The sequence below is a fragment of the Nicotiana sylvestris genome, chromosome 4 (assembly GCF_000393655.2).
Source record: "Nicotiana sylvestris chromosome 4, ASM39365v2, whole genome shotgun sequence".
NCBI classification, from domain to species: domain Eukaryota; kingdom Viridiplantae; phylum Streptophyta; class Magnoliopsida; order Solanales; family Solanaceae; genus Nicotiana; species Nicotiana sylvestris.
In genome coordinates, this window is record NC_091060.1 from 70,909,682 (window position 1) to 70,981,770 (window position 72,089).

General features: G+C 39.3%; 3 protein-coding genes across 5 annotated transcripts; 1 reads left to right on the forward strand and 2 right to left on the reverse strand.

Annotated features, from left to right (window-relative positions):
- Positions 1-31,916: 31,916 nt before the first annotated feature.
- LOC138889684 (uncharacterized) lies at positions 31,917-34,003 on the reverse strand. Its single transcript, XM_070173019.1, has 4 exons — positions 33,774-34,003; positions 32,894-33,113; positions 32,176-32,367; positions 31,917-32,105 (listed from the first exon to the last, which is right to left on the reverse strand). The coding sequence occupies exons 1-4, from the start codon at positions 34,001-34,003 to the stop codon at positions 31,917-31,919; spliced, it is 831 nt and encodes a 276-aa protein (XP_070029120.1).
- A 2,352-nt stretch (positions 34,004-36,355) lies between these two features.
- On the forward strand, positions 36,356-47,318 carry LOC104243269 (proteasome subunit beta type-7-A-like). 2 transcript variants are annotated; one of them, XM_009798432.2, is made up of 9 exons: positions 36,356-36,573; positions 36,655-36,817; positions 45,737-45,878; positions 45,997-46,093; positions 46,190-46,259; positions 46,352-46,456; positions 46,551-46,649; positions 46,758-46,842; positions 47,050-47,318. In XM_009798432.2, the coding sequence occupies exons 2-9, from the start codon at positions 36,671-36,673 to the stop codon at positions 47,124-47,126; spliced, it is 822 nt and encodes a 273-aa protein (XP_009796734.1). In that variant the 5' UTR covers positions 36,356-36,573; positions 36,655-36,670; the 3' UTR covers positions 47,127-47,318. The 2 variants fall into 2 exon arrangements, with proteins under 2 accessions (XP_009796734.1, XP_009796735.1); XM_009798433.2 differs by having other exon boundaries at positions 36,427-36,563.
- Positions 47,319-48,359: 1,041 nt separating this feature from the next.
- LOC104243271 (pentatricopeptide repeat-containing protein At1g13040, mitochondrial) lies at positions 48,360-56,750 on the reverse strand. 2 transcript variants are annotated; one of them, XM_009798435.2, is made up of 4 exons: positions 54,852-56,750; positions 54,434-54,541; positions 50,999-51,108; positions 48,360-49,322 (listed from the first exon to the last, which is right to left on the reverse strand). In XM_009798435.2, the coding sequence occupies exon 1, from the start codon at positions 56,405-56,407 to the stop codon at positions 54,872-54,874; it is 1,536 nt and encodes a 511-aa protein (XP_009796737.1). In that variant the 5' UTR covers positions 56,408-56,750; the 3' UTR covers positions 48,360-49,322; positions 50,999-51,108; positions 54,434-54,541; positions 54,852-54,871. The 2 variants fall into 2 exon arrangements, with proteins under 2 accessions (XP_009796737.1, XP_070028084.1); XM_070171983.1 differs by lacking the exon at positions 48,360-49,322 and adding an exon at positions 49,330-49,578.
- Between the last annotated feature and the right edge of the window lie 15,339 nt (positions 56,751-72,089).

Here is a 72,089-nt window from a genome sequence, read left to right on the forward strand (position 1 = left end):
TCGATATCCCTCGTACTCCTATCTCCGAGCCCGAGCTCGACTCTGCTCCATCAGGCTCGAACTCGACCTCGCTCTCGAACCTATAAATCAGGTAGCCCCGATTTCTACCGTATACAGATAGTCCCCGCATTTCTTAGAGTATAACGACAAGAAATGAATTGAGTCCTTGACTTTTACCCCGATTTGCCACGACATCGTCATCATGACACAAGTGACTGAGGAAACGAAAGCTTGGAAGCTGGCTTTTCCCGAGGAAAACTTCGGGAACCTTTAGCGAGTCCGGCGGCGGGGAAGATTCTGAGGGGGAAGACACTTCCGCCAATAAGGACCGTACTGCTTAGGTTCGTGCTCTTAATAATTTTTTGCTCTTAATAATCCCTTGTGAGGAACTCTCGATCGTGACCTATAACTTCTTGTAAAGGGGTTTATACAAAGCCCCCTTTTCCTTCCATGGCTTTCGAATTTATTACCCTTTTGTGCGGGTCAAAGCGCCTTAGCATAAAACTCCCTTTGAATGTCCAAAATTTGAGATGGTAACGACTGACAATAAGTTCTTCCCTTGAACGTTTCTGATCAATGGTCCCCGAGCGACCTTTCGAACTTGAACTTAAGTAGCTCTTAGGCTCAACAATCGATGCGGTAAGGCAGCCCTTGGGCTTGATAGTTGAGCGAGCGCATGCTCGAACTTGAAATGAAAATAGCCCTTAGGCCTTATGGCCAGGTGAGGATTTGCTCGAACTCAAAGTAAAGTTAGCCCAAGGCTTTATGGAAAGTCCCCGAGTGAGGGTTTGCTCGAACTCGAAGTAAAGTTAGCCCTTAGGCTTTTTTACATTGGCCCTTAAGCTCTTTTATATTGGCCCTTAGGCTATTTTAGATTGGCCCTTAGGCTCTTTTAGATCGGCCTTTAGGCTCTTTAACTTGGGTCAATTCGGCCTCTAAGATGACTATAATTTTTCCCTCTTTTTGGCTAAAAGACTTAGTGAAAATTTCTCTATGCCTTAGCATGTGTTTTTTGTACCCGTTGGGTTTTCGAAGGTTCAATCAACCAGAACCCGTTCGTGTTAATGCCTCTTGAGGCTTTTTCGAAGGCTGATGTTATCGAAGCCTTTAAATTAATCGAGGGCTGATTTTATTGAAGCCATGTTTGCTTTTGCCGAGAGTAGCCAAGTTTAACCGGTTTTTCGAAGTATTTGAAGGCCTTTAATTTATGGCGAAAATCGGACGTTTCCAAGCCACATTATTTCGGCCGTAGCCTTTTACATGATCGTAGTCTTTAATATAGTTGTAGCCTTTTAATATGGTCGTAGCCTTCGGGTATGTCTTTTGGACTTTTTTCCCGATAGCCTCTCGAACTTATCCGAAAGGTTAGTCCCCGAGTATGATGGCCTTGGACTGTATATTTGGGGGTGCCGCTTTGAGGTCTTATGATTTCGAACTTGGGTAGCTCGAGTAGGTAGTCCCCGAGTGTTTGAGGTATGCTCGCACTTGGGTTAAGATAGCCCATGGGCTTTTATGATCGAGTGAGGATCTGCTCGAATTCTAAGTAAAGTTAGCCCTTAGGCACTATACATAGTCCCCGAATGAGAGTTTGCTCGAACTCGGGTATAGATATCCATTGGGATTTTGTACTCGTTACGGATTTCGGACGCCCCCGATCCATGTTAACTTGGTCATAGCCTTTTTAGTTCGGAACTTGCCCTTTGGGCTTATCTTCCATTTCACTTCGAGCTTGACCAAAGAGTCGGTCCCCGAGTGGGGTGGTCGTGGCCCGTAAAATCGAGGATTGCCTTTAAGGTCTTATGGTCTCGAAATGTTGGCAATTTGAACTTCCGTTATGATCATCCTTTAAGACTGTTTACACAATAAATCAAGAGTATGAAATAGAAAATTTTTCTAGAATCATGAGATATCGACAAGGAAAAATACTTCTCTCAATGGACGATTATACATACGCACATGTTTGACGTTAAGGCTCGAGTAACCTACATGGGCACGGCTCATCTGACCGTTTGATCCTTACAACATTTTCCTATCGAGACCCCGTTTTCATGGAGTAATTTCCTTGCAACAAAGTGGACATTCGAGGGTAATGCCTCCCAGATCTCAAGGCTTATCTCAGGGAACCTCGGATACCTTTGAACTGCCCAAAACCAGCAAAAACAATGGTTTCCTCATTAAAATCCTTGCTGGAAAAACCCATTTGGGACAAAAACCGGTCCAAGGGAAAAAGAGTGTAACACTTGCTTTAAGATTCAGAGTTTCATGTCGATCCTTGTCGATAGCCTGCAAGTGCTAGTTGAAAAAATAGAAAGGATTGGTCTAGGGTCGTACCTTTATTCGGATGTTGGATATTTAACGTGATCTTCCTCGGCATCAAGCCCCCATGAATTTTGACCTCAATCATTTCTTCTCTCATTCCGTGCAAAGCGTTTCTCGGACCCAACGATCTATGTTATACGGTTGTTATCAATCTCTATTTGACCTCGACTCTCGATCGATGTCTCCTTTGATCCAACCCATGGGCCTGCTAGGATAAACGGACCCCGAAGGAGTCCCAGTTGATCATCCTCGATTCTAATCTTCGATTGGTACCCATTATGTACGTTGGCCAGTGTGAGCCAGGTTCTCGAGTAAACTTTTCTTCAACTGACGTGAAGCTATAGAACACTGAGTGTTGATACCTTGAGTGAAAGCTTGAACAGCCCAGTTATCGGTGACCGGAGGCAAATCCATTCTCTCTGCTTGGAACCGAGATACGAATTTTCTGAGCATCTCGTTATCTTTCTGCCTTACCTTGAAAAGGTCTGACTTCCTCGTTGCAATTTTAATGGCTCTGGCGTGTGCTTTTAAAAAAGAATCTGCAAGCATAACAAACGAATCAATAGAATTAGGGGGCAAGTTGTGATACCATATCAAGGCACCCTTGGACAGAGTTTCCCCAAACTTTTTCAGCAGTACAAATTCAATTTCGTCATCTTCCAAGTCGTTTCCTTTGATGGCGCATGTATACGAGGTGACGTGTTCATTCGGATCGGTCGTCCCGTTATACTTAGGAATCTCAGGCAGACGGAACTTCTTGGGGATTGGCTTCGGAGCCGCATTAGGGGGAAGGGTCTTTGCAAGAACTTTTTAGAATCTAGTCCTTCTAAGATTAGAGGTGTGTCACGACCCCCGTTCACCCTCCGTGAACCATTGTAACGGCACCTAGTCTCTACGACTAGGTAAGCCTAAAATGCGGAAGATAAACCAATTTGCGGAAGAAAACAATTTAAAATAGAAATAGAGTAATAAAATAGCATTTAAAAGTGTCGCTCGCATACACAATATTAACTCTCAAAAACTAATACATTTTCCCAAAACCCGAAAACCATCCCGAGGCCCCCGGGACCTTAACCAAAGGCACCAACAAGTCCAATACCACTATCCAAACTTATATCAATCCTTAAAACACCTAAAACAACATCGAAACGAAGAATCAACCGCGGATTCAAGCCTAAGAACTCCAAAACTTTAAAAATACACTTTCGATCAAAATGTCTACCAAACCTCGTCTGAATGACCTGAAATTTTGCACACACGTCACATTCAACACTACGGAGCTACTCCAACTTCTGGAATTCCATTCCGAAACTCGAATCAAAATCTCACTATTGAACCGAAAACATCAAAATTCAACCTTTCGGTATTTCAAGCCTAAATTAGCTGCGGACTTCCAAAACATAATCCGAACACCCCTAAGCCCGAAATTACCCAACGAAGCTAACAGAACCATCGAAATTCCATTCTGATGCTGTCTTCACACTGTTCTGACTACGGTCAAATTTCCAACACTTAAGCTCTCATTTAGGGACTAAGTGTCCCAAAACTCTCCGAAACTCAAAACCGAACATCACGGCAAATCAAAATAGTAGAAATAAACAAGGGGAAAGCAGCTAATAGGGGTTCAGGGCGTTAATTCTTAAGATGACCGACCAGGTCGTCACAAGGTGCCCCCGGTATTTGATCAACACGGGAGTTATAGGTCTTCACTTTTTTGTCATTATCCTCGATCCTCTTCTCCCCGAACTCGATTCTCTTGGTGAATTCCTCGAGAATCCTCATAATTGTGGGGTCAGTCCCGAGCCATTTCCGTTCGACCTCTCTTGAGCTGGTTCAACACGCCGAGTGTTTTCTAGTTCAGCTATACTCGGAGTCTTATTCTGACTTTGAAGTTGAGCGATGGCAATTTGTTGAGCTTGCAGCATCTCGAATATTACTTGGAGGCGGATTCCCCCATCTCCTATACCTGTGTTCCTTGGACACCAGATCAGACTTCCTTGCGTACACTTCCCCCGGGGTCTGTGCCTAAATTCGCATTTAAAGCAATGTGTGAACTAACATCGACTGGTTCCATATTTGGCACTTCTCCAAAGTTAATCGGTGGTACACCGGCTCCCGAAGCAGCTACATTTTCATTTTCCCCAAGAAATCCCAGACCGTCATCACTGTGCACGGGAGTGTTTTGTGAGTTTGACATGTTTTAACCTGAAAACAAAGAATCTTTGACAAGAACAAGTGTAAAAATAACGTGTGAAATTATCAGAATCAGTACTGAAATAATCACTATTATCTTTAGCCCCACGATGGGCACCAAATTGTTTACCTTGAAAATACGAATAACAATTAAACTTGATTAGTGGTTTCAAAGATATGTGATTTTGTTCAATTCCAATTGCTAATAAAGAAATATAAAGTAGAAATGAAAGAAGCAAGTGAATCAAACCAATGATACTCAGTAGTACTGACCTCGAGCTTAGTGACCTCGAGGTGGGTTTAGAACAATAAGAACAATTAAGCAAGAAAAGTATAGTGAGAGCAATAGAGCTAAAGGACAATTATGATGAACATCAGACGAAAAAGAGAGAGTATATTCTTTGGTCAATGATTAGATGATGTTACAAAATAATTGGGGTTCCCTTTATATAATAGGGTGTCGCGCCCCCTTTTTCTCGCGAAATCGGGTTTATGACATTCGGTATATGAAAACTCGTTCCTTTTGGGAACTTGGTTTTGCATTTTTTGAAGAGTCGCCACCTAATGATTTAAGGTGCATTAGAACACTAATAGGGTTCAATTCTAAGTTTCGTTGGAATAACTAAAGACAGGGTAAGGGCTTGAAATTATCCCAAGGAGAAGGTGTTAGGCACCCCTCAGGATCCACTAGTATGGTTCCCAGCCAGACAGTTTTTGTGAATTTATGCAATTAATAAGTAAACAAACAAGGCTCAAATAAGAGAGGATTTTAAATACACAAGTGTTTGAAAAAATGATTAAATAAAGCAAAAGTTTTGAAAAGAGTTATAACTAAGCATGATGATGAATATAAAGGGGTCCTAGGTTTGTTTGTAATATGGATCACATCAATGCCATACCCGCTAATCACTCCTCAAAGAGGGGCTACACGTGGTATTAGCGCACCGGTCATCATATCCATATCTACCCTTCTCACCACGTGAAGGTATTACAACGAGGATTGGTCTCGACCTCTATTTCATGCTGTTACCCATCCCATTCCTATCAGTCCCGGAGGAATTTAGGACTATTATTCCTATAAGAAGGAGGTTCTAAGCTGTCTCTTAGGTTTAAAGGTAAAATGCTAAGGCGACATACAAAACAAGTAGAACTGCATTTAGAGAGGAAACATATAAACAATTAAAAGGCTCATGTATACCTCCGCAAATAATGCATATAGTTGACTTAAACACAGTTAAGGTCTGAATTTAAAAATCCTAAAGCATGGTATCTAAGTGATGACATGATGTCAATGAGATGTTGAAACAGTAAACCTAAGAACATGGTATCTAATGCATGACATGCTTTGAATGTGTTGGTCTTAGACATGGATTCTAATGCGCATATAGGAAATGTAAACCTAAGGCATGGCTTCTACCCATTGATGTTGATAACATATATAACTTACCCTCCCCTCAAACTATCAATTAGCTTGTGGAGGATTTGTACGTACAAGCATTTACTGAAAGAAACATGAAAACTAAATAACTATATTTTATGGAGACTATATACTTTAAGATAACATGGCATGAAACACATAAAGAACAAATCAGACATAGACATCTATCTTAGTCATTACAAGTACGAGATTTAACTTAAACGAAGTAGCATAATAACTTACAAATAAAGTAGCCTACTACAGAGTCATAACCATGAAGTTTACAAGCAACAAGTATGAAGGTTATATGCATTTAATTACTTAAACTTTGGAAAACATTAGCCAACATCATATAACACTAAATAAGAACTTGTTCATGCATGTTCCTAATTCTTAATGCTAGCGGATTTAAGAGAAAAGTAATGGAAGCAGCTAGCGGTTAATTCCAAGACATGGTGTTGAACTAACAAAAGATGTACTTAAATACACAAAGGCCATTATCAGAGGCAGTATTTGAATCTATGTCAAACAAGTTAAACCCGATCTAACAAAAGGCGAGAGAATACACATTGTAAATAACAATTCCAGTAGATAAAGCTTGATTCCATACACGCACATATCCTTTTGAAAACCTAACTTAGTTGAAAAAGGAAATGAGATCTGTTTATTAACAATTATGGCCATTTATAATTTCAAATCATGCAACCTATAGATGTATACAGGCGAACAAATATGCTTGAAATGGCCAGGAAACATAGTCAACTTTAGTGGTGTTAGAGTATACATACTTCTATGTGAACAGATAGACCATCAAATAGAGCACAAGATAAATCAAACATGAAGACAAACACACCTTTGTGATCTACTACAATGACTTGAAAAGAAAAACAAATAGTCATAGTGAAAGATATTTACCTTTTAAGCATGAAAACTTAAATCAAAGTGCAGAACATAGCAAAGAGAGGTAAGAATCTAAACCCAAGAGCTTTTCTTCGAGAAGAAATTTCGCGACCTCTCTCAAAGTCATGGTTGACATCCAACAGTTTCCCATCATTGCAAAGATTGTACAAAAACGAACTTGATCAGCAATTATTATGGGTTGATAGCCGAATTCGACACTTCAAAATTATGAGAATCTCAAAAATCCAAGAAGTCTAATAGCGAATGAAACTGGAGTACCAAACTTTAACTTGGTTGTAAGCCGACATAAGCAGATAAATATAGTGAAAACTAATATGACTCAATTATGAAAATTGTAATAGTAGTAGCAAAAGTAAAGACGAATGTCATGTCTAAGATGTAGAACTACTCAGTACTTATAGTAGTCACTTAGTCTTAGGGTGTGTAACTAGAATGGAAAGAATCAAGTAAAATCGTGGATCACATAAAAGAAAGATTTAAATTTGAAAATATGAAATTTGGTTAAGAAGGGATCCGGGAATTAGGCAAAATCAGATTGTTAAAATAAAAAGAGAAGAGTCATTAATGATTAATTCTAACAAACAAGGGAATGAGCAAAATTAGAAAATTGTACTTCTTTACTAATTTTGAAAATCAAAAGAAAAATTTAGTAATTTGAATTTCCAAAATCAAAATCAGATTAATATGAGAAAAAGAAAGAATAAATGAAGTACTTACCTCAAAATCTATCTAGATTCTTCTAACAGATGCAAAAATAGAAAGACAAATGTACAAAACTCCATACATGACAACAATTTGGACTAAAAATGGAGGTAAAATCTTGGTTCCGATTTAAGCTTACTCACAAATCAGTTAGCTAATTAATTATTAAGGAAAGAAGTAAGAAGGAAAAAGGAAAAGAAGGAAAGAAGAAAAAATTAAATAAATCAAGGAAGTAAATCAAAAGATTTGAAGAAAGAAATGAGAAGAGGGGCGTTGGATGGTTTGTCAGCGACGAGGTTGACGGGATTTTCAAGTTTGGGCTTAATTGAATATTGGGTTAGGCATAAGGTTGATAATTGAGTTGGGGTCGGGTTTAATTGAAATTGGGCCGGGAAAATTGGGTCTTGATTTGGGCTCAATTTTAGGCTATAATTGAAATGAAATCTGGCTAGAGTTTAAATAGCCATTTTTCCTATTTATTTTATAAAAAATAGCAAATTAATTTCTAAAAATAAATTTAAAGCACTAAAATAATTTATAACATATAATTATCAATTTAAAAATACTGGGATTAATGTTTATAAATGTAAACGCAATTACATCCTAAAAGAAGCTAATATTGCAATTAAATGCAATTTAGCCTTAAAAATACTAAATAAAATTATAAAAATATGAAAAAATTATCTTAGGTATATTTTAGTATTAATATGAGAATCCAATAAATTAATCATCAAAAATAATAATTTTGGAAATTATTATTGGATTTTAGGGATGAAAATAAGGAAATAAATTGGTTTAAAACCTTTTAAAAATTAAGAAAAAATAATAAAACAATTGGACATACTTATATATGCATACATATGCTATTTTGAAAGTATTTTTCATATTAAAAACTATATAGGGAAAAATTGGGTATCAACAGCTGCCCTTCTTTACCCGGGAAGGATGAATGAGTTGTCGGGTAAAGATATGATGGCCAATTTTGACCGAGCGAGACGGTTCGAAGAAGTTTAGGCTGTGCCCTGGCTTCTAGATGCCTACATATCCTTGTTTTTACCGGAATCAGGCCATATGTAGTTCAGAATCCGTCGGCGGAGTATGTCGATGGAGACTTTCAAGAACGGACGCAATATCTAGGACGGGGTGAAAGTTAAGGTCTGATAGGTCTACAGGAACCCGAGCAGAATTGCTCCTGCTGAGATGGACGTTTGCTCGCCAGTTTACCTGTAAATAAGCAATACACGCATATATTGTGCATAAATTTAAACATGATGCAATTTCCTGTCGGACCATGAGGATTGTCTTCGGACGGTTAGAATGACGTCCTTAGATCATGATGTCCTGGGCCATGAAGCGTATAATAAAGGATTCACATGCCATGAAATGATGCTCTCGGGCTGATGCCTCCGAACCATGATGCATTTGAATAATGATACACAAAAGATTAAAAGGGGGTCCTCAGGCCATGACATGGCGTTCTCGGGCTATGAAAATGGTGCCTCCGAACGATGACGCCTTCGGATGGTTTGGCGATTTTTCAGCCCATGCAATGCAGTAGGTGGCGATCTTTCAGCCATGCAAATGGAGATAAGGTGGCGATCTTTCAGCCATGCAAATGTGGATAAGGTGGCAATCTTTCAGCCGCGCAAATGTGGATAAGGTGGCAATATTTCAGTCGCGCAAATGTGGATAAGGTGGCGATCTTTCAGCCGTGCAAATATAGATGAGGTGGCGATCTTTCAGCCGTGCAATGTAGATAAGGTGGCGATCTTTCAGCCGTGCAAATGTAGATGAGGTGGCTATCTTTCAGCCGTGAAAATGTAGATGAGGTGGCTATCTTTCAGCCGTGCAAATGTAGATGAGGTGGCGATCTTTCAACCGTGCAAATGTAGATGGGGTAGCGATCTTCCAGCCGTGCAAATGTAGATAAGGTGGCGATCTTTCAGCCGTGCAAATGTAGATGAGGTGGCAATCTTTCACTCGTGCAAATGTAGATGATGGCGATCTTTTAGCCGTGCAAATATAGATAAGTCATCGATCTTTCAGCCATACAAATGTAGATAAGGTGGCGATCTTTCAGCCATGCAGATAGGGTGGCGATATTTCAGCCATGCAGATGCAGACGGAGGTAGAGCTTAACCTCGGAAGGCATAATAGTAGCCTTATGCAATGCAGAAATGCATATGGAGACAACGTTTAGTCTCGGAAAGCAGAATGGTAGCCTTATGCAAGAAATAAAAGGGCAATCGGTAATAGAGCTTTCTTAGCTGATAGCAGGTTGCGATATGGTGACTACTGGGGACATTGTGACATACGGATATCACTGGCGTGTGTGGATAGATATTGGTAAGTGCAACAGTTTTGAGAGTTGTATTCTTGAACAATGTTTGTCTTGTAAGTGTATAGTATGTCTGATGCTTTTGTAATCCCAATGCCTGCATCCAAAAAATCATGAGTTTTGTAAAGGGGGAAGGTTAGTTTGTATCCCCGCTGGCTCTGCTTGACCTGCTCGGCTTTAATTTGATGATACTGTATGTATCATTGGGGTAGCGTTGCTAAACAAGGCAATTTCAGTAATAAACATGCATGATTTTGTAAAAAATACGATATAAGGTTACAAATAAGAAACGTTTTTAGATTAACCGACGACTGTGATGTGATTCAGGACACTGCAACCTCTTTTGCTATGGAATTTTTAGGGTCCTCCTCAAAATTCTGCCCCAGTTAATGGGTTGATGCTTCTGACCGTTGCTTGCGATGATTGGCTGAAATCACTTCGGAATTTTGAGGGTCCTCCTCAAAATTCTGCCCATCCTCAAAATTCTGCACCAGTTTCTGATTGTGGGGGAAATGGAAATTTTATTGAATTGTGACCGAACCCATAGGGCTGCCTACGTATCCCCTCTTAAACGGGAATTAGTCAGACGTAGTTTAATTTACATCATATAGGAAAGCATAAATATAACACATAGTAACGCTTGACTGCATCTGAGTTGATGGGCTTTGGCTAGACTTCTCCGTCCATTTCTGTAAGTATGAGGGCTCCTCCTGTCAAAACTCGGTGAACCATGTATGGACCCTGCCAGTTGGGAGAGAATTTCCCTTTGGCTTCATCTTGATGCGGAAAAATTTTCTTTAACACCAGCTGCCCCGGTGTGAATTGTCTTGGCTTGACTCTTTTGTTGAAGGCTCTGGACATTTTGTTCTGATAGAGTTGACCATCGCAAACTGCATTCATTCTCTTCCCGTCTATAAGGGCTAGTTGCTCATAACGACTTTTCACCCACTCTGCGTTGTCGAGCTTAGCTTCATGTATGATCTTTAGGGAAGGAATTTCTACCTCAGCGGGAATGAGTGCCTCTGTACCGTAAACCAGCATATATGGGGTTGCTCCAGTTGATGTGCGGACTGTGGTGCGATATCCCAAAAAAGCAAATGATAACTTCTCGTGCCACTGCTTATGCTTCTCTATCATTTTCCTCAATATCTTCTTGATATTCTTGTTGGCGGCTTCTACCGTTCCATTCATCTGAGGACTGTAGGCTGTAGAATTCTTGTGTCTGATCTTGAAAGTTTCACACATATCTTTCATCAAGTCACTGTTGAGATTGGGGCCATTATCAGTAATGATTGACTCCAGAATACCAAATCGACAAACAATGCGGTCATGGACAAAGTCCGCCATGACTTTCTTGGTTACTGCTTCGTAAGATGCTACTTTGAACCATTTGGTGAAATAGTCGATTGCTACCAGGATAAATCTGTTCCCATTGGAAGCGGCGAGCTCAATTGGTCCAATGACATCCATTCCCCAGGCGGAAAACGGCCATGGTGAGCTTGTTGCATTGAGATTATTTAGAGGTACCTTTATCATGTTTGCATATATCTGACAGCGATGGCATTTCCGGACATACTGGATGCAGTCCGTTTCCATAGTCATCCAAAAGTAACCATCTCGGAGTATCTTCTTTGCTAAGACAAAACCGTTCATATGTGGACCGCAGGTCCCAGCGTGAATTTCCTCTAGTAGCCTAGATGCTTCGTTTGTGTTGACACACCTTAGTAACCCCAAATCAGGAGTCCTCCTATACAAGACTCCTCCCTATGAAAGAAGTTGTTGGACAACCTCCGAAGTGTGCATTTCTGAGTAGGATTTGCAAGTTTTGGGTATTCGCCTTTTGCCAAATATTCCTTGATATCATGAAACCAGGGCTTTCCGTCTGCTTCTTCTTCAACATGGGCACAATAAGCTGGATGATCATGGATCTTTACTAGAATGGGATCAATGAAATTCTTATCTGGATGTTGTGTCATAGATGACAGGGTAGCCAATGCATCGGCGAACTCATTCTGGATTCTGGGAACATGCTGGAATTCTGTCTTTGTGAACCTCTTTCTCAATTCTTGTACATGATGCAGATACGGGAGTATCTTGGAGTTCTTGGCTGCCCATTCTTCTCGGACCTGATGTATAAGTAGGTCCGAATCTCCAATCACTAGCAACTCTTGAACGTTCATGTCAATGGCCATTTTGAGCCCTAGGATGCAGGCTTTATACTCGGCCATGTTGTTGGTGCATGGGAACCTGAGTTTGGCGGACACCAGATAATGCTGACCGATTTCTGATACTAGGACAACTCTTATGCCAACTCCTTTGAAATTTGTTGCTCCATCAAAAAATATTCTCCAACCATCATAGGATTCTGCGATGTCTTCTCCTCTGAATGATACATCTTCGTTAGCAAAAATACTTTTTCAGGGGTTCGTATTCTCTATCCACGGGATTTTCAGCAAGGTGATTTGTTAGTTCATGTCCCTTGATTGCTTTCTGAGTCACGTAGACAATGTCAAATTCACTCAACAGGATTTGCCACTTGGCTAGCTTGCCAGTGGGCATGGGCTTCTGAAAGATGTACTTCAAAGGATCCATCCTCGATATGAGATATGTGGTATAAACACAGAAATAATGCCTCAGTTTCTGAGCTACCCAAGTCAAAGCATAATAGGTGCGCTCTAATAGAGAATATTGGGCCTCGTACGGGGTGAACTTCTTACTGAGATAATAGATGGCTTGCTCCTTCCTCCCTGTTTCATCATGCTGCCCTAGAACGCAGCCGAAAGCTCCATCCAATACTGCGAGGTAGAGTAATAGGGGTCTACCTGGCTCGGGCGAGACTAAGACTGGTGGTGTTGACAGGTATTCCTTGATTCTGTCGAAAGACTTTTGGCAGTCATCAGTCCATTTGGTAGCGGCGTCCTTTTTCAACATCTTAAAGATTGGCTCACAAATAACTGTAGAATGTGTTATGAACCGACTGATATAGTTGAGCCTCCCCAAGAAACTCATCACATCCTTCTTGTTCTTTGGCGGTTGTAGTTCTTGAATGGCTTTGACCTTTGATGCATCCAATTCTATTCCTCAGCGACTCACAATAAACCCCAGTAATTTTCCAGCGGGGAACCCTGAATGCGCACTTTGCGAGATTTAGTTTTAGGTTGCACCTCCGCAATCTATTGAAGAACTTCCTCAAATCTTCCATGTGATCAGTGGCCTTTTTGGACTTGATGATGACATCATCTCATATACCTCAATCTCCTTGTGTATTATATCATGAAAAATGGTAGTCATGGCCCTCATGTAGGTGTCCCCTGCATTCTTTAGGCCGAACGGTATTATCTTGCAATAGTACATTCCCTACGGCGTAATGAAAGATGTTTTCTTAGCATCTTCTTCATCCATCCCGATCTGATGATAACCAGCAAAACAATCTACAAATGATTGCAACTCGTGCTTGGCGCAATTGTCAATCAGGATATGTATATTCGGCAAAGGGAAGTCGTCTTTCGGACTGGCCCGGTTGAGATCCCGGTAGTCGACACAGACTCTAACCTTCCCATCCTTTTTTGGCACCGGTACAATATTGGCTAACCATGTCGGGTATTCTACTACCCTGAGAACCTTAGCTTTGACCTGCTTAGTGACTTCTTCCTTGATTTTCAGGCTCATATCAGGCTTGAACTTTCTGAGCTTTTGCTTTACAGGCAGACATGTTAGATCGGTTGGCAGTTTGTGAGCTACAATAGACATACTTAAACCAGTCATGTCATCATACGACCAGGCGAATATGTCCTCACATTATCTTAGAAAATATGTGTATTCCTTCTTTTCTGATAGCGATAAGTGGACGTTGATTCGTATTTCTTTGACGTTTTCTGTATCTCCCAGGTCAACAACCTCAATATCGTCTAGGTTGGACTTGGGTCTGTTTTCAAAATTCTCAACTTATTTAACAATCTCCTTCGGTATGTCATCTTCCTCTGAATCTATGTCTGTTTGTTGCGTTGTCTCGTTGCATGTCACAGTCATTGGTTCATCAAGATAAGTAATAGTAATCCTGTATAAGTAAAGTCATGAGAGAAAAATAATAATGAGCGTCGAATCATAAGAAAAGTTAAAATGCTTTGATAAATTGTGTAACTGTTTTGGAACATTGAAGATCTTATTGCGGAAATTAAAAATGTGAAAAGAAAATCATTTAATAAATAAAAATAGTGCATGATGCTTGTCTTAGCCTTGCTACCCTGAGGCTCGTCAGGCTCTGGTTGTCCTGATGGTCCAGTTATTGAGGCGTGCCTCTCTGCTTACAGCCTGTATGGAAGGGCCTTCCTCTCCTTCCTCGTCGAGAACAACACAACAGTCCATGTCATTATCTTCTAAGAACAAGTTTTTCACCGCTGCCAGTGCTTTTTCTTCCTCTGACCCATAAATAATATCGGCCGGTTGGAAAGTCTGCTCCAGATGTGGTATTGGCTGCTCCAGCGGATAGTAAGGACCGCGCCATGGTGGCGACTAGTTGTTGAATTCTTCCCAGGTGTACTTATATCCCAGACCGAAAGTGGTGTCGTGTTTCTTGAGTTTTATGGGCTTAGTGATTCCTTGAAGGTTCTTGCCAAAACCCCTTGTCTCATCCACATAACGATGTGCTGGTAATTTCATTTCTCTTGAATAACGTTTAAATTAAACGTGTTCTCCTGGATCCAGGTAGCTCGGCCAACGTAATCAGGTCGAAGGTGGTAGAATAGCTCAGACTGCTCGATCAAATCATACCTACTTCCCGAGTCCTCAACGGCTTCAACATGGCCGGTGAAGCAATGAAGGGGAGATCGCCCTCCCAGTCAACATGCCCAGTACAGTTCGAAATACAAATTTCATGTCATAAAAGGTGACATGAGGTACAATGCATTGCTCGGAAGGCCATGGATACACAACATGAGGGTAGTACCGTCAACTCTTCATGAGGTGATGAAGTTTCCAACAAGAAATGGTATAAAAACGGTATATGGAGAACAACATGCGGTGAAGGAGATGTTCTCCGTTCATGGGGAGGGACCAACTTCCATACCCTCCACCTCGGAGGAGCCGAAGGGCAAACAGACCCCCGAGGATGATAAAGAAGACTTCCTTGCTCCCCGAATCGGGCACTTTAGGTCGACCTCAAGGCCCGGCCTAGGCCAGTCCGACCCGATTCACGGCTATTCGATTTGCATAACCTGCTATTCTCAACCTCTTATCTCATTTTCCTACCTCATACTTAGCATCTATGCCAGGTTCGTACCCACTCCAATTAAGTATACTCTCGATCTTGTTATCCCATCATTTGTCTTTGTCAACAGCATTTACCCGTTTGATGTGATGGTAAGTCTCTCCACCTAGCTTCCTTCTTCCTTCGATTGACGGAATGGTCTGGCGACTGTATATAGGGTTGTTACCGTCACCGTGAATGATCACCTCCTAGTGATTCCATTCAAACTTTACCGCCTGATGTAGTGTTGATGCTAAGGGCCCGGTAGCATGAATCCATGGTCGTCCCAACAACAGATTGTAAGATGTCGGTACGTCTATCACTTGGAAATCAACATCGAACCAAGTTGGCCCCATTTGCGAACACAGACTAATCTCCCCAATAGTGGACCTTTGGGAGACGTCGAAAGCTTTCACATTGATAGCTCCGTCCTTTATTTCATGCAGCCCCTTACCCAACTTCTTGAGTGTTACCAGCGGACAAATGTTGAGACTGGACCCTCCATCGATGAGGATTCTGGTGATAAAATAGTCTTCGCATTGCACGGTGATGTGCAATGCCTTATTGTGACCCAACCCTTCAGGTGGCAGCTCATCCTCATGAAAAGTAATTTTATGACTTTCCAATACCTGTCCTACCATGTTAGCCATTTCCCCTCCAGTGGTGTTGCTTGGCACATATGCTTCACTCAGCACCCTCAACAGGGCATTCGTATGTGCCTAAGAATATTGTAGCAAAGCAAGGATGGAAATTTGCGCCGGTGTTTTGTTCAACTGGTCGATGACCGAGTATTCCTTGGCCTGTATCTTTCTCTAAAGATCATCCAGCCTGATTTCGATGATGGGTGGCCGATTGGAGGCCTGCTTTCTTGACTCAGCTAAGTGTTCATGGGTATAAACTCTACCCGTTCTCGTCATACCCTCCACTGCAATAGTTTCTTCGAACCTAACCTTGCCTTTCCTCCTTGCCTTGGCTCTATAGTCCCATGGGATAGCCTTCGTATGGAATGGCGTCATGGTCGACATCGCCACTAGAATCGGCGTAGATATCTTTACTCCGAATGGAGCATGTGCCATGGGTGGTAAAACTGCAACTTCAAATGATGCGGGTGCATTTGCTGGAGACACAAATTCGACCTCAATTGGTGTTGGTGTCTTTGCAGATGACGTTGCTTCAAACTCAAGTGGCACAGACATATTTACCTTGGCATCCCCAGAGGGCTGAATCTAGACCACGATCGAATTAAGAGTAACTATTGGCTTCTTTGGGTCATCACCTTCTACTATCAATCTGATTGATCCCTCGGGATCTCAATCATCCTCTATTTTAATCATGTGGATGCCTCCACCCTTATGGTCTGACAAAGGGTTGTTGCGGACATTCAGAGCGGGTTCCTTTGCCACAATAATTTGTTGTCAATTAAAGTCTGGATCTTATCCTTCAGAGAACGACATTCGTCGATGGTGCGTTCCTTCATTCCGAAATGGTATACATAGGATTTGTTCGGGTTAACCCACTAAGAGAGGTTCTCAGGGTTGCAGCAGGGATGGGGGTGACATAACCAGCAGCTTTGAGTTTTTCGTATAATTGGTCAATAGGTTCAACAATGGTTGTATATTGTTTTGAAGGCCTTCGGTCAAAGTTTGGTCTAGGTCTAGGAAAGTTTTGGTGTGCAAGAGGGGATTGATAGTGAGATGGTTGAGCATTGTAGGCTTGGTAAACATGTGCGGGTTGGGAATATCTGGGTGAAGTAGGCTGATATGTGGGAGGTGGAGGTGATTGATAAGTGGTCGGTGGAGTTTGGTAGGAGGGTGAGGGCGTTTGGTAGTTCAGAGTTGGTTGATATGTGAGTGGAGGTGTTGGGTAAATCTGGTATTTGATGGGAGATTTGGTTATTTGTGCAACCATTACAGCCCCTACGTCCCTTTTCTTGGACACACCACCAGACTATAAGGCCTTATTTGTAGCTTGTAAGGCCTCGAAGTTTGTAACCATACCACTTTTGATGCCCTCTTCAATCCTTTCACCCATCTTGATAATGTCAGAAAATTTGTGGCTCTCAATCATCATTAGCCTTTCATAATACTGTGGGTCCTGAGCTGAACGAAGAATTTGTTCATTTTTTCCTCCTCTAAGGCAGGTCTGACCTTAGCAGCTTCAGACCTCCAGCGAGTAGAATACTCGCGGAATGTTTTTACAGGCTTCTTCTTTAGATTTTGAATATAAAACACATCTGGCGCATTCTGTGTGTTGAACCTGAACCTATCCATAAAGTCGGATGCCATGCCTACCCAGTTTGACCACTTCTTTGGATCGTGGCTAATGTACTAGGATAAAGCATCTCCTTTCAAGCTTCTCATGAAAAGCTTCATGCGGATTCTTCGTCTTTCCTACCCCAGCCAGCTTGTCACAGTACGTTCTCAAATGTACTCTTGGATCCCCTGTACCATCAAACATTTCGAACTTCGAAGGTTTGTACCCATCGGGCAGTTCGACATCGGGCTGTATGCAAAGATCTTCGTAGTTCAGCCCTTCCATTCCCTTACTCCCTTCAACGCCTTGAATCCGGCTAGTCAATTTCTTAAGTTCTTCAGCCAGGCTCCTGATGAGAAAGTCTTTATCATTAGACTCGGGTGTGCTTGAGATGGGTTAGGTGGAGTGTGGCATAGTCTCCACGTAGATGGGGGTGTTATGGTGAGTGTGAAAGTGGTCATTTGTGGAGTTTTGGAGTTTTGGGATGAGCAACAAGGTGTTGCTTGAGGTATGGCAGGTGTTGCAGTGGTGGTGAGGAGCGAGATAGTTTTGTTGCTTTGGGATATTTTGTGGAGGTGTAGGGTTTTGAGCATTTGGGAAATTGATATCTGGAGTGGTCAGGGAAAATGATAGATTTGCCAGATTTCGAACCTGATCAAGTTCTTCTTGGAATTTCAGCAGCTTTTGTTCGATTGGGATGCATTTACTTTGGAAACCTGAGTACCGTGACCATGAGTGACCTCTACCCGTTCAGTTGAGTTCTCTTTTTTGGTGTTGTTCAAATCTTTCATTTTCCCTTTGTTCTTGTTTTTGACAGGACTAAGAGGAGGAGTGGGTGGAGGCCCCCTGGATCTCGTGGAATAAGAAGATGTTTCCAGAGTGCACGAACTAACCTTTGGGGAGGGGGAATAATAAACAAAAAGTAAAACAAAAAGGTAACCAAGTTAGTGAGGATTATAAAAAGCGTTGCAATATTTAAACACATAGTGCAGAATGTAAGACGTGTCCTAATTTGGGGACCTCTTTGTGACCGAGGTAGACCAAGCGACAAAATGATTTGGAGAACTTAGGATGCTAAATGCCTCAATTCATTGATAAAAAGTAGACGAATCCCAAATCGACACTAAATAAACAAGAAATGAAAATCACTAATGGCCATTGGCCTTATTACATTTTATAAAGCGAAAAAGATAAACTCCTATCTACTTGGTCCCTGAAGGACCTTCCTCAGGTTGAATTCTCTCGTCAATCAAATCCTCTAGTTCGCGTAGGTTCATCAGTAAAAATGCCTTTGCCAGGTGTTCTCCTTCGTTTCCCTCGGCATTCTGGCAGTCGGTGACTCTCTTCCTCACTTTCCCTTCCAATTCCAGCAGATTGTACTCCAGATATTCCAACTTTTCGCTAGCTTTGGCGGCCCTCTCTTTCCACTCGTTGATTTAGTCATTTGATGGAAGACTCCTCCACCAGTATAGCAAGAGTGGGGGCGTGCTAATCATACCAAAACTGAGGACCTCATACCTTATTTTCTGCAAAACAAAAGGGTTAGGCCCTTACCCCCACCAGACTCAACTATTTAATATCAACAATTAGCATAAAGCATTTAGTTCTCCAAATAAATGCACAGAATGTGGTGGTGTCCATTTAGGTTCAGTAAACCCAGTGGACTTTGGACAAAGCTATCTTAAAGAATTATTATGCGGACAACATAACTGACCCAGCTAGGTTTGACCATGATGCATGCACAGTTTAAACTGAGTGAGGTTTATATGGGGTTTTAGACTGGTACCCTTGAGCGGACAACTCAAGGGGGAAAGGCATGGAACCGTCGACTACACCGTTGATCGACTGGTTTTACCGCAAATATGCCTTTTCCGAATTTAGGGGGTAATAATATAGAAAGAGCGCAACCACTCATTATAAGCGTTGCTATGGTATTTGTTTGGGCACCAGTGGAGTATGATGTTGAGCATGATTATGCAATAATTAAAAGCATGTTGACACATATTTGCATGTTCAGAAAGCAGTAAATATAACAGTTTCATAATTTAAAGTAGTAGTAAGAAAAGAAACAAAGAAGACACGTCAATTTTGCAGTTAAAAAGGAAATTAAATGCTTAAAGGAATTAAACAAGTAATTGAACATAATGGAGTGTACAAATTCACAATAACAATCTGAAGTGGTAAAAGCCTAAAATCCCCAGCAGAGTCGCCATGCTGTCGCGCCCCCTTTTTCTCGCGAAATCGAATTTATGACATTCGGTATATGACAACTCGTTCCTTTTGGGAACTGGGTTTTGCAGTTTTTAAAGAGTCGCCACCTAATGATTTAAGGTGCATTAGGACACTAATAGGGTTCAATTCTAAGTTTCGTTGGAATAACTAGAGACAGGGTAAGGGCTTGAAATTATCCCAAGGGGAAGGTGTTAGGCACCCCTCAAAATCCACTAGTGTGATTCCCGGTCAGATAGTTTTTGTGAATTTGTGCAATTAACAAGTAAACAAACAAGGCTCAAATAAGAGGGGATTTTAAATACACAAGTGTTTGAAAAAGTGATTAAATAAAGCAAAAGTTTTGAAAAGAGTTATAACTAAGCATGATGATGAATGTAAAGGGGTCTTAGGTTTGTTTGTAATATGGATCACATCAATGCAATACCCGGTAATCACTCCTCAAAGAGGGCTTACACGTGGTATTAGCGCACCGGTCATCATGTCCATATCTACCCTTCCCACCCCGTGAAGATATTAAAGCGAGGATTGGTCTCGACCTCTATTGCATGTTGTTACCCGTCTTATTCTTATCAGTCTCGGAGGAATTCAGGACTATTATTCCTATAAAAATGAGGTTCTAAGCTGACTCTAGGTTTAAAGGTAAAATGCTAAGGCGACATACAAAACAAGTAGAACTGCATTTAGAGGGGAAACATATGTTTAAAAGGCTCATGCATACCTCCGCAAATAATGCATATAAACAGCATGACTTAAACACAGTTAAGGTCTGAATTTAAAAATCCTAAAGCATGGTATCTAAGTGATGACATGATGTCAATGAGATGCTGAAACAGTAAACCTAAGAACATGGTATCTAATGCATGACATGCTTTGAATGTGTTGGTCTTACACATGGATTCTAATGCGCATATAGGAAATGTAAACCTAAGGCATGTGTAAGGCCCCGTGAATTTCCTATTCAAAAACCTGAATCTTCGAGAAGGGATTCTGCGACCTCTCTCAAAGTCATGGTTGACATCCAACAGTTTCCCATCATTGCAAAGATTGTACAAAAACGAACTTGACCAGCAATTATTATGGGTCGATAGTCGAATTCGACACTTCAAAATTATGAGAATCTCAAAAATCCAAGAAGTCTAATAGCGAATGAAACTGGAGTACCAAACTTTAACTTGGTTGTAAGCCGACATAAGCAGATAAATATAGTGAAAACTAATATGACTCAATTATGAAAATTGTAATAGTAGTAGCAAAAGTAAAGACGAATGTCATGTCTAAGATGTAGAACTACTCAGTACTTATAGTAGTCACTTAGTCTTAGGGTGTGTAACTAGAATGGAAAGAATCAAGTAAAATCGTGGATCACATAAAAGAAAGATTTAAATTTGAAAATATGAAATTTGGTTAAGAAGGGATCCGGGAATTAGGCAAAATCAGATTGTTAAAATAAAAAGAGAAGAGTCGTTAATGATTAATTCTAACAAACAAGGGAATGAGCAAAATTAGAAAATTGTACTTCTTTACTAATTTTGAAAATCAAAAGAAAAATTTAATAATTTGAATTTCCAAAATCAAAATCAGATTAATATGAGAAAAAGAAAGAATAAATGAAGTACTTACCTCAAAATCTATCTAGATTCTTCTAACAGATGCAAAAATAGAAAGACAAATGTACAAAACTCCATACATGACAACAATTTGGACTAAAAATGGAGGTAAAATCTTGGTTCCGATTTAAGCTTACTCACAAATCAGTTAGCTAATTAATTATTAAGGAAAGAAGTAAGAAGGAAAAAGGAAAAGAAGGAAAGAAGAAAAAATTAAATAAATCAAGGAAGTAAATCAAAAGATTTGAAGAAAGAAATGAGAAGAGGGGCGTTGGATGGTTTGTCAGCGACGAGGTTGACGGGATTTTCAAGTTTGGGCTTAATTGAATATTGGGTTAGGCATAAGGTTGATAATTGAGTTGGGGTCGGGTTTAATTGAAATTGGGCCGGGAAAATTGGGTCTTGATTTGGGCTCAATTTTAGGCTATAATTGAAATGAAATCTGGCTAGAGTTTAAATAGCCATTTTTCCTATTTATTTTATAAAAAATAGCAAATTAATTTCTAAAAATAAATTTAAAGCACTAAAATAATTTATAACATATAATTATCAATTTAAAAATACTGGGATTAATTTTTATAAATGTAAACGCAATTACATCCTAAAAGAGGCTAATATTGAAATTAAATGCAATTTAGCCTTAAAAATACTAAATAAAATTATAAAAATATGCAAAAAAATATATATATTAGCTATATTTTAGTATGAATATGAGAATCCAATAAATGAATAATCAAAAATAATAATTTTGGAAATTATTATTGGATTTTAGGGATGAAAATAAGGAAATAAATTGGTTTAAAACCTTTTAAAAATTAAGGAAAAATAATAAAACAATTGGACATACTTATATATGCATACATATGCTATTTTGAAAGTATTTTGTATATTAGAAAATATATATAGGGAACAATTGGGTATCAACATAGGAGAACCCTAAATAAGGTATATTTCTATTTACAGTAAGGAATATTCTTGATACAGCTGTCTAACCGCCTAGTACGGAATCGTACAATCCTATTCCGGGATTTGCGCCATGATCTTTGGGATATGGCAGGAATCTAGTTCATTCTGTTATAAATCCACAATGGTAGTATTTCGGGGTCGATCATACTCTGCTTCGATATTCCTCGTACTCCTATCTCCGGGCATAGCATTCTGTCTCCTAGCTCAAGTCTGGTCCATCGGGCTCAAACTCAACCTCTCCCTCAAGCCTATAAATTGGGTAGCCCCGATTTCTACCGTATACAATAATTTGAATTTGAAAGGGGTGGTATGTATGAAATGTCGGCTTGACTAGTATTATGATAGGCGTCATCACGACAGGTTGAGTTTTGGGCGGTGACAAAGAAGTTCTATGACCGGAACATTTATGTGTATTGATTTTTTTTGTTCTTAACCACATCTGAAGTTGGCTTGTTGCAATTGTAAACTTCAGACATCTTGTCGAAGCCGACATGTCTGAAGTTAGCATACTTTGTAGTTCTTACTTCAGACTTCTATTTTGATATGACTTTTGAAGTTGTATTTGAATTGTTTGAAGTTATGTTTGAAATTACGCTTGCAAAAACCTAACTTCAGACATTAATATCTAAAGTTGGCATATTTTGTAGTTCTAACTTCAAACATAATTGCCTGAAGGTGAGCTTGCCAAAGCCTTAACTTCAGAAATGTATGTTTGAAGTTGAACTGAGCATAATGAATTAAGTTCGCATGATTGGAGTTGTTTATGAAATTTTTGCTGACTTCCTTCCTTAAGTTTACATCCCCCGTGTGCTTCATCCGCACAAAATTGAAAAAATCCAGAAAACGACCTTCCATGGAAGAGCAATCAATGGTTTCCACAAAAAGGGTATCGTTGATTTTTTTTTTAAAAAAATTCTTACTTACCACATGAAAAGAATAAGAGAACTCCATATCTCTCTTACACCACATTCATTGAGCTATTGAACAAAGTAAAATGGGTTTCCATCAAAGAAGGTCTCGTGTTTGATTCCCAGGCTGACTAGATGGTCTAATTGGAATAATACACAACATATATTTATTTTACCAAGATTGAATAGCATATGCGATGCATTTTTGAACTATGATAATGCTTGCCTTTTTTTGTACAAAATAACTTCAAACGTAGCATATTAAAATATTCACTTGTAGCAGTGCAAATTTTAGACGCATGGGTCTGAAGTTCGCTTATAGCAGCATACTTCATATGAATGTGTTTTAATTCATTTTTGGTAAATTATACTAAAATTTTTTTTTTTTTTCATATTTTACACATTAGAATTTTTTGACGAAGGAATACAATTAAACCATATTCATTAAACTTAATTAGCTCGTAGGTGGAGAGCAGAGGCGGACCTAGAATTTCTAATATATGGATGCACCACTATAAAATGAGGAAAAAATGTATTAAGTAAGAATTGATCCTCATCCCTTTTGGTAAATATTTTGACCTATAAATCTGAAGTTAACTTGCAGTATTGAAGTTCCTTATCTGAAATGTGTATACAGTTAAAATCGGGCTTGCCCAATTTTGCTATTTAATCGAGACCAGGAGATCACGTCGAGGGTCAGCCTCGAGATGGATCGGGCTATAGTATGAAGACGAGGTGTCGAGTTCAAGAATCAAGATGTCCGTCGAGATCGAGGCCAGCAACAATCGAGACTAAGTATGACCGACTTCGAGTGAAGTGCAATAACGGAAAGACGAGATATCCATGACCGGTCGAAGATCATGGTGAAAATCCTGGAACAGATCGAATCAAGGGCGGTTATTTGTAACAATCATGGGATTTACTTCCGTAATTAGAACTATATACCATAATTAGGACTCATCTAGTATATAAAGGGGAATCCCTCATCATTTGTAAAACACCTTACATTCATACAGATCAAAGCAATATAATATTCTCTCTCTAACTCACGTTCTTTTGTTTATCAACTTGCTGCTCTTTAACTGTTCTTGTTCTACCAAGCTCGAGGGTTCATTAGCTCGAGGGTATTGATCAAACGCTAGTTTGCTTTGTATTGTTGTCAATTTGCATCACTTATTTTTTTGTTTATCAATTGATATTAAGTGAAATCACGTATCCTTGAAACCACATTATAAGTTTAATTGTTACTCAGTTTTTAGGATAAACAGATTGGCGCCTACCGTGGAGCTAAGGATAATAGTGATTGCTTAGTATTTTAACTTTCATAACACACATTGCTTTTACGCTTGTTCTCGTGAGTATTTTTGATTTCAAGAATCAACATGTTGAACTCTCAAGCAGTACCCACTCAACTTGATACCGACCTTGGTTTTCATGGCAAAAATGAACACGTAGTCGCCTCGAGAAACGGAGTGCCTCTAATCAATCCCGATGCACCACAGGCCGTAGATCCGGTTGATGTCAGTTCTCGTGTCGCCATTCATGGAGATTTAGGCGTCGACCCTAAAAATAGCGTCCGTAGATACGCCCGTGCAACCGATCAGAACGCACAAAATGGTGAAGAAGGCGGAATTAGCCTTCGAATGATATTTAACATGCTACAAAATCAAGAACCCGCGATAGTGCAACTCGAAAATCAGAATCGAGGCCCAAACAGAATCGAACTCGATACATCACAGGAAGTTGCTCATAGGGTCGAATCCGTACAGGAGAAATTGAACGATAATGGATCGGGAACTGATCCCGCCATCATGAAAATGCTCGAGGAGATCACTAAACGGATTGAATCGGGAGAAAGTAAGATTGAGGCTAATGATAAAAAGGTGAAAACGTACAACTCCCGGGTTGACCAAATACCGGGGGCACCCCCGATTCTAAAGGGTTTGGATTCAAAAAAGTTCATACATAAGCCTTTCCCACCAAGTGCGGCTCCGAATCCCATTCCGAAGAAATTCCGCATGCCAGAAATTTCCAATTACAATGGAACCACTGATCCTAACGAGCATGTCACTTCTTATACATGCGCAATAAAAGGAATGACTTAGAAGACGATGAAATTGAATATGTTCTATTGAAAAAATTTGGAGAAACTTTATCGAAGGGGACAATGATATGGTACCACAATTTGCCGCCCAATTCCGTGGATTCTTTCGCCATGCTTGCCGATTCGTTCGTAAAGTCACATGCCGGAGCAATAAAGGTCGCGACTAGGAAGTCGGACCTCTTCAAAGTGAGACAAAAGGACAATGAAATGCTTAGGGAATTCGTATCTCGATTTCAGATGGAGCACATGGACCTACTCCCGATTACCGATGATTGGGTTGTCCTAGCCTTTACTCAGGGTTTGAACGAGCGAAGTTCCATAGCATTATGTCAACTAAAGCAGAATTTGATTGAATATCCAGCGGTGACCTGGGCTGATGTGCATAATTGATACCAATCAAAGATTAGAGTCGAGGATGATCAATTGGGAGCTCTATCCGGTTCTGCTTACCCAATAAGTCCGAAGGTAGGATTCAAAGAGACATCGATAGAGAGCCCCGATCGAACAAAGATCAGTACCAAACATATAGCGCGGATCATAGAAACAACGGACCGGGACGTAATCCCATTCGAAATGATCGAAGGAATGATCGAGGTCAAAATTCTCGAGGGCTCATGAGTAAGAGTGGCTTCAATAAACATGTCGAGCCTAAGGAAGCACCACAGCTATCGAAATACAACTTCAGTGTTGATGGTTAAGGCATTGTGTCAGCCATTGGACGAATCAAGGATACTAGGTGGCCCATACCCCTACAAAGCGATCCAACTCAAAGGAATCCAAATCAAATGTGCAAGTACCATGGAACCCATGGTCACATAACCAAGGGTTGTAGACAATTAAGGGAAGAGGTAGCTCATTTATTCAACTAAGGTCATCTTCGAGAGTTCTTGAGTGACCGAGCAAAAAATCACTTCAGAGACAGGGATGCAAACAGGAAAAACGAACAGGAGGAACTGCATCACGTGATTCATATGATCATCGGTGGGGTCGATATCCCTCAGGTCCGAAATTTAAATGCACCAAAGTCACAATCACAAGGGAGAAGCATACCCAAGACTACTTACTAGAAGATACCTTATCTTTCAACGATGAGGATACAGAAGGGATCGAACAGACCACAACGATGCACTGGCAATATTTATCCTTATGAATAAAATTCAAGTTAAACGTGTGTTGGTTGATATAGGTAGCTCGGCAAATATTATTTGATCGAGGGTCTTGGAGCAGCTCGGCCTTCAGGATCCAATCGTGCCTACAACTCGAGTGTTCAACGGTTTCAACATGGCAAGTGAAACCACCAAAGAGGAAATCATGTTGATAGTGAACGTGGCTGGAACTATCTAGGAAACAAATTTCCATGTAATCGAAGGTGATATGAGATACAACGCGCTGCTCGGGAGACCTTGGATCTATAATATGAGGGCGATACCTTCAATGCTTCATCAAGTCTTGAAATTCTCAACACCGGAAGGAGTCAAAACGGTGTACGATGAACAACCAGCAGCCAAAGAGATGTTTGCGATCGATGAGGTAATACCAGTATCAACTCTAACATCAACAAAGGGACCAGAATCAAAGGAAAAGCATAAGGCCAAATAGCAACCACAATCGTCGGCTTCGACCAGATCGGAACAGCAGGAAATTATCAAGGATGATGATTGCATGATACCTCGTAATCCCCGATGATTCTGATGCCACGAAGTCAACGGTCCAAGAGCTGGAACAAGTCATACTGATCGAGCATCTACCCGATCGAAAGGCATACTTGGGCACGGGGTTAACTTCCGAGCTCAGGGAAAAACTCATTAAATTCTTTATTAAAATATGGATTGTTTTGTTTGGTCCCACCTTGACATGACAGGGATCCCGCCGAAGATCACTACTCATTGATTGAGTTTGGACCCGAAGTTCAAACCAGTAAAGCAAAAGAGAAAGCCTAGTTTGAGGTAAAGCATGCATTCATCAAGGACGAGGTAACCAAACTTCTCAAAATAGGATCCATCCGGGAAGTAAAATATCCCGAGTGGTTAGCAAATGTAGTTGTATTCCCTAAGAAGGGGAATAAAGTTAGAATGTGTATAGACTAAAAAGTCTTAAACAAAGCATGCTCTAAGGACTCTTTTTCCCTACTGAATATCGATCGTATGATTGATGCCACGGCTGGCCACGAGATCCTCAACTTTCTCGATGCCTACTCCGGGTAAAACCAAGTACAAATGAACCCAGAGGATTAGGAAAAGACTTCATTTATCACTAAGTACGATACTTATTGCTATAATGTAATATCATTTGGGCTAAAAAATACTGGTGCTACTTATCAACGCCTAGTAAAACGAATGTTCGAATAATAAATAGGTAAATCAATTGAGGTTTATATTGATGACGTGCTAGTTAAGTCCCTGCGCACAAAGGACCATTTGACACATTTGCAGGAAACCTTTGACATATTGAGAAGATACACCATGAAGCTCAACCCCGAAAAATGTGCATTCGGGGTCAGTTCAGGCAAGTTCCTCGGCTCTATGGTATCAAATCGGGGAATCGAGATCAACCCCGATAAAATCAAGGAAATCAAAAACATCCTAGTCGTGGATAGGTTAAGGTCGTACAAAGGTTAATAGGACGGATAGCTGTTTTAGGCTGATTCATCTCGAGGTCTTCGGATCGAAGTCACATGTTCTTCTCACTGCTCAAAAACAAGAACAATTTTATTTGGACCCCAGAATGCCAACAGGCATTGGAAGAATTAAAGTGGTATCTTTCGAGCCCATCATTGCTTCATACTCCGAAAGTAGACGAGCAACTCTACTTATTTGGCAGTCTTGGAGGTCGCGGTAAGTGGTGTACTAGTTCGAGAAGAGCAAGGTATGCAATTTCCTGTTTACTATGTTAGCCAAACTTTAGGTGAAGCAGAGACCCGGTAACCACACTTAAAAAAATTAGCGCTTGCTCTAATAAGCGCCTCTGGGAAATTAAAACCGTATTTTCAATGTCATCCAATTTGTGTTGTAACCACTTATCCCCTTCGTAACATTTGGCACAAGCCCGAACTCTCGGGCCGACTGACCAAATGGGCCGTCAAAATCAGTGGTTACGATATTGAATATCAACCTCGAACGGCCATTAAGTCTCAAATCTTAGCAGACTTCTTGGTCGACTTTACACCAGCCCTCGTACTCGAGGTCGAAAAGGAACTATTGCTAAAATAAGGTACATCCTCAAGGGTGTGGACCTTTTTCACAAATGGTGCTTCGAATGTGAAAGGGCCTGGGCTAGGCATCATTTTGAAGCCACCCATAGGCAATACAATTAGACATTCTATCTAAACTCCTAAGTCTCCAAAGTTGACTAACAATAAGGCCGAATATGAGGCCATGATTACAGGTCTCGAGCTAGCTAAAAGTTTGGGGGCAGAGGTCATCGAGGCCAAGTGTGATTCCCAACTCGTGGTTAGCCTAGTCAACAAAACTTTCGAGGTTCGAGAGGATCGAATGCAGATGTACTTGGACAAATTGTAGGTAACCTTACACCGGTTCAAAGAATGGACCCTACAGTATATACCTCGAGAGCAAAATGGTGAGGCCGATGCCCTTGCAAACTTGGGGTCATCAGTAGAAGATAATGAAATTAGCTCAGGGACTATCGTACAACTTTCAAAGTCGGTAGTTGAAGAAGGCCACGCCAAAATAAACTCCACATGCCTAACTTGGGATTGGAGGAACAAATATATCGATTATCTGAAGAATGGGAAACTTCCGTCGGACCCTAAGGAATCGAGGACTCTACGAACAAAAGTTGCACGATTCACATTGGCCGAAGATGGAACATTGTACAGAAGGATGTTCGATGGGCCGTTGGCAATATGCTTGGGTTCGGGAGACACCAACTACGTCCTACGAAAAATTCACGTGGGCACTTGCTGGAACCATTCTGGTGTCGAATCACTGGTTCACAAAGTCATCAGAGCAGGGTATTATTGGAAAATTATGGAAAACGATACTAAGGAGTTTGTTTGAAAATGCGACAAATGCCAAAGATATGCACCGATGATTCATCAGCCTGGGGAGCAGCTTCATTCAGTCCTATCCCCATGGTCGTTAATGAAATGGGGAACAAATATCGTCGGCCCTCAGCCATCGGCCCCAAGTAAAGTTATGTTCATTTTATTTATGACTGACTATTTCTCTAAATGGGTTGAAGCATAGGCTTTCGAGAAAGTCGAAGAGAAAGAAGTTATATACTTCATATGGGATCACATCGTATGCCGAATCGGGATACCCGCCGAGATAGTGTGCGACAATGGAAAATAATTTATCGGTGGTAAAATAACAAAGTTTCTCGAAGATCACAAAATAAAAAGGATATTATCGATGATGTATCATCCTAGAGGGAATGGACAGGCCGAATTAACGAACAAGACCATCATTCAAAACCTAAAGAAAAGGTTGAACGACGCTAAGGGGAAATAGAGAGAAATTTTGCCCGAAGTCCTTTGGGCATATCGGACAACGACAAAATCCAGTATGGGGGCAATGTCGTTCTCCTTAGTATATGGTGCCGAAGCACTGATCCTGATCGAAGTCGGGGAACCAAGCGTCAGGTTTCGATACACAATGGAAGAATCAAATAACGAAGCTATGAACACAAGCCTCGAACTGTTAGATGAAAAATGGGAAGCCGCCCTCGTTCGAATGGCCGCCCAAAAATAGCAAATCAAAAGATATTATAATCGAAGAGCCAATATTCGACACTTCAAAATAGGGGACTTAGTTCTGAGAAAAGTCACCCTCAACACTCGAGATCCAAACGAGGGGAAACTCGGCCCAAATTGAAAAGGACCATATCAGGTTCTCGGTGTCATCGGAAAGGGATCTTACAAGCTTGTCACGATGAACGGCGAACAACTGCCAAATAATTGGAACATATCACTCCTCAAACGATACTATTGCTAAGGTATGACTCTCCCCCTTTTTCGTTTATATTCGATACTAACTTATTACAGGTGCTCGATCAAAGACATCGGGAAATTCTTCAACATAAAGACCTCGGGTTTTAAAGCACACGTTACACTCTTTTTCCTTAGATCAATTTTTGTCCCAAATAGGTGTTTTCGGTGAGGTTTTTAACGAGGAAACAATTATTTGTGCTACCTGGGGACAATTCAACAGTATCCGAGGCTTCTTTACAATTAACCTCGAACACTGGGGGGGCACTGCCCTCGGATGTTGTGTTTTCAAGGAAGATGCTTCGTGTCAACAAGGTCTCGATAGGAAAAAATTTTAAAGGATCAAACGGTCAAATGAATTGTGCCCACATAGATTGCCCGAGCCCTAATGACAAAACATGTACGCATGAATGGTCTATTAAAAGAAATACTTTTTCCTTATCAGATGTTCCATGCCTCCGTGAAATTCCTACTTTACAATTTCGTACTTACAATATATTACGAAAACCGGCTAAAGAGCCAATCACAACTGAATCTCGAGTAATTAACCCCGTACTCAGGACTGCCGTCCGAAAATCGACGTGCTTGAATTATTAAAATTTGAAATCTTAAGACCTTAAAAGGGCAATCCTCGATTTTATAGGCCATGACCACCCCACTCGGAGACTGATACTTCGAACAAGTTTGAAGCATAATCGAGAAACAAGCCCAATGGGCAAATATCAAGTTAAAAGCTACAGCCAAACTAACACGGTTCGGAGACGTCTGAATTTCGTAATCAAACAGGCCTTCAAATATTTTCATAAAACTGGTTAAAAAAAGGCTACCCTCGGCAAATTTATATAGGGTTTCGATAAACATCAGCCCTCGAAAACCTTAAGAGGTACCAAATTGAACAAACTTATGCTAAGGCATAACAAATTTTTTCGATAACACTGAATCCTAATGGGTACAGATTTATCTCATGCTAAGGCACAACAAATTTTAATATGATTAAATTTTTTAAGCAGAAAAAAGGGAAAATCCACTCTTGTGAGGTCATATCGGCCCGATCAAGAGCCTAAGGGACATTACATTATTGAGATCGAGGACCCGCCCTCGCTTAACCAAAACCTAAGGGTTTTTTCTACACCGAGTTCGAGCAATTACTCACTCGGTCATGGAGACTATAGCAATCCGATTTCAACAAAATTTTTACAAGGGAACGAAGTGAGTCAAATTTCTCACAAGACCTAAAGTATATCAGAATTTTCATAAGGCAAAAGCAAAACAGAGTTTTCACAAAATAGAAATCAGAGACAAATCGGAAAGAAAAGGGATCCTTCATAGATGCAAAAGTATTAGCAGAGACCAGTCAGGGTCTTATACAAAATCCAAAAAAGAAGAAAAAACTCTAAGTGCCTAATCTTCCCCGGGAGCTTTATCTTCTCCGCTCTCGGATCCACTCGCGCTCCCAGAGTCATCATCATCAGAGAGCAAAGCTTTGGCTTCGGCCCCTAGCACTTTCACATTCTCGATATCAGCAGTAAGTTCAAAAACACGAGCATGAATCTCTTCGAGAGTCTCTCTCCGAGACTGGCATTTGGCATGCTCGGCAATGTAGGATGATCGAACCTGAGTAGCATCAAAACATTTCCTTTGCTCGAGCGTTAGCGGCTTCAGTGTTAGCTTGGTAGACGGCCATGATCGCCTCCGCATCGGCCTTTACTCTTTCTGCTTCAGATGCGGCCTTTGCAAGCTCAGCGGCCAACCGAGTCTTGAGCTCCTCAATTTTCTTGGCTCGGGCCAAGCTCTCTTCCTTCATGCTTTGGAGTTGACACTGAGCCAAACTGGGCTCGAGCAGTATCTTTCTCCGAGGCGAGGCGGTCCATGTTCTGCTTCCACCTAAAATTCTCTGCCTTTTTCATCTTAGCCTCATCGCGAAGCTGCTCGATCTTTTCGGCCTTCTGTCGAACCTGTAGGATCAAAGTATTAGTCGCCATCCCCGAATAGACACACCAAACTTCTAAGAAAATTCTTCATTACCTGTTCGATCAAGTCAGTCTGCTCTTTGTGAGCTTTGGCTAGTTCAGCTCGGAGGTCCTTGATCTCCTCTTCTTTTTGCCCACTGATGAGTTTGAGGGCATCTCTCTCCTCTTTGAACCTTTTGAGATCGGCCTCACATCGGTTCAGCTCGGCTCGAGATTTGAAAATTGCTTCCCGATGAAGTGTCACGGCCTATGGAGAAAGGAAGGAAATAAAGGCAAATGTAAAACTAATAACAGAGACTGGAGTCTACCTGGTTCAGGAGTTGCTGAGCCTCATAAAAAATGATCGTTGCATCCAGATCGAAAACATCATCGACCCCCGTGAAGCAGCCAAGGAATAAGTCATCCCCTTCATGGATCGTTCCCACATCGGGGGTCTCCACAGCCTGGGCCTCCTAAAATTGCCCCTCGAAAAATGTGGGGAAGGGCGGCGAATCATCAATATTGATTTCCCCAAGTAAGACACTTGGGGTGCTCTCTCCTTTTCGGAGGGCCTAGGAACTGGACCATTCAGGCAAAACGGCCGATTCTTCATCACGGCGGACAGGCACACTCGCCAATTGTTCGTCACGGCAGGAGACATCTTCAGCCTCTGATGATTCTGGGACTTTGCTCGGAGCATCTTTCGAGGTCTCCTCAGTCCGAAGATGAGCCTCCTCGACCATCACCGACTTAGCTGCCTTTGAAGCTTAAGCGCTCCCCCTCTATCGACCCACCAGCTTGTAGTCTGCATCTTCTTCCTCTTCTTCATCTCGTAGTTTCTGGACTACGTCGGCAGGCAGAGCGGCAGTGTCATTCTTCGACTTACAAGCCTTGCTCTTTTTAGGCTTTAGAGTATCGAAAGGCGGGACCCTTTTCCTCTTTTTATCCTTGGCCGATTTTGTGGCATTCTCTTCCCCAGGTGGGGCGGCCTCATGACAGCATTGTCTCTGAGACCTGTATTGGAGGAAATTAAGTAAAAATGAAAAAGAATCATTTCACAGAAGGGCATCAAACGCGGATAGAGAAGCTTACCGCGATTTTTGGCCTCCCATCAGCCCTTTGCCAAATCGCGCCACGAGCACTCAGCATACGAAGAGGTCGAGGCAAGATTTCAAACCCAGCCTTCAAGGTTCGGGATCGCACCGGTCACCCAAGAAACCGCAACATCATAGAAGGGATGTCAAAACGAAAAGGCAAAAGAAACAAAAAGGTAAATGGAAACTATAGATGGGTTTGTACTTATGCTTCATGTTTCACTCTTCAGGGAATGACATCTTCTCGGCCGGAATTATGTCGGAAGTCCTCACTCGGACAAACCGGCCCATCCATCCTCGGTCCTTGTCCTTATCTATGCTCGAGAACAACACCTTGGTGGCTCGACGCTAAAGCCTTATTAGTCCGCCTCGATAAAGACTGGAGTTGTACATTCTAATGAGATGATCGAGGGTAAAAGGCATCCCCTCGACTTTGCTCACAATAAATCGAAGCAAAATAACTGTGCGCCAGAAGGAAGGATGGATCTGGCCCAGGGTTATTTGGTATTGGCGGCAGAAATTGAGGATAATAGGGTCAACGAGACCCAGCATAAAAGGGTAAGTGTAAAGGCTCAAGAACCCTTTCACGTGGGTGGTGATGTCCTCTCTGGGGGTCTGAATCACCACCTCTTTGTTTTCCCAATGGCAATCTTTTTTCACCCGCTCAAGATTGCCCTCCATCATCGAGCATATGTATCTCGACATTGGCTCACATCGTCCAGGTACCGATGAGGGTTTCTCGACTTTAAAGTCAGAAGTAAGATCGCATGACCTAGGAACACACTCTTCGACACGTGGCCCTACCGGCATTTTATAGCACGAAGACGAGGTGTTGAGTTCAAGAATCGAGATGTCCGTCGAGACCGAGGCTAGCAGCAATCGATACTAAGTATGACCAACTTCGAGTGAAGTGCAATAACGGAAAGGCGAGATATCCGTGACCGGTCAAAGATCACGGCGGAAATCTCGGAACAGATCGAATTAAGGGCGGTTATTTGTACCAATCATGGGATTTACTTCCGTAATTAGAATTATACTTTAATTAGGATTCCTCTAGTATATAAAGGGAAATCCCATCATTTGTAAAACACCTTACATTCATACAGATCAAAGCAATATCATATTCTCCCTTTAACTCACGTTCTTTTGTTTATCAACTTGCTGCTCTTTAACTGTTCTTGCTCTACCAAGCTCGAGGATTCATTAGCTCGAGGGCATTGATCAAACGTTGGTTTGCTTTGTATTATTGTCAATTTGCATCACTTATCTTTACGTTTATCAATTGATATTAAGTGAAATCACGTATCCTTAAAACCACATTATAAGTTTAATTGTTACTCAATTTTTAGGGTAAACAAAATGATAAATTTAATTCTTTCATGTTATTTGGACTACCTGCCAAAATCTTGATTGTTATATTGGGTTTGCAAAATTATGAATTTTTTGTATATGATCTTCCAAAATCTAGTAAACCTGTTAAATCTCGTTATTAGATGGAAAAAGTATAACTTGTCTAATTAGATTTCAGATGTTATCTGCAGTGAAGTATAATCAGTTAGCAAATGGATTTCTCTAATAGTCTTTTCATTGCTTTTTGAAGACATAGAATAAGTAAAAAATAACTTGAGTGAAGTTGAAGTATTCAAATGCTTAAATCAGAATATCTAGTTTTCAAATTATCGTCTATATATCTGAATCCTTGTAGTAGGCGAATCTTCTCTTTTATGGCCCTTTTCTAGAGTTTTGAGCTATTAAGCTAATTAATGATTTGTGCTTGCATTTACATTTAACGTTAGCGATCTAAATACAATAGATTTATTATTGGGTTGTCCATTTCCTCTCTAAATCATTCATGTTTCAGCTCATACCTCTATGTGGTACCTGTTTTATTTATTTAGGGTTATTTTTGTCTGGATATTAGTTACTTAATAGAAACTGGGTATATGTTAAATAATTTTGAAAAGTTGGTTGTAGGTTAAAGAGTGCTACTATGAGCCCGTTTGGACATAAGAAATTTTTTCCTTTTTTTCCAAAATATTTTCACTTTTCTCGTAACCAACGTTTGTTCATAAAATTTTCAATTTTCACTTGAAGATACATTTTGGAAATTTTCGAAAATTTGAAAATGTTTTTCAAAATTTTCACTCAAATCATTCACAAAACTTCAAAAACAACCCAAAATTATATTTATGTCCAAATAGAACTCTAAATTTCAAGTACCATTTTTACTTGAAATTTTTTTTCATCCTGTTTTGAAATTTTACAATTCTTATGTCCAAACGCCCACTAATATTGGGGATCCATGCTTCGACATCCGCAGTAAAATCAGCAGCCAAATTTACGGCCCTCTTCCACCTGTTTTTCTTGTGGAAATGACATCAAATAGATATTTTTAAGCATATTGTTTAAAATATATTCACAGTTTATAATATATTTAAGATTAGTTAACTTCGCTTAAATTTCAGGACACGACGTCCTAGAATTTAAACCTCAAAATTCAAACTTCAAGACATCGTATCCTAAAGTACGAAAATTGTGTCCTTAAGTTCGAATTTTATGTACTAAATTTTAAATTAGTAGTTCAGCAATTTAGGACACCGTGTCCTAAAGTTCATAAATTGTGTTTTAAAATTCGAATCTTATGTCCTAAATAAGATACAATTAGTGGTCAGAAATTTAGGACATTTAATCCTGAAGTTTAAATTAGCAGTTGGATAAGATACTTATAGCCTGTTTGGCCAAGCTTCTTTTTGGCCAAAAGTGCTTCTTTTTTTTTGCTAAAGACACTTTTGGCCAAAAATTGAGGTGTTTGACAGCTTTTGGAAGGAAAAAAAGTGCTTTTGAGGAGAAGCAGAAGCAGTTTTGAAGAAGCAAAAAAAGTAGCTTCTCTCCAAAAGCCTTTTTTGAGAAGCACTTTTGAGAAAAATACACTTAGAAGCAGTTTTTTAAAGCTTGGCCAAATACTAATTACTGCTCAGAAGTGATTTTTAAACTAATTAGCCAAACACAAACTGTTTCTCACCAAAAGTACTCTTGAGAAAAGTATTTTTTTTTAAAAAGTACTTCTCAAAATAAGCTTATTTTTGCAGCTTGGCCAAACGGGCTATTAGTTAGGTGAATTATTAATTTTTAAATACATTGTAAATTGTAGATATATTTTATATAGAGGGGTTAAAATTGATTATTGGTGCACTTTGCCCTCTTTTCTTATTCTCCAAGCCTACTGGTCTCTTTTACAAGATCCCGAGTCTCTCATATCATCACTCAGCTCGCTCTCTTTCTCTCTCTCTCTCTCTCTCGGTGGTTTCAAATCATCAGCTTCGTAAATCACTACTGAAAAAGATTAATCGGAGGGTTTTTTAAAATTTTGGTGACAACCTGTAATACTCTTTTGCCTTTTGTTTTCTTGTCCCAGCAATCAAGACTGCCTTTTCAGTCTCATATTTTTTTTATTTTTTTAGGTTATCTTTAGCAGCAATGGCGTCTAAGGCAACAACGGATGTTCCTATGAAGGGTGGATTTAGCTTTGATTTGTGCAGAAGGAATGAGATGCTTGTGAATAAAGGACTTCGGGGTCCTTCTTTCCTCAAGACTGGCACTACCATCGTCGGCTTAATTTTTCAGGTACCTATAGTGGTTATTCTGTTTAGACTGGAAATGTTTCTAATTTATATCAGTATTTCCCCTTTTTATTTGGGTCTTGACTGGCCTACATAGCTTAGTGTTCCTTAATGTTGCAATTTGAATGAATTTTATCTCTCTACACGATAGCTCTAGTAATATTGAGTAAGCAAAGTATGGTTCACGAATGAGAATGTGGATTCCGTTTAACTAAATCCTTAGACTAAATTGTTACTAATAAAAAGGAGAATTGTTGGTTGAACTAAGAATCTAAAACGAGAGGTACTGGGAAATGTTTAATACTAAGAAGACAATCAATAAGCATGTTTTCGGATTATCTAAGAGTAAGGATTGTAGAGATACAGCTTTCCTTGATGCTTCTATTGTCAACTAGATAAGGTGACGCCTGTGAGCACATGCCCAACGGTGTGACTTAGATGTATGTGCTCATGTGAACAAAATCAAATTTAATCTCTGGCAATTTAGAGGAAAAATGACAAGAATCTAGTAGCTCTTTTACAATAACTTCAAAATTATGGTCATATTGAATGATGGATAGCAAAAGACACGAAGGAAAAGAAAACATAACTAATATAACCCAATGATAGACAGAAGAAAACATAACTAATATAACCCAATGATAGCCAATTCAACTGTAAGAATGAAAAACATCTAAATCCAGAGTCTAGATCCAGGTTATCAATAAATAGGATATCAATAAATAGGATACATCAACTGATTCATCAACTGATTCTGCAGATAATTTTCCTAGTATTCTCCTCCCTCCTTTCAGAAGACAACTTTACTGTTGTTTTGACGAAGACACAACAACATGCACATCTATTGCACTTCAAGATGTATTTCTTTCACATCTCCAACATACAACCTTCAAAAAAAGTTGCTAATACAAGAAGATGTCAACCCTGAGATATTTCAACTCATAGAAATATTTTATAAATATCTTTATTCATATAACATAGGTGCAAAATCCTGCAAGGGAACACTCACTAGTAGAAGATAAGTTGAGAGATTTAACTTTCAGGACACGCGTTAGAGTAGAAGGAAGAATCAGTTTCATAATAAATGGCACTCTTGAAGAATAAAATAACTTACTGAAATAATTCATAGAGACTTTCTTTATTTGGAGAATTCAATGCTATAATAACACAACAAATAGTCACTTCAATAGGCAGGAATATATATGAATAGCTATAAAAGCTTTAATGCTACTTAGGATGAAAGATATGAAAAAGATTTAGGACAATGCACAACTTCTAGCCAATGTTGCAAAGCAAGTTTTTGAGCCTTCCCATTCTTTGACAGTCCCCTTCCATCCTTCGCTCATCATATACGTGCTCCAACCACCAAAAGACATCAATTTCTGTTTTTTTGACATTGAAAAACACTGCTGAACTCCTTTTGAAAGCTGCAAAATCTAAAGCCTTCCACCTACATATATCAGTGAACCACTTTAATAAACAACATAATCGAGACACTAATTAAAGATTCAATTCTCAAATAGTAAGACCACAAGCAATAACTTTTCAACCACAACAGCATAATCTACAAGGTTTATTTTGATTCTCTAAACTTGATAGAAACAGTATTGAATCAAAGCATCTAAGAGTATATCGCTTGCATAAGAAAATATAGATATTTTTTCTGGTTTTCCTATAAGAAGTAAAAACTTTAAATGGACCAAAATGAGGATTTTTAAAACGTTTTAGTAATCGTCCAACGCATTAGAGCGCTCAAAGGCAAGACATGAAAGGGAAAAAGACATGAATCAGCAATACCAATCACATATACATTAAGATGATCTGTTAAATCGGAATAACAGCATACTCCTACTACTTTCCGCAACAACACTAAACAACAATACATTTTGATCAATTTCTAAAGAAGTTCGCAACAATATAGAGTTGTTGTGCATCTTTATTAACTTCTACTATAACTAAAATTAATCAATCAATGGAGGATTCAAAGATTCCATTATGGAAATTGATAATCAAAGTAAGTTAAAAATCTCGCATACATGCTACTTTGCTTTATATATTAACTGCATTTATAAGAAAAAACATACAAACTCATACATACTAAATCTCATTGAATTCCTTTTTTCTCAAAACACATTTTTGTCTGTCTTGAATCTTAATAAGACGATTATTAAATTTATCTTCCGCAAATTCTTCTATCCTCGACTCCTGTACAATTGTCTAGAGCATCTTCACTTAATTTAGTGGTTGTTCATGGAACCTTTCTTCTTTCAATCTTACTTTCTTTGCTTGTTTAATTGTTTACACAAATTCAACAATGATTATATAGGTCGTTCACAAACTCTATTTTATATGCCTAACTTAATTTGATATGCCACAAGATTGAATTTGTTGAATTACTCAATTATTTAATAGAGCATTTTATACTCATTAACAACAAAAGATATTTCTTCCTTACTACTATGAATCATCTGTATTTAATCTTTTATGACAAAAGTCATCAACAAAAATTAATTAGAAAGAAAAGAAATTACCGAGAGTAAAGCAGATTGAACCATCCAAATTGTGAGAGTAAGGAAAAAGCAATACTATCTGAGCTAATGCTCTTATGAAACTCCAACCCATCCCTGAATTAATATTCTTTGTCGACATCTTAGTACTATCTGCAGTTGCTGGAACAACACCACGTTTTGTAAAAAAAAAAAAAAATAGGGAACAAAAAGCGTAAACAGATAAATAAAGAAAACAATTAGAAACCTTGTATCCCTCTATGATATATTCAGATCTCATCTTAAAAAGCTACTTTGTTCAATTAATAGGAAAAATTAGTTGAGAAAACTAACCCTGAAAATTTCTCACAACAAATGAAAATGTTTAACAAATAAATAATCTTACCATTTATCGTGCTCGATCTCAATGGATGAGATCTTCTGAGATTAAACAAAAGAAGAGGCGGCTTTGATACATCCGCAAGCTCCGACGTACACTCAATCCCCATCGAAAGGGTAGAACGATGATAAAGCAGTAGGTGGCTTTGGATTGCATTTGAATTCACACATAAGACATTTCATTGGGAAGTACAATAAATTGTTCAAGGGCAAATAAGTGACTCAGACAAGCAAAAGCTGGAGAAGATTAAAGCAAAAATTAAGGGAAAAGCTTATCTAAAATTGAGATACCCAGCTAGGAGATGAATGTAACTGAAAGATGAGTTGTAGTTCGAAGTGTGAAATGAAGAAAATAGGTTTATGAAAGCAGATGAGGGTTCTAGAATTGTGTCAGGAGTGTTTTGGGTTGGAATATGTATCGAAAAATTTTAAAAAAAATGGCAGAGTAAAATGACAAATTTGCCCTTGTTCGACCATTCTTAACTTTTCTATATAGTTTCTATTGTCAATGTCATTCATTCTGCTATGTTCTATGCACTATACTATTAACCTTGAGGGTATTTTATAGTAGCAAGACTCTTTCGATATGCTATTCTCTATGCAAATTGACCAATTCCCTATATTTCTATGAGTTTTCTCATTTCAGTTAAAAAGTATGCATTAAGGTTGAGATCAAAAGGGTAAAAGACGAAAGAATGCATTAAGGTTAACATAATTGACTGGCTATGTAAGGAGAGCAAATATGTGTCTATTTTACTGCAAATCAAGCCCCTACTACCTAGATTCCCTTTTCTCATTTTCAACTAAGGTTCATAAACAGGGTCGAATTGTTGAAGGACATGAAACAATCAAACACATAATTAAATCAGTAACTCAACTACATAGATGATTCATGCAATAAATATACAAATCGCAATACAACAATAAAGATATCAAGTTCCACCACAACTCTAGATCAAGAGATCCTAGCTGCACATAATCTGGCGGACAACAATAAATAAATAAAAACATATTTTAAAGTCGAGAACAATGGAGAAAATATGAAACTCTATGGTAATCTTCTCATTGTCGCGTGCCTTGCTCTTGTACCTTGTTTTTGCTCCCAAAAAGGTTGAATCGCCCTCCCAAAAAAGCCCTAATTATTTATACCATGTTAAAATATTTAAAAGATGGAATTTCCCTTAGAAGGGTGCTTCCGAACAGTAGGTCATGAATTGAACATAAATTCCTCGTCCTTCACCCTATAACGCTCTGTGTTGTGTGTTGATTGTGTGACATCTGTCTAGAATTTGAAGCTATTAGAAAGAACAAACTTTTATTTATTTAATTATGTCTTCAACATGCCCCTCATGTGCGGGGCTGGTTCTTTTTCATGGGCCAAGCAGGCAAAAGGTCTTTTGATAATGGGTGGCGGTGAGAACTCAAACCAAGACCGCTGCCTGCTCTGATACCATGTCGAACTGTGTGACTATCTCATGTAAAAGCTTAAGTTAAAGAGAATATACATGTATTTATTTAACCATGTCATCAACACTGTGCATGCCTATTTTTTACACTGTCATGATCCCCTTTATGTGGCATCTTTTCCTCTTTCCTTGTCTATTTTGATCTATCCCTTAGTTCCTTTGCCCTCAGTGCGAGCCCTTGAACCTCAATGCGCGTGTTTTTGATACTTAACAAGCTGAAAATGATTTCTCATACCAATTGCACCTAGTTCCAAAATAAATCTAAATTAGGCTTGTTCACACAAAAACGTAACTCAAGACGTTCAAATGAGAAGAAACTACACGAAAACACAAAGAATTTTTGAGACATTAGTGAGATTTGTAGTAAGACTTAATCCATAATGGTGCATTAATTGCAAGAATGGAATGTACACTATGGGAGATCAGAGTTCAAATCCTAGTAGATGTAAAACAAGATTAGTTTTTTTTCATATGTTTAAATTTTGGTGGATAGAGCTATCGAACACCCATATTGGTGGAATGATGCTAATGGTAGAATAGTCTAGGTGCGAGCAAACTTGCTGCAGGAATTAAATTAAAAGCAGTGCTTTTATTTTGTTATAAGCCACATGCATCAACATTTGCGTACTATATTTTCATCTAGATATTGGAGCTTTCGCCTTTTTCTAAATAATTTAAGGAGAACAAAAAAAAAGACATTTGGTTTGGGTCTTTTGCATTGAAGTTCAAAATGGAGATAGCATTTCAGGATCCATCATTTACTTGGGGAAGGATCATTTCAGGCGAAAGGCATTTGAGTGTTGTGGTGAAAGACCGTTTTACTAGTTGTTTGCTTTCACTTGTTTGGACAAGATTTCTATTGTTTTGCAAACTACATGAGAGAGGCTTCATTGCTTCTGAAATTCATACATATTAACTTGTCTCTATTAAAATATACACGCATAGGTTGTATATTTACCCGAATATTCTGCTACTAGTATCTAACATTTGGCTACTGACAGCATATGTTAATAGGACTTTTCTGCGAGGAAATTGTGTGGGCAAAACAACTTTACCTTGCCATCGAAAACTTTTCTCTTTTTATCAAAAATCCTCTGCCATATTTGGAGTAAAAATGGAAAGAAAGATGAGTTTTGTACACCATTCATAATGTTGCCTACTGGTGGAAGATATTTTCTTCCATTTGATTCCAACTGCCTTGTTTAGAGGGACACAAAGAAGAGTGATGAAGAAAATGTTGCTTAGTTCACCAAGAAAATATTGCATCTGTGGCCCACGCTTTTTTCTTGTCTTTCCTTCCGTTTATTTTTTGGCTTTTTTTTGCTTTGAAGTATGAAGTTTGTAATTTTCATGCTATGTTTTGATCTTTGGCTATTCCTATCCTTAGAGTCCTTTGGAAGGAGTGGTTGACAAACTCTCACCAAGTTGTTAGTGGAATTTCTAACCGTGAATTGACCATTCATTATTTTTCCCTTATTACAAACAATTATCTTTGATCTTCCTAACCTATTGACTTGGATCACATCATCCCGAACTTTTGATCGTATGTCGTCCAGCTTTGTTGGTGTTGTGAGTGTCAGTCTTCTAATGCCAACTCTCTGGTAGGCCAATCGATCTAACTGCATGATCGATCTAACGAAGATTCCCATGTAGATCTATGAAACTACAGCCGAACCAAATGGAAATCCTAGGTATAGGCAGGTCCAATTCCATCAATTTTGGTTGAGGCAATTCTTACTTGTTCATCGCCAACTAATCTAGCTCCTGAAATATATAACATTCTTGATTGATTGAGACAAAACGATTTCCTCAATACAGCTTAACTTCGTTATCAGCAGATATAATCATACCTATGCTAAGACAGTAAATCGTACATCAGCTGTTAAAAATACGACGCAATGTTTATGGATAGCAAGGCATAATGCTCCTCAAAATCTGCATTTTGGAGATCTTGTTGTGTGTGCAAATCACAATAACTACTAAAATCGTTTTATGCTGAAAAGGTTCAGATTTGCCCTTGAACTATGTGAAATGGTCTAGAACTCTCGATATACCCTTCACTAATAGTTGGGTTCAGGTATGCCCTTGTCATTACAAAAATGGTACACATGCCCTTATTGATAGATGGAGCATTAGTTGGATCTATTCAGTATCTAAGCACTTTTATTAAGTATCTAAGCACTTTTATTAGCACCTGGGGCTGGCTGCCACGTGTTCCATATATTGCAAAATATTAATGGAGGCAATATCTAGACCATTTTGCAAAATTAGGGGCTAATTTGACCTTTTTCATTTCGCTCGTTGTCTTTCATCTTCCCGAAAAATCACCTCACATCCTAGCCAAGAATCTTCTTCATCACAAAACCTACTCCTCAAAACACTCCCTTTTTAACGCCTATTTTTCTAACTATAGTCTTTTCTCTTACCAACTCCAACCTACACATTCGAAGATGACTTTTGCTTTAGATATTATAATGGCTTGTCTTGTTGATGAAGGTTGTTTTTGGTGATGAAAGATTTCTATAGTGAGTTCTGTGTTGGTGATAAGGTGGTGATTATGGTGACTTTTTGTCTTTTCGTTGAACATTGTGTGGTGAGGAAGGGTGGTGAGATGTGGTGCTTGGTGTGGCATTTTTTAGGTGAGGAAATGGTGATGGTGAGAAAGGTTTAGTACTTTTGGAGTGGAGGAAGAAGGTGAAGTAGATAGTGAAAAAGTGGTCGATGGTTGTTGCTGGTGGGCTTCTTGCTGATCTAGTTCTATCGGGGAAACAAAGCAAAAAAATAGTTTTTTGTTGGTGACAGTAGTTGGCAATGATGGTTTTTGGCCATGGTGGAGTTTTTTTCAGTGGGTCTTCATGGTTGTCTTTTCGAAAGGGTTCTGGAAAAGGGAGAACAGAGGCAAATGGAAGAATGTTGTTGGTGGCCTCTCAGCCGTTTTTAAGTGAGTTTTTTTTTTTTTTTGAGGTATCAACAGAGGTCAATCGATGGTTGACGAATGAGGTTATGGTGGTGTCGTGGAATGAAATTGTGGGACCAAGGCTTTTGCGATATATTGTGGTGGACTGAGAAAAGAGATAGTGTGAGGTTTGGCGCCTCGTCTTCTTTTCTATTAGAATCTGTTTAAAGGGGTGTTTTGAGGTGTTAGTTATGCAGCGGAGAAGGAACTTTGACCGAGAAGATTGGTGTATGAAGTGAATGTTTGGAAGATGAAGGACAGTGAGTGAAAAAATAAAAAAGGATCAAATTTGCCCCTAAACTTTGCGAAATGGTCTGGATATAGCAACCGTTACTAGTTGACCTTTTCCACATCTAAATCATTTCGCATAATTTAGGGGCAAATTTGACCTTTTTCCCTTATTTTAAAGTGTAGATTATATATCATAAATGGTAGAGTTTTCGAATTTGAACCGGTTAATTACAGCAAGGTGAGATATAGATCTTTCAACCTAAACTGCAAAGAGACTCGTATTACACGAAAGGAGATTTTTGGTGGCCTGGAGGATTGTTTTTCTCTTTTCCTTGGAAGGTAGAGTCGTAGCCTACCAATGGCCAATATATAGATGTAATGTGACAGAGAAGGTAAAACAGAGAAGAAATTGTTATTTGAGGACAATAAGAAAGTGTGGAGAGCTTTTGTCTTTTATCTTTGACAACTCGGAGTTTGTTATTACAATCCGGCAATAGCATGCATGTTGTGAAAAGCAGAGCCATCAACCATAAAGTATGTTTCTACGTTAATGTTTGGAATTTGGAGTCTGGGACTTATAGCTTGTGTACTTTGCCTTCTTAACTTCGTTCCACTATTATTTTTCTCCAATTGGAACACTATACGAGTAGCTCTATATAAAGGAAGACGAAACCCATTTTACTTATTAAAAAAAGAAATGAGATGAAACCCCTCTTAATATGATAGACATAATTGCAAAAACCTACTAAATCCCCTTGTCAAGCACCGAGTCTAGTTTGAATTTTGCGGCCAAAGTAGCTCCATTCCATACTAACTTCAAGCAAAGAAAGGACTGGGTTATCCGCTAATTCTGGAGCTTATCTTATCATTAAGGGGCAAGGTGTTATAGAAGGGTGTAGCTTCAGACTTCTCAGCTGCAGGAACAAGAAATCCAAAATAGAATGACTTCGCAATTACAACCACAAGAAAGCCACCGCCCTCGGCCTTTAGGGATAGAGACAGCGGCTATTAGCTTGGGGCTATCTTCCATATATGAAATTAAGAACCATAAACATTGTTAACGGCATTGCTGAATGATATCGGTCCGTAAGTCTCTGCCAATCCTACATGTTTTTCTTTCTTTTTCTCCTTTTTACAGTATCTTTTGATATACCTTCATCGTCATTTTTTTTCCTTTATGGGTGATGTTGCTTTTATGAATGTCTCATCTGATTGATCATTCGTAAGAACCTGCATGTAGGGGATCAGCAGACTCAGGAAGTTACACGTTTGATCAAATTGCCTTTAGGAGTATCCCATTCGTACAATTATCCACGATTGCTGCATGCTGTACCAGCAGACTTTGGAAGTGATTCTTATTTAACAGCTTAGTGTTTTGTCTTCAGGATGGTGTCATTCTTGGAGCAGACACACGGGCGACTGAAGGGCCAATTGTTGCTGATAAGAACTGTGAGAAGATTCATTACATGGCCCCTAACATATATTGCTGTGGAGCAGGGACAGCTGCTGATACTGAGGCAGTGACTGGTAATTGAGTTTGATATCCATGTATTTCTGTTTGTAATAATAACATCTCTTCTCAAGTTTCAAATCCTTGTCTCTCTATTTCTCTCTCATACCTTAAGTAGCAACTGCTATTTTATAGACATGGTCAGTTCCCAACTGAAGCTTCATAGGTATCACACTGGTCGTGAATCCAGGGTTGTGACAGCTCTTACTCTTTTGAAGACTCATCTTTTCAGGTGTGCTTATATTTTAATGTTGCTTCGTGATAAAATAACATCTTTGCATGCAATTAAATTGATAAAACAGAGGCTTAACTATGTTCTCTTAACCAGCTACCAGGGCTACGTCTCAGCTGCTTTGGTCCTTGGTGGGGTTGATGTCACAGGACCACATCTGCATACTGTGAGTGGTCTTGTGTTGGAGTCGCTTTAGTATATTATTATTTTTCCCATTGTAGAAATCCTGAATGTTGCTGGTCAATGGCCTGTTCTCAGATTTATCCACATGGATCAACTGATACTCTGCCATATGCTACAATGGGCTCTGGTTCCCTTGCAGCGATAGCAATCTTTGAGTCAAAATACCGGGAAGGGTTAAGTGTAAGCTCATTTCCTGCAGCTATGTTTAGTCCACTGGATTTGGCGTCTATATACATTGTAAATTGTTAAATGTTGAGGTGGAGTTTTGGTGCAGAAAGATGAAGGGATAAAGCTAGTAGCAGAGGCCATATTGTCTGGGGTGTTCAATGATCTTGGTAGTGGAAGCAACGTTGATATCTGTATAATAACAAAGGTTTGATCTCCCTTTAGCAAGCAATGACAGAATTTTCTCCTTATTATACATAAAGCATGTAATATTTGGTTAGTATATCGCTTTAAAACTTCTACTGGTGATTGTTAGGGGCACACGGAGTACTTGAGGAATCATATGTTGCCTAATCCTCGCACCTATCCACAGAAGGGTTACTCATTCCCTAAAAGGACTGGTTAGTGTTCTCATACTTGGTCAGTGAAGATCCACATAGCCGATCCCAACTTGTTTGGCACTAAGGCGCAATTGTTGTTTGTAATGTTTTCATACTTGTCAACCTCCAATGCAACTGAGATATACCTTGTTAAAAGTACAAATTTGTTTCTTTCAAATGCTTTGCATTTTACTAATATTGTCAGTTGAATTGTTGTTGTGCTTACAGAAGTTCTTCTTACAAAGATTACACCATTAAGAGAGGTGGTAGAGGTAATTGAAGGTGGAGACGCTATGGAAGAATAGCTGTATTGCAATGATGAGTTCCATTGTCATTTCTTTGAAGAAGTTAAACTATTTCCAGTAGTTGGAACTATTGTAATTTTTCTAAATGACCTATTTAATCTGTTTCATCAGACGTAGCTTTCAAACAAATTTGTTGCTAGAGAATGAAAGATTGGCGGGGTCTAAATGAAGGATTTTGTAGTTTTTGTTGCCCTAGTGTTGTCAATAGTTTTTCTTGCAGTTTAAGTCGAGTTTTTGTGTTGTTTGCGAAGGAAAGAAAGACAATTATCGTCAATTATGGCAGAGAGAATGACAGAGATGTTTGCCCTGGTGCTGTATATAGCATTTATATCAATATAACATTTGCTGGGGTCACCATCTCCTAATTATTTTCTCAAATGTAGAAAGCAAAATGACAGAAAAGGAAAACATTTGAAGTTTTATTGGCCAATTTTGGATAAAATCTGCTGAAATGATTGTGAAAACAAAAGCGGGTGAAGATCACAACTGTACAAATTAAGTAGTTGGAACATCGAAGATACTACTATTTACTGCTAAATCGGTCTGTTTCTTCCCAAGAGCAGAGAGAACAATGTCAATAGGAAGCAAAGGAAAAGGAAAACAAATAGCAAAGCTGCTAAAAAAGTTCCCCAACAAAAATTACTCTAGTCAGTAATCCCTGGTATTGGTTTGTTTGCTTATCTTTCTCATTGGCCAAACCAAACCGTTCCCAAATAATTGCGTCATACTATTGTTGTTTTTAAGGAGTGCATTTTCGGGAAAGATTTAGGAAACCCCAAAATAATCTTGTTTGATTCAAAAATAAAACTTTTTATTGGAAAACATTTCTAAAACCCAACTTGGCCAACTAAGGTTCTGGAAAATCAGCTCTCTTACAAGTATTCAAAGTGCTACAGCTGCTATGGGAACAACTGCTTACAATACAAGTATTTCGTCTCGCTTCCTTTCAAGCTTATATGTATGAAGTAGTGGTCAGAATGTACCTCAAATTGCATTATGAAAACCTTATTACTGAGTTATTCCAATATTACCACATGGAAAGTAAAAGTATAGTGAAGAAGGATTATCCACGAATAAACTGATCAAGAAATTCTTTTATCAGTTTGGAAGATGGCATGAATTGATGGATTATCTTCAAAATTTCAGCTCCAATGAGATCTATTATGGTCTAACGGCAAGCGCCAAGCCTGCACTATATCAAATTTAAGCAGTGTAATGTAGGAGGTTGTAACATCATGAGAGATGCAAGCTGTAAAATTTTGTATAATTTGCTCAAGAAATAAACCCTCTGTTGTATAACCGAAACCTTGATATTGAATAACTTTACTTCAATTGAGATGGACTTTTTTGGGGGGGGAACAACAGGAACACACTTATTCTTGGACACCAAACATCAAAAACTTATAAATAATAGTACTCTTTTCATGCCTGCCAACAGCGCATGAGAGAGGAGTCTAATTGTTAAGGCAAACACCACAGTTCAGTCACATGTATGGTTGAATAAATGAAAGCAACGCAGCAGCACGTCCTTGTTAAAGAAGCATGTCGATGATTTTGATGTCCGAGAAACCTTAATCCATAAGATAGTGATTCCAAAATTCTTTTTGTGCCCACAAATCTCCAACACTCATACAGGTTGGTAAGAGCAGTACTCAAAGATCAGGAACAGCTTTGTCATCAAAATTGTTCCTTTTTCCAGATCCTGCCAGGTACACGCCACATGCTGATTTTAACTAAGAAGACTCTTCTCATTCATCCTCATTTCATCCTTGCCAATTTGTAGGGAGCCAATTGCAAGACACAGAGTCCTCAACTCTCTCAATCATCTACTACTCTTCACTACACTAACTAAAATCAGCAGTAAATCTCTTAAACCAGCTTTCCACCTTTCACGCCTCAATCCGCATAATGAGCAAAACAAATGGGCTTGCTTTACTTTCAGAGTTTTTCCTGTCTCTGACTTTTCTTTTAATTCGGCCTGGACGGACAGCAATTGCTCCTTCAGTAGCACGGCTAGAATTTGGAAAACATTTCCACCTATTCAACCAGTTATTCGAGAAGAATACTAAAGGAAAATCCACCTGGACTGCAGAACATCATGCAGCGGGCATCCTCCTGTATCCTTTACTGTCAACTTTCTAGCAAACAATAGCGTCCACCATGTGCTTGTGTTGACGAAGTTCAGAAAACACTCACCTGAGAAGGGAAGCACCAAGAAAACGAAAAACTAGTCAATGTTTAGATTTCTAACTCTGAAAACTCCCTACGTGCACATGAGACACAACCACTTAATTCAAAATTTGAATTGCGCTTTACAGCTTCCACCTGTCCCGTTTGCTCTGTTATCTCAGGCCTCTTCTCTGAAGCTATGCAAAGTCCAGACAGTCCGGCTTCTTCTTCATCTTGCCGGACATATCTAACTAGCGCCGGAGCTTCAATCCACACAATGAGTCTGTAGATTGAACAGGGTCGTCTTGGGTAAACGTTTTGATATGTTACTAAGGTTGGTTTTACGAACGTAATAAACTACCTATACTAGTCTTGGGATTAAACTTGTTTATTTTCCTTTTTTAATCAATTATGCTCTAAAAAGAAGTTTTCAATATTAGATGTCGCTAGAAACTTTATTTCACTTAACATCCATCATCAACTTGTGGAAAATGGTTCCTGCAGTGATCATATGGTGCATTTGGAAAGAAAGAAATCAGCTGTTTTGAACTCCAACTCTTGTTTTGAAGGCTAAAATTTTGATGCATCTTTTCATGGAGTTAACTTCGTAATGTAAATAATATTTGACTTTTTTGGATTTTGTAAGCTCCTTCAAATTTTTGTTAGGGTCATCTGCCATTGTCCAGAAGTCGACTTCTTTTGCAATTATTGTGTATCTTCTGGATTCTGAATGAATGAAATCTACCTTTACTTTCTTTTTAGATGACCGAGAAATCCATCTGGGCCAACCCTTAGGATCAACTGGAGCCTTTGAAACTCATGGGTAATGGGCCCGCGCCTCTATCCTTCTTCACTTAAATACCAGACTTAACTTACACAGCACAAGGCTCAAACCTATGACTCTAGTTCCTCAGCCTTTGACACTTGAACTATGCCAGAGGCAAATGAAATCTATCTTTACCCGATCAAAAAAACTTTTATTTCCACTTAACAATCACTTCAACCAAGCAACCCTTTTTTGAAGGATCGCAGCTAAATGATCATGGTTATCTTTACCAGTTTGAATATGAGAGAAGCAAGACTATTAAGAAGAGTTAGGGTAATCAGATGTTAAATAGAATATGGAAATGGAAGCTTTGAAAGGGAAGATAAGGACTTCAGTTTTGAATTATTGATGGAAATTTACGAAACCAATGCGAAAATAGTTGAGTTTTACTGAAGTCAACAAAGAAAGGTTTTAAAAGATCTCAGTAGCAAAGATTCATATAGCTGATGCCAACTTAGTCATGATTGAGGCGTAGTTGTTGATGTTGTTCAGTAGTGAAGTAACAACCTGCATGTGAGCTACTAAGTCAATCGGTATAATTTCTCGGTAAGAATTGTTTTCTGGTTAACATTTTTATAACGTAAGTTCAATAGCTCATTCCTCTATTTAATGGGATTCACCACTTCAAGTCAACAAAAGGGACCCACATTGATTTTTTGTCTTCATTCCTTCATTAATTTGAGATAGTGATGTCCTGTTAAAGAGAAGAACTAGTGAAATTTACCCTGATTTACCTTCTCCTTTTTCAATTAGAAACTACCATTGTCAGTTGATGACATGACGGGTCTTAAACAATTGTCCCACCCAAACTTTCCTGTAAGAGAGCTAGATTTTCTCAGGACTGAAAAGTTAGAAACTGAAAGCAAAACAGGCTTACCTTCTCCACAAGCTCTTGAATAGTATTTCCTGTTAGCATGGTGAAAAGAATCCATTGTACACTTTCCTCTTTTTTCCAAGAAGCTTGGCCAGTTTGTTTACCATTGTGACCTGTATATGAAAATTCAACCTCCTTCAACAAAAATTGGTGGCCAATTACCTTAAGGAGACCTAATTCAGAAAAAAGCCAACAAGAGGGATATTCACACCATTGAAAGCCGCATAACAAGAATTAACAAAGAAGATGCAGATCAGACTTTGGGTTCTGGGGATATCAAAACCAAAAATGTATCAGAGTGCATCTCTAGTACAATATTGACAAACATATGACTATTGACAGCTTTAGATGAGTTCAAATATAGCAACAAAACTCGCATGACAACCATAACACTTTATTTTCAGCATCACTGCAGAACCAAATAACAAAAAAGGGTGTAATAGCTATAACACCAAGCTCAATCTCACACGAGGCATGTATCATCCGCAAGATACGTACTTGATTGGCCAAATATGGGTTAAAAACTAAGTTGCTCCGACACATTACTTTAGGTGCCCCACCTGTGTCAACATGACACTAGTATGGGTGTGGGTATGGGATCCGTACCGGATCTGGTCAAACAATTTTGGGTACTTTGACCATAGCAGACAGAAAATTTCGGGACGAGATACAATTTGATTCACAAAATCATAACCAAAACTAGGGTACATTTGAAGAAAATAGCATACTTTATCTAGGAAGTCAATCCTTTACTTATCTACAACTTGAAAATAAAAAAAAATCCACACTTTACAAGCTATACGTAAGTATTCCACAAAATTTCTCATAATTTAGAGATTTTATATTTATATGTTTTCGAATTATTTTTAGTCGGATCCCCGCACCCGTATCCGTACTAGGACCCATATCCCCAAACCGTAGAATTTACATCTCGAAGGATCCGACCTCTAGATCCGCACCCGTATCAGACAACCGCACCCGTGTCCGAGGAACTTAGGTTAAAAACCTATAGAGAGGCATGTACAAGCCACAAGAATTGTTGCACCACATGGTTTTCATTTGAGGTGCTATAGACATATCCATTTAAGTCCCTAGATTTAAGGCATCAGCAGAAGATTTGTGTGCCATTATCATAATTAAACAATCAAGTGAATACACTTATACTAAAGGTTCTAATGGCAAAATTATACCTAGTTCCTTAGCGATAATTGTGCTAAAAACATATGTTAGCAATACGGAGGCAATTCAGTCAATTGATAATGATGTTTCTTCGTTTTGTTATACATTTTAGCAACTATATATTCACAGAATGATGAATAAAATCATGACACTTGGATAGCCATCTGTCTATTATAATGCTGCTGTTCACTAACTTAAGGTAGCATGACTCACAGAAAACATGCCATTGACTTTATCCTTTGCAAGTGGATCCATTGCCACCCTTCGAGTTTAATATAAAGGTTCACTAACTCCCAAACCTCTCGTCGTGGAAGTTTCTTCTGAAAGATAGGTTCCAGGTATTACCTTCTCTGCATTGCCTGACAGTAGCATGAGTGGATCAAGATCCCAACTAAATTAGGCTGTTTTAGCTGGGTGACACTAACAGGAGGTTGCCATAAATGAAATCCTAGCTAATAGAGGATTCTATCTAACCAGCATGCAACATGTGTCTCCAACACTCTGAGGATATTTGCCATCTTTTCTTACAGTGCCACACTGCAAGGAACATGGAGCATGTTCTACAGCCTTCGTGGGGTGCACTGGGCAATGGCAGTGCTGTCAAAGGCGAAAAGTGTTAAGAAGCGGTCCAGGTCTATCGGGGCTTTTAAGCGCAATCAAAGTGTGGGCTTTAGTTAAAAAATGCTCAACAAAGAAAAAAATAAAAATATGTGTAGTCAAGAAAAAATTCATTTGCAATGATTTCCTTAACAGTTAATGTATCTTTTCCAATCACATTTATTGTTTAGTACCACTTCTTCAAGATAGAACTTATGGGCAATGAAACCCACACTTTAGTGCCTTGCCTACATTGAAACGCAACCTAAGTGAAGCGAAGTGCCTACTGAGCTTCAAGGCTTAAGTGCACCTTAAATGAGCCCTTGACAACATTGCGATGCCTTACGGTGTTAGATATGCTTCCAGATGCTGAGGAGAGGGGAACCTGGAAAGTAAACAAATCATTTGGGAACTTTGGCAGATAGTAGCATGCATATTTTGCTGCATATGGAATAATAAGAACCGAAGACGTTTTGAAGGAGTCTTAACCCCTTTCCACGAGCTTAATACTAGATGCATCTTGAACTTTTTTGTTGTTGTAATCTTCAATCTGTAAATAGTTTTAATGAGTTTTGTGACTTTGTTAGCTCCTTAGAATGCATATAGGGGATTCAGTGTAAAAGGAGCTGACCAATTTTTTGCTCACTTATGTAAATTTTGCATCTACTGGATGCACTCAATTACAACAACAACAACAATAAATTTTGAACTATCAATGAAACCTCTAATTTACAACAACAACAACACAACAATATACCCAGTATACCCCCACAGTGTGGGGTATGGGAGGGTAATGTATATGTAGAGGTAGAGAGGATGTTTCAAGGCATTTTTCACGTCAAGTTGGCGAATGGGCCAATTTCGTGAGATGGCAACTACTAGAACTGAATTTAGTAATCCAGAATGGTAAAGAAAACCATAATGGACTAAATTGATGAGAGGCATCCTTTCTTTAAGCGGTCCATATCTTGGCCACCACATCATTTTGAACTATTCACGGCTCAAGGGAAGCAATTCACATCAGGAAACCTCTAATTTACTGATAAAAAAAATAAATAAGGAAACAACTATAAGTGCCTTCAGTAATCAACTTTCCTCTGCAGTAGAGGCTCTGACTAAAATCTGGAGTGATACACTTATACTAAACTTTTAACCAAATTTTGATAAATACTGCCTCTATCATTCTACTGTCAGAATTGGAACTCCTAAGTCCTAAGATCATTACCTAATGATTTTTTCACCTACTGTTTCATAAGCATCACTTCTTTACAAATTGCAACTGTTCACCCACACGCACACATTTGCGGATTCAAAATAGTAACTTATTCTCATTTCATGGATTTCTTTTCATTTGAGCTGTGAGGCGAAAAGAGCAAGGTCCGTGTCAACAACATTTTTACCAGAGTGAAACTCCAGGTTCCACTTTTAGTTCCTTGTTGATGCACAACTAATACAAAATATTTTCAATACTCAAACTAACTGCAATCAAACAGAATGTGTGCGCATCTGAGAGAGAGGGAGGGATGGATGGATGGATGGATGGAGAACGAAAATGGTATGTTCCTTTTTTGTCTTATAATTTTAATCATTAATTTACAAATCCATATCAGTGGATAAATGTTGCTAGTCAATAATAAGTTTCCAGAGAAAAAGCACGCAAACCTTGGGTGACTTAGGCATTTCCCTGAGAAGAACAGAAGGTCTACTGAGTTCTGAGAGCTGCAAGTCCAATAGAAATTTGCCCATGGGAAGGATTCAGAGCAAGTCAACCTGAAATTCCAACTTCCAAGTAAACCATCTTTAAATCAAAAATAATTAAAAGGCAATCATTAGTTCCTCGGATTATGTTTGTTTGGAGCAGATGCAGAATATTTCTATTTTCCAGGACACATTTTGCAATTTCAACTATTTAATTTAGAATATTAGATGATACAGAATTATGCAAATACTCATATTTGACAAATAAGCACTCCCCAATATGCAAATAAATGTAGAAACATACAAGAAAGATGTCAACACATAGGTGTTCTATCCGAAACATGCAAAAAGACATAACAGATGGGTGTTCGGAGATACAAACCACTTCTGATATGGTGCAGCCTATGAGTTGATTGCATTTATTAGAGTCTGCGATAAATCTCTGTCAAGTGTAAAACCCTTCTCCATCATTTGATCCCAAACTGCACAAGCCACTGAGAGGTTCTTCTCCTGTACGAGGCCTCCAATAATCAATTTGAAGGTGATTTCATCTGGATCCAAAGCTCTAGCTTGCATATCTTCATAAAGACGCAGAGCTTCATTTACTCTAGAAGCCTTGCAAAATCCGCTGATTAGTGCATTATACGAGATAACATCAGCCCCAACACCCTGTTCCACCATATCATGGAAAATGCTCTGAGCCATCCCTATTTTACCTGTCTTGCACAGGTTATCTATAATAGAAGTGTAGAGTATACGATCTGGAAAACGGCCCATGCTGATCATCTGATCAAAAAGTGCCTTGGCTACACTGGAATTGCCTTCCTTTAGAGAAGCTTCTATAAGAATTGTAAAAGTTACAACATCAGGAACAATTCCTTTTTGCTCCATCTCCTCGAAGAGATTGTATGCCCTCTTATTGCAGTCTGTCTTGCAGAGCGCTCTAATAATAGTATTATAAGATACAACATCTACCAAGCCTTTGGCCTCCATCTTGTGGGTCATTAGCTTATAAGCCTTATCCAATCTATTGGCTTTGCAGAGACCTTTAAGAAGCTGGTTATAGCTGTAACAATCAGGTTCCAACCCATTTCCTTCCATCTTCTCTATCAACTTCTCCGCCTCTTCCAACATAAGCTCCTTACAACAATAATTCAAGAACACATTATAAGTAACTAAATCTGGTTCACACCCATTTCTCCTCATGAACGTTTTAATTGCTTGTGCTTTGTCAATCCTACCAGCTCCACAAAACCCATGTATCAGCACATTGTATATTTCCGTGTTGAATTTGACTTGACCCCTTAGAATACCTAAAGTCAGCTCATAAGCCAAATCAACCTTACCACTCCCACACAAGCCGAAAACAAGAGCTTTACAAGCCTTATTGTCTGGAATTAATCCTTTCCTAATCATTGCATGCCACATTTCAACAGCATTATCGAAGCGTCCAATCCTACACAGCCCACTAATAAGAATGGTATAACTCACAACATCAGGCTCTTTCCCTTTCGCTCCCATTACTCTAAACAACTCCAAAGCAATTTCAACCAAATGTTCACTGCACAAAAGATTCAAATACGTATTATAAGCCCAAAAATCAGGGACTATACCAAGCATATCCATGTCATTAAGAAGCCTATGAATAAGATCAAAGTTCTTAACTTTACACAAACCACAAATGAATCTTGAATATGTCAATGAATTTAAGGAAAACCCCATAGGCTTCATTTCATGATAGTAGCATTCTGCTAAATCAAAACGCGAGTTACGAATCAAAACGCCAATTATTCTGTTGTAATCAATGCTGAAAACTCTGCAGTCTGACTGAGTCATTTCGTCGAACACCTGGAGTGCTTCGTTCACTAGGCCGGTCTTCACGTAATATGACATGCGGGCACGGTATATGAGTCGATGCTTACCAAGAGTTCTATACATATCAATGTGGATTCCTCAGAAGCGAAAGCATAGCATCGCTTCCTTGAGCTCAAAGGCGCCAATATATGTTGAAATATTGGCTTGACGTAGAAGTGTTTACATTAGTTAACAGTAAATTGTACAGGATGATGATGATGATAAGGTTAACGGGGAAGCTTCAGGATGGGCAAAAGTACAGATTACAGGGAAGTAATTTCATGCGCATTGTGCTTAAAAGAAGAGGGGCGGGGGGGGGGGGGGGGTTGAGGGGGAAAGGAGGTTTCGGCGATGGAGAAGATTGGCAGGGGAGAAAGGGATTTGGGGGCCCAAATCCAAAGTCCAAATTCTGGAGACGAAAGACGACGAGTTCAAAACTTTAACTACACTGCAACGCAAAGGATCAACTTTCTATAATGGACTCTGATGCGGGCTTTATGCTTCTCTAGCATCGGTGTGATTTGCAAAAATGTACAAATTTCAGGGGCCGCCTGTTTAATTTATATCCATTTTTTTAAGAAAAGTTTAATTAATATCCAAAGTACAGATAACTTCGGACCGTTTTCTTCTCTTTTTCCTCCCTCTTTTTCTTCTTCTTTTTCTTTTTCGTCGTCGTTGTGAAAACAAAAGTGATTGTGGATTTACATGATGTTTGTGAGCATATTTTAAGGTGTTTTATGGTATTTTTATAGTAGTGCGCTGATAGGGCGCTCCTTTCTTTACTACTTGCTTACCGTAAAATGGATAACAATTGAATTTATACGTAGTTTTAAAGATATGTGGATTGATTCAACATAAATGGTCAAGAATGTTAGATAAGCGAATTTAAGATAAAATAAATAACCAAACCAGTTGTGACGTTGAGTCTAGGCTCGGATCCAAGTTTAACAATTGTTCTGCCCTCGATTCGGAGCTAAACGTGTATGAAGTGCTATGATTAAAATAAGAACCTTTTAATAACTAGAAAGTAGAGAAACAGTTTTGTAATGCCTTGGTATGCATGTTACAGTGTGTCCATTGAATAAGAAACTTTCCCTTTATATAGTAGGGGAGTATTACCCTTAATACAGTTCTAAAAAAGGTAAAAATTCTTCTTGTACATCAATTACTAATATGCTACCGACATCGGGCAAGATCTGCGCCGTGATATCCGATTGGGTGCAGATATCACAACCCTCTGTTAGTTGTGTGCAACAGTTTATAGTGCTTTCTGAGGTCATGGAGCTCATACCAGGTTCGGGGATGTTGTCTTATCGGGTCCAGTGACGAGTCCTCCATTCGGGCCTTAGTACGAGAAGTTCCCTGCTTCGATTTCGATCTTATGTAGTCATGTCTTTGCTTCGTTTGTCCCACTGGGAAATCGGGGTGCTCATTAGTCCCGGTTTTACCCGTATACAGGTAGTCCCCTCATTTTCCAAAGAGTAGGTTTGTCGAAATGATGAAAAATGATAGATGAACCCCGGTTCCTTCCTTCGCACATTACAACCGGGATGGCGGATAAGACGAAATGTCCCATCAGTCGTATTGTTCTGACTTTGGACACGTGTCATTAAATGGCTGGTTACCTCCGAATGTGTCGCTAACTTCCCCCTATTAAAGCTTCGCCCCCCTTCACTTTCTTCACTTTATACTCCTGGATTTTACCTTCGAACTCCACAAAGACTTTTGACTTTCTCAAATCTCCATATCTCATTTCATGAACCTTCATACCTTCATCTTTAACCCCAAATCTTCATACATTTTCTGTGATTTTCAACCCAGGACCTCATATCTTCACTTTTATACTTCAAATATTCATACACATCCTTCAAATCTTCATACACCGTCTTCAAATATTCATATATTTTCTAGGTTTAAGATGGCCAAGACTTCTAAATCAGTCCCTCAGCAGGCTGCCTCTTTATCTTCTCACCCGGCTACGGATGCCAAGGTGGTTGCTCCCGAGGCAACTGCCCCCGAGGCCGCCCCTGAGCACCCCACGAAAATCTTTATACCCGGGGGTTGCTCAATCATAGACGACTTCAAAGTCGACAAGGCCTCATTCAAACAGGAGCAGGGTGAAGAAGCATGGAGATACTTATGCTCCATTACTGAATATGTCCTAAATGTGAAGGCAAGGATGTAGTAATCCCCGGGCCCAAAGACGATATTACTACCCACATTGAGGGGTACTCGAATGTTTACACTTACCTCTTCATGTTGGGCCCGGTAGACCCGATAGTTTTGGCCTTCTGCAAGAGATACAAGGTGTGCCTTGGGCAAATTCACTCGTCTCTTTGGAGGATTATGATCCTCCTACATTATTTTGTGAACAACAATATTCTCGGTCCACCCTCAACCACCTACTCTGTCTATATAGTCCCCGAATCTTCTGAGGGGGACTAATCAAACTCACTTGCCGGGCCAGCAAGCTCCCTTTTCGAGCATCGATGATGATCGAGATCGAGGCTAGCAAGGGCGCTTCGTTCGGGTAAAAAGAGGATTTGATCCCTTCCTAATTCCCACCATTTCTCGATAAGTGGAATGCATCTAGTAAGTGTAGCCATTTCTTAAGTGTCAAGTTTCCATTGTTTCCTTTCTCACCATCAGTATTCGTAATCGTACAGCGGTTGCTCGGGTTCCCAATGCGGCCCCCCAACTCAAGGAGTGGATCAAAGGCATCTGCAAGCAGTTGTCGTACTTTGAGCGCTCGTGGCGCAAGCTTTCGAAAGATCGACGGGAGGCACGTTCTCATGGTAACGTTCTTCTTCAAATAGATATTACTATGCTCTAAACTTATATAATGCTAATCTCTCATCTTTATTTTGTAGGTTTGCCTAAGACCATCGAACTTAGACCGTTGGAAGGGGACAGATATGTGTCCTTGTCCATTAATCCTTCCGTTATAGAGCAACCACGAGTTGCTGCGGAGGAGAAGAAGAGAAAAAGAAAATCCTTGGGCTCAAGCGAAGAGGACCATGCGAAGATAAACAAGGTGGGCACATCGAGTCTCTTCAACGAGGCTCAGGCTCAACAGACACTGAACCGGGTAATGCATCAATACTCCTTTGTGGATTCCACTTAGGTTTCACTACTTTTACTGTTTTTGTGTCTTTGCAAGACTCGGTGTTTCATTGCGAGATCTTCCTCAGGTACCGCTCCTAGATCAACTAGCTCGAGTTCGAGTTTAAGGAGCAGGCTCAAAAGAAGGATATGTACAAGCTCGTCAGTGAGCAACAAGACGGAGCTATCAAGGACCTTTAGGCCGAGCTGACAGGGCTCAGAACGAAGCTTTGGACCTGAGGGGGGAACATGCCGACCTGGTCGAATAGGTAAAGGTCTTTGAAGTTAAAGATGAGAAGCTAGTCATTGTGACTAACGACAAAACCTCGCAGGTCTAACAGAAGATCGACCAGATTGACCAACTCCAAATCGAGATGAACGAGGTCCAAGCCATGCCGGATGGGTGGAAAAGCAAAATGGACCTGCTGGCTTCGGAGAAGGAAACCGCTAAGGCGGAGCTCGCATTGGTTAAGAACAAACTCCGGGTGGCGAAACAAAGCTGACAATTGGTCTCAGTTGAACGATGGTCTTTGAGCACAGCTGAGCTCGGCCAGTGCAGAGCGGTACGCCCTCGGTAGAGAATACGAGGCACTGAAGTCCAAGTTGGATACAACCTCCGCCAATGCCAATGAAATGGTGGCCCAATACAAGGCCAATGTGGAGGCAGTCGAGGCCGTCTGAAGGTAAAGTCTAAATATATGAAGCGGCTATCCCGAAGAGACACCCTCGAGGAGATCCACGCCTGAGGTTTTGACCTGTCGGCTGAAATAGAGGAAGCCAAAAAATACGAGGCCGAGACGAAGAAGCTTCAAAAGCCTGAAGGTGCCAAAGGCTCTGAGGATTTCGAGGGCTCGGAAGGTGCAAACGGCTCTAGCGATGAGTCGAACCCTGGCTAAGATTAGGCATAGATGCCTTAGTACTCTTTTAGTTTTTATCTTATATACATTTTTATTTATTTTGAGGCCATTTTTGTTGGGCCTTTTGTAAGTATATTCCGGAATATAAAAATTTTCCTTTCTAGCAATTTCGAGTCTTTACGTTTTTAGCATCTTTTCATAATTTCTATTCTTGCAGTGTTTCGAATGCTTTAGCATATAATCAAATGTAATTATAGAGCATTGTTTTTCAGAGGTCCAAATGGAGCTCGACTTCGATATAACTTTGTTTGCTCGAGGCTTTGAAAGCTCGATGTGACCAGAAGTTTTTTCAAGATGCTTAAGTGATTTCAGACGATGCTTTTGCCGAAGGTAACCTTTCTGTAGGTTTTGAATTTTATAAAGTCCTTACTTTCAATTATGAGCTTCAAACGTCTCTGAGCCATTTTTTGGGTGGTCGTAGCCTTTTGTTTTTGAGCACCGCCTAATAGGTTTGGTGCTCTGGGGATTTGGTAGCCCGATTTATCCAAACTTTTTTCGGACGATAATCCCCGAGTATGGGTAGATCTTGGGCTTAATAATCCCCGAATAGGGGTATCCCTTGGGCTCGATGGTCCCCGAATAAGTGTAGCCCTTGGGCTCTTACGGGTTTTAAGAGGCAAGAAAATGCGTAATAGTAAGGCAGAACTTTCTTTCATTTCAATGTGTAAAGTACATGATAAAATTTTGTATAACGGATAAGGTGGGCTATGTGGTCATGGTTCTTATAACCTTTTGACCCTTACAATGTATCCTAACCACCGAGCCTTAGCTATTCAAGTATGAATTGTCCTTCTTTCCTTGCCAAGAACCTTAACCGAGGGTGATGTCCCCCAATATCTGAGGTCAAGCTTAAGAGAGATCAGATACTGTTGATTCGCCCATCGACTCTGATTTGAGACCGGCCTTAGAATCTAAGTTAGCACGATTTACTGTTTTCTCATTAAAAACCTTGCCGAAAATCTTTTTTGGGACAAAACCGGTTCAAGGGAAAAAGAGTGCAACGCATGTTTTTAGACCTAACAACCACATTCATCCTTGTCTGTTGCTTGCAAGTGTTAGTCCGAATCATGATATTATCAAAGAGTAATTGAGATCGTACCTTAGCAGTAGTACCGCTTTAAGTGTGTCATGTTCCAATTGTTCGGTAGTTGCACACCTTTTCCTGCTTTGAGCTTGTACGAGCCTTTGCCACTAATTCCGATGACTCGATATAGTCTTTCCTAATTTGGTCCCAGATTCCCCTCATTCGGGTTTCCGAGTGTATAATGTTACTTTCCTCAATACCAAATTGCCGATCTTGAAGTGTTGGAGGTTGGATCTTTGGTTGTAGTATCTTTTTATATGTTGTTTCTAGGCGGCCAACCGGACTAGGGTGGCCTTATGCCTTTCATCCAATAGTTCCAGGCTCGTGATCATGGCCTCGCCATTCGACTCTTCGGTCACATATTGGAAACGGAGGCTCGGTTCTCCCACTTCGACTGGTATTAGGGCTTTGGCACTGTAGATCAATGAAAATGGGGTGGCTCCAGTACTAGATTTTGAGGTCGTACGGTCTCACAGAACTTCAGTCAAGATTTCCTTCCATTTTCCTTTGGCGTCGGTCAACCTTTTTTTCCAAGTTTTGGAGTATGGTCTTGTTCGTAGATTCTGCCTGTCCATTTCTACTTGGGTGGTAAGGTGTTGATAGTATCTTCTTAATCTTGTGTTCTTCGAAGAACTTACTTACCTTGCTACCAATTAATTGTTTCCCATTATCGCAAACGATTTTGGACAGTATGCTGAATCGAAATATTATATGGTCCCATATGAAGTCAATGACTTCTTTTTCCCGAACATTCTCGAACGCTTGAGCTTCAATCTATTTGGAAAAATAATCGGTCATGAACAGTATAAATTGAGCCTTACCGGGCACCCACGACAGGGGACCGACGATGTCCATTCCCTATTTCATAAATGGCCATAGGGACAAGACCGAATGGAGTATCTCTCCCAGTTCATGGATCATCGGTGCATGTCTCTGGCAGCCATCGCATTTTCATACAAAATCCATCGCGTCCTTCTCCATTTCAGTCCAATAATAGTCGGCCTTGATTAATTTTTGAACCAAAGATTCTGCCCCCGAATGATTCCCGCAAGTGCCTTCGTGAACTTCTCTCAAGGCATATTCGATGTCTCCCGACCCCAAGATATCTAACGGGCCGTCCAATTCTCTTCTGAACAAAGTCCCTTCGGCCAAGCTAAATCTAGCAGGCTTCGTACGTAGAGCTCTCGATTCTTTGGGGTCCGAAGGCAATTTTCCAGTCTTCAAGTAATATATGTACTTGTTCCTCCAATCCCAAGTCAAACTTGTTGAGTTTACTTCGACGTGGCCTTCTTCTATCACCGACTTCATGAGTTGTACTACTGTTCCCGAGCTGAACTCATTGATATCGACCGATGACCCTAAATTGGCCAGAACATCGGCCTTATTGTTCTGATCTCGGGGCAGGTGTTGTAGGGTCCATTCCCTGAATTGATGTAGTGTTACCTGCAATTTGTCCAAGTACCTCCACATCTGTTTCTCTTTTACTTCAAACATTCCATTAACTTGATTTACTACAATGAGGGAGTTGCACTTAGCTTCGATCACCTCGGCCTCAAGACTTTTAGCTAATTCTAGACCTCCAATCATAGCCTCATACTCGACTTCATTATTAGTAAATTTTACAGTTCTAATAGATTGCCTAATTATACACCCCGTAGGTGATTTCAACACGATACCGAGTCCAGACCCTTTTGCATGCGAGGCGTCGTCCGTAAAAAGGTTCAAGATTCCCGAGGAATTCCGCAAGGCTAACAGTAATTCATTTACAACTTCGGGTATTAAGGTCGGCGTAAAGTCGAGGACGAAGTCTGCCAAAATTTGTGATTTGATCACGGTTCGGGGTCGATATTCAATTTCATACCCGCTGATTTCAACGGCCAATTTGGCCAAACGGCCCGAGATTTCAGGTTTGTGCATGACGTTCCTCAGTGAGCAAGAGGATACGATACATATGGGGTTGCATTGAAAGTACGATTTTAACTTCCTAGAGGCGCTTAGCAAAGCGAGCGTCAATTTTTCCAAGTGAGGAAACCTTGTTTCCGCCTCACCTAGAGTTCTATGACATAGTAAATAGGAAATTACGTACCTTCCTCTTCCCGAACTAAGACTCCACTTACTGCCACCTCGGATACCGCCAAACAAAGGTACAACTACTCATCTGCCCTCGGAGTGTGGAGCAAGGGTGGACTTGATAGGTGCCATTTGGGTTCTTCTAAAGCTTGCTGAAACTCCGGAGTCCAGAGGAAGTTATTCTTCTTCTTTAATAGTGAGAAGAACCGATGGCTTTTATCCGAGGATCTCGATATGAATTGGCCTAGGGTGGCTATGCACCCGGTCAACCTTTGAACGACCTTAACGTTATCCACCATGGTGATGTCTTCTATGGCTTTGATTTTGTCGATATTGATCTCGATTTCCCAGTTAGATACCATGAACCCAAGGAATTTTCATGATCCAACCCTGAATGCGCATTTATCCAAGTTCAGCTTTATATTGTATTTCTTCGATATGTTGAAGGTTTCATTCAAATGTTCCAAATGGTCCTCTTCTCGCATGGACTTAACTAACATATTGTCAATATAAAATTCCATTGATTTTCCTATTTGTTCTTCGAATCCGGTTTACTAGGTGTTGATAGGTGGCACCGATGTTCTTTAATCAGAATGGCATTACATTATAACAATATGTACCGAATTTGGTGATAAAAGAAGTTTTTTCCTGATTGTCAGAGTTCATCCGAATTTGGTTGTACCTGTAAGCACGTGATTTTTGCTTCACGAGCAATCACTCCAAAAGGAAAACAAAAATAGTGATAAATGGCCTCACTGTACAATTTGTCGTTTTTTCCGTGACATGTGTTATTAGTCATGTATGGGTCTGCCCATTTTGCATTTAATCTTACCAATCAAAATACAAAAACATGTCTGTCAGGGTAGTCAAAATCGTAATTCGGTCGGTAAAAAAAGAACGAAAATTCAAAATATATAGGCGTCGTTCGTCCTAGGTTGCGATTTAACTTACTTAAATATTTTAATTTGGTGTGATAATTGTGTTGAAGCGTCACATGGTTGTTTGTTTTCATTTCATTTTTGTTTCATTATTTATTTTTGTTATTTTCATTTTTTTTAAAAAGAAAGGGTTGATTTGGGCCAAAAATGAATTAAAATCAGGCCCAAAACCAGGACACAGGTCCAGTCCAAACAAGCTGCCCGGGTACGTCCCAAAACGACGCCGTATCAGCGTCCCTGTGCTGAGCCGTTGATCTGACTCAAACAAACGGTCCTGATCAGGCCACTCATTTAACCCCAAACGACGTCGTCTTAGGCAATTGATCTGAGCCGTCCAACCCCTTGATCCAACGGACCCAGGTTTTCCCCTTAAACCCGTCCAATTTTTGACCCGATCCAGCCTTACCCGGTCTTACACACTACCAAAACCCAAACGGCACCGTTTCCCCTAAGTGAATGGATCCTGACCGTTGAGATCATCTGATCCAACGGCTCAGATCTAAACCCCTAGACCATATATAAGCCTTCCCTTACACCCCACGCCCCCTATACTAACACCCCATCCCGTCGTCCCCAAAGCTCAAACCCAGACCTCCCATTAGAAACCCTAGCCGCCCCATCTCCCTCACCATTAAAGCCGGCGGCATGGACGTCGGTGGCCACCTCCTGAACACCCTGGGACCACCTCACTGTCCTAAACATGGATCTGCTATCCATTTGCCTCGAATCACCTTCCTTCGTCTCGAATCTTCATTTGAAGATTTGAGTCGAACTCTGATCTATACCAAACCACCCCAGCTTCATACAGACACTCCCCTGACCCTCCTCGTGACCAAACCAAACTTGGTTTGGTCCGAATCTACCCACAACTTCTAAAAACCAGATCTGAAAATCCAGACCCTAGAACACATGGACCTGAGGAATCCGGCCAGTCTTGACAGGGGTCTGAGGTCTAGTAGACCTTAACCAAGGTGTTCTCATGTGAGAACACCCTGGTTAAAGTTTGTTCGGCTTCAAATGGTCAAAGTCGAGTCAGTTTTGGGTCAGTTTGGTTTAAACATTTTTCGGTAAGTTTTTTTTTTTTTTGTTGTTTATTCAACTGCCAATTAAGTCGTTAGCATGCTTTGTTGTATTTGTTTGTTATTTTCTGATAGTTTTCTTAATTTCTTCCATCTCTGTCAAAGACCTTTTTATTTGGTCGATTGTTTTCTGTGTATGATTTGAATGTATCCTGTGATAAGTGTGAGCACGTGATTTTTGCCTTACGAAAACTACTCCAAAATAAATCAAAAAATAAAATAAATTTCTTTTACTGTGTAATTTTTGAATTTTGCGTGATGCTAAATAATTGTGTTATATCCGTAAATGTTTACTATGTCTTAATAAAATGAAAATAAAATAAAATACATATTGCATGCATATAGGATTTAATTATGCATTTAAAAGATAATTTAAATAAAATCACAAAAATATGCATTGGTTCTATTTCAAATGTTTCACTGTGTGATTGATGTTTTGTCTATGTGTTAAATAATTGTTATAGAGTAATTAATATATTTTTGTGAAGTTAAAATTATATTATAGTTAATATTATTGTAATGATAATTTTGTTTTTATTTTTAATTAGGATTTTATTAATTAATAAAATCAATAAATAAAAAATATACAAGTTGTAAAGATTGGACCTGGATTAAAATCCAGGCCCAAATCAATTTACCCCCCTGTCAGCCCAATCCAAACAGCCTGTCCGGTCCAATTCAAAGCCAGAACCAAACGACGTCGTTTGGTCACCTCTCATCAAGGGCCGTTGGATTAAATCCAACCAACGGCCAAGATTTCATCACCCTAACCCAAGACCCTTACCCGATCCATTAACCCGATTCAGTCCGACCCCAACTTTAAACAAAACGACGTCGTTTGGTTTAATGAATTAATCCTGGCCCTTCATCTTGCTTGATCGGACGGACGATATCAATCCACCCCACCCCTATATAAGTCCCAAACCCTTACCCCGGCCCCTAACTAAACACCCCCCATCCTCTCCTGTTCATCGTCTTCCCAAACAGACCCCTAACCCTAGCCGCCCCTATTCCCCTTCGCCTGAAACCCGGCGGCATCAACGCCGCCGGTCACCAAAATAACACCCTAGAACCCCCTGAACCTCCTCTATCCAAATATGTTATCTGCTTGGTTTGAATCTCCCTGAAGGTTCTCGAATCTTCATTTGAAGATTCGAGCCAAGTTCAGATCTAAACCAAACAGCACCTAGTTAACACCATAGCTTCCCCTAGTCATCCTGAGTATGGATCTGTTGTTTGTTTGGCTCGAATCAGTTCTGAACTTCTCGAATCTTCTTTTGAAGATTCGGACCAAACAAGAACAAACTCAGATCCGTTTCAAACTAACACCAAATGACCCCTAGGCTACCCTCACCCATGTATCATGTTTGGTTCTTCTCGAATCTGACCAGAAATGGTTAAATCCCAAATCGAATTTTTAAGAACCCTAAAAATACCAAACTTTCGGATTCTGTTCAGATTAAGTAAAGATTGAGGTTCAATCGACCTTAGTCGAAGTATTTTCAGTGGAAAATACTTCGACTAAGGTCTGTTTGATTTCAAACAAAAATCCAAATCCAAGTTGAGTTCGAGTCGGATTAAAATTGAAGATTCAAAGGTATTTTTTCTATTTCTGTTTGTGATATTCTGTATGTATTTTCGTTTGTTTAATAACTTGTGGATTTTTCATATTTTTGTTTTGATTAATTTTGTTATACTGTTCCCTACCCGTCTACTTGATTTCTAAAGTGAAATGTTTCTGTTGGTTATGATTGTTTACAATGTGTGTAATCGACTCGATTAAGTTCGTCGATTAGTTATATTACGAATTTTCATTTCTGAAAATGCTGACTAAAACAGTCTGCTTCTATTGTTTTAGACTAATTATTGACAAATGTTGTAAATAGTCAACTGATTAATACTCGTCAATTAAATCATGTTTGTTTGTGAATCAGTGAATTCAAATGTATGCTGTATATGTTGTTTTCTGAACAGGGCATTGTCAGTATATTGACAATGCTCCTGTGTATGTTTGATCTTAGTTCAATTATAAGTTCAGTTTGCATTATTATGCTGAACTCAGTGTAATATTGTCAAGTTTGAGTTCAAGTTTACAAATGATGATTAGATGTAATTGTGATAGAATGTTTACATTCTTAGGATTCAGTCCAGAACCTAAGAGAATTGGTTATAGCTGTGTTAAATCAGGTTGATAATTAAGTTTGAACAGATTTTTAAATCTGTTTTGTAAATTCTGTTACGATTTTGCATTTAAGGCAGTAATAATAGTGATCACAGTAGTATTTCTGGGATAAAAGCAGTAGGGTAATTTGATAATAATAGAGGGCTGAAAGTGGTATGTTAATGGCTATTAGTTAATGATACTAATGGGGAACAAAGGGTAATGAGGCTGCTTAAAATCAGGATAGGATCATTTAATTTATTCAAAAGCAGTTTTAATGGAACTTTTTGATTTTAAAAGAAGAAGGGGTCCAAGAAGCACTTAAAAAGATAAAGACCAACCCTGTATAAATACAGGGAGCTGGACAGCTTAAAAGGGGCAGACTTTAAGAGATTTTTGGAGGAGAAAAAAATCTGAAAAGGCAGATTTTGAGAGAAAAACAGAAATCTGAGAAGAAAGAAAAATAGTAAAGGAAACAGAAAATAGAACACTCACATACACACTCACACACAGATACAGCAGCAGAAACAGAAAATCAGAAAAATGGGAATTTGAAACTGAAAAGAAACTGAAATCTGAAATGTTGTTCTTTTGTTGAATCTGTTCAACTTTATGTGATTCCACTGTTCAGTTAAAATCTGAAGTGTCTTTTAAAATACTGTATTGTGCATCTGGTTTCCTCGGGTCGTATTATCGCTCAAATCTGTGAAAATACTGCTATTCTGTTGAATTTGTTACTGCTGCTACTGCTGAAATTTACTCCTTATACCTCCATTTCCAGGTACATATTTTCTTAAATTCTATGTTGGAAAGAGATTCAGCATGATAAATCAATGAAGTTTGAGTTGCAGTTCTATTTTTCCATTTATCTAAGTTTGTTATTATAAATTTCAGTTTTGTTTCATGTTATTTCATATAGAGGTATGCTGGACATGTTAATTATCAGTTGATCATTTTCCTTTGAAATTCATACAAGTATTGTAATAATTTTATCTATTCCAGAATTTCATTAAGGTATAGTTATGGTTGAATTGTTAAGATAGGGAATATGGCATGAGGTTGGTTATTAATTAAGTCTTACGACATTGTTAGACAGGTATAAAGTAGTCCGGGAATATAAAGAAATGAGTGGTTAGTGTATTTCGATTGTTTGGTTGTGGATTAAGGCTAGACGATGATTGATTGTACTTAATTCATATATGGCATAATAATGATTATGGTTAACACCAATAGTTGGAAGTTGCATTATTATCCTCCATTATGTTTGGAAACGTCGAAACAGGGTGAATAATGTTGTAGGCAATATTACTTTATTAAGTCAATTAGGTAGATTTGTTCTCTTTCTTAAAATAACAAATGGCCTAGGAGGTTATAATGTGAAAGTTAGTAACAAGGGTTGATTATATATACATTTACGTTTAACCATAAGCAGAATCAATTATAATAATTTCGCCTATTCGATTAAAAACGAATATATGAGAATAAGTTGAGATGTACATGTACAGATTGCAACACTTTAAATCAATGGTAAGCAAAAAATAGAAATTGCATTAAGTAAATAATAAAAATTCTTGGAAAATATTTCTTTCCTTTATGAATCATTCATTTTCAGTTTCATATGCAATTTATTCTTTGGCATATATATATATATATATATATATATATATATATATATATATGTCATATTTGTTTTAAAGATAGTATTAATCATATTTTTATTCTGTCCCTTGAATTTGAATAGTTGGAATGAATATAATTTATATTCGGAAATTATAATCAATGGGCAACATTTAATAAATTGTGGATTCTTTTCCAAGAATTAAAGGATATCTTAAATGAAGATTTCTGATAATATAATAAACAATTTATGGAAAAATCCCTAATATCATTGCAAATATTTCGCGCAATTAGGGATACGTTCGCGTACCCTGATTATATTTTTAAAAAAGCAAAATTCGGATTATGCGTACGCGCAATTTCGAGCGAATATTTAATAAAAAGATTTTTCCAAAGGCGTTAAATTAATTTCATAAAAATCCGCGATGTGCGGTTCAATATTTAAGAAAAATAAATATTCTTGATTCAACACAATCTCGGAAAAATGATTGCTTAAAATATTATCAAAAAATTATTGTGTACACGTACGCGTGACACAATTCCGCATTTTTAAATTTGTAACACGAATATACGTACGCGTAATTCGATTCGAAGAAGGGTCCTTAATCACGATAAGTATAAGCGGTAGTAAAATCAGATAACATCAATATATTTAATAAAATCAAGATGATTAAGCCAATAATAAAAACAGTTAAGCGACCGTGCTAGAACCACGGAATTCGGAAATGCCTAACACCTTCTTCCGGATTAACAGAATTCCTTACTCAGGATTTCTGGTTCGCAGAATAATAAACAGAGTCATATTCTCCTCGATTCAGGGATTAAAATTGGTGACTTGGGACGCCTTAAAATTCCCAGGTGGCGACTCTTAAATGATTAAATAAATCCCGTTTCGACTGTCCTTCAATTGGAGAAAACTCCCCACGCGCCCTGCGGGCGCGGTGAAAAGGAGGTGCGACAGCTCTGGCGACTCTGCTGGGGATAACACCGGTTCTCTGGTTCAGGGTTAGAAATTCGAGCTTAAAATAGCTGTGTTAATTGGCTTTATTTACTATATGATTTTCAACTGTTTATATGCTAATATGCTAAATGTTTTTTTACCGCTTTAATATTATTTGAATTGTGAATATATACAACTGCTACGAAACCCCCTTCTTTCTGAGTCTTCTAATTTATGGTGTACACGTGCGCGTGACCCACCTTTCTGTTAAAGTCATACCAAATAAGACAGAGTTGGGACAAGTAACTAGGCCGGGCAGACTTTCGTGCTCCCGGTACGTTACCCCCGCTTCGGCTCAAACTGTCCGTTTGGGTAAGCCAGGTTTAGAACAATCAACCTAAGGTTTTGCACTTAGAATAACTCAGCTATGTACCGGATCCCTAGTAGGAACGTATATTTGCATCATACTCATTTGGCCTTGGAGACTCAACACAGGGGTTGGGTCTGTCTAGGACAGGTGAACCCAAAATTAAAAGACCATCATGATGCATCCTACTTGCTACATGTGCATTCATTTGCCTCGAACATGTTTGTTGACCAGCTTAAATAAATTCATGGTGAGCAGAAAGGAATAAAATGGGTTGTTTTAAAAATTTCGAAAAAAAATATAGTTTTAAATTGTAAAATAAAGGTATTTAATAAATAAAAGAAAAATTTCGAAAATGATTTTTAGTATAAATTTTCCAAAATGAATTTTGACTTTATTAAAATTAAATTTCAGATACAAAATGAGCACCACACAAAGCCCCTCATCCACAAATACAGAGGAATTTCTATGTCAGCTTCAAATGTGGTGGTATGATTTAGACGAAGACGGTCAAAAATGGGTCGTCAAGCATTTGGGAAATCTCACGGACATTATGAAAGTTAAACCCCGTGATGATCTGATTGCGGCGTTAGTAACTTTCTGGGATCCTGTTCACAATGTTTTTCGTTTCTCTGACTTCGAGCTTACTCCTACATTAGAGGAGATAGCTGGCTATGTTGGTTTTGACGGAAGTTTAAGAAATCAAAGCTTGATATTCACAAAGGCTCCTTCGGTACATCGATTCTTCGGTCTTCTGAACATCAGCAGTCAAATCAGGAAAAGCAATGTCATCAATGGATGTTGTTCTTTCAACTTTTTGTATTCAAGGTTCGGAAAGTCAGATGGGTTCGAAATTCATGAGAAAGGCCTTACTAATAAGCAAAACAAAGACACTTGGCAGATGCACCGTCGATTTGCTTTCATGGTGGCTTTTCTAGGAGTCATGGTCTTCCCAAATAAAGAGCGAACAATTGATATTCGCACCGCAAAAGTTGTGCAAATCCTCACCACTAAAGAAAATCACACCCTTGTCCCCATCATTCTATCAGATATTTATCGGGCTTTGACTTTATGCAAATCAGGAGCAAAAGTCTTCGAAGGATGCAAAATTTTGTTGCAAATGTGGGTGATTGAACATCTCCAACAACAGCCCAAGATCATACAGTATGGGTCAAACAAAGCTAATTGCATTGAGAGCTATGAGGAAAGAACAAAAAATTATCAAGCTCCAGAAGGGATAGAAGCATGGGTATCTCATCTAAAGGCTTTAACGGCAAATCAAATTGAATGGACTCTGGGATGGCTCCCGATGAGAGAAGCAATACATATGTCAACCTCAAATAGTTATCTACTACTATTGGGATTGAGAAGCATTCAGCCGTATGCACCACTAAGAGTCCTAAGGCAACTAGGGAGATATCAAATAGTTCCTGATGATGAAGATTTGAGTATGCAAGTAATCGAATTACACCCAGAAGCCACTATTCCCGA

What these genes read in the sequence shown, in the direction of transcription:
- LOC138889684 (XM_070173019.1), bottom strand. Translation starts at nt 34,003, where the DNA reads ATGCCGGTAGGGCCACGTGTCGAAGAGTGTGTTCCTAGGTCATGCGAT. An exon ending in AAGATGCAGACTACAAGCTG is followed by an intron (nt 32,368 to 32,893) that starts GTGGGTCGATAG and finishes CTTTCTCCATAG; the next exon opens with GCCGTGACACTTCATCGGGA. An exon ending in AGACTGACTTGATCGAACAG is followed by an intron (nt 32,106 to 32,175) that starts GTAATGAAGAAT and finishes TTGATCCTACAG; the next exon opens with GTTCGACAGAAGGCCGAAAA.
- LOC104243269 (XM_009798432.2), top strand. Translation starts at nt 36,671, where the DNA reads ATGGCGTCTAAGGCAACAACGGATGTTCCTATGAAGGGTGGATTTAGC. An exon ending in TGATACTGAGGCAGTGACTG is followed by an intron (nt 45,879 to 45,996) that starts GTAATTGAGTTT and finishes GCTATTTTATAG; the next exon opens with ACATGGTCAGTTCCCAACTG. An exon ending in TTGAAGACTCATCTTTTCAG is followed by an intron (nt 46,094 to 46,189) that starts GTGTGCTTATAT and finishes TCTCTTAACCAG; the next exon opens with CTACCAGGGCTACGTCTCAG.
- LOC104243271 (XM_009798435.2), bottom strand. Translation starts at nt 56,407, where the DNA reads ATGTATAGAACTCTTGGTAAGCATCGACTCATATACCGTGCCCGCATG.